This window comes from Thamnophis elegans, chromosome 2 (genome assembly GCF_009769535.1).
Source record: "Thamnophis elegans isolate rThaEle1 chromosome 2, rThaEle1.pri, whole genome shotgun sequence".
Classification (NCBI taxonomy): Eukaryota; Metazoa; Chordata; class Lepidosauria; order Squamata; family Colubridae; genus Thamnophis; species Thamnophis elegans.
Genome location: NC_045542.1, coordinates 168282322 through 168352498, shown reverse-complemented (window position 1 = coordinate 168352498; position 70177 = coordinate 168282322). Strand labels below are relative to the sequence as shown.

At 46.0% G+C, this 70177-nt stretch overlaps 4 protein-coding genes and 1 pseudogene across 4 annotated transcripts; 1 reads left to right on the top strand and 4 right to left on the bottom strand.

The window, feature by feature from the left end:
* Window positions 1-13913: 13913 nt before the first annotated feature.
* On the bottom strand, window positions 13914-29171 carry LOC116502568 (major histocompatibility complex class I-related gene protein-like). Its single transcript, XM_032208442.1, has 6 exons — window positions 29065-29171; window positions 21682-21880; window positions 20646-20976; window positions 19800-20087; window positions 18758-18820; window positions 13914-14121 (listed from the first exon to the last, which is right to left on the bottom strand). The coding sequence occupies exons 1-6, from the start codon at window positions 29169-29171 to the stop codon at window positions 14057-14059; spliced, it is 1053 nt and encodes a 350-aa protein (XP_032064333.1). The 3' UTR covers window positions 13914-14056.
* Window positions 29172-30421: 1250 nt separating this feature from the next.
* On the bottom strand, window positions 30422-33569 carry LOC116502567 (annotated as a pseudogene).
* A 22-nt stretch (window positions 33570-33591) lies between these two features.
* On the bottom strand, window positions 33592-34414 carry LOC116502566. The gene has a single exon (XM_032208441.1). It carries the CDS (start codon window positions 34412-34414, stop codon window positions 33773-33775), a length of 642 nt encoding a protein of 213 aa, XP_032064332.1. The 3' UTR covers window positions 33592-33772.
* A 2679-nt stretch (window positions 34415-37093) lies between these two features.
* Window positions 37094-50078, bottom strand: LOC116502564 (major histocompatibility complex class I-related gene protein-like). Its single transcript, XM_032208440.1, has 7 exons — window positions 50006-50078; window positions 46953-47198; window positions 46161-46436; window positions 45502-45789; window positions 45012-45083; window positions 40073-40224; window positions 37094-37273 (listed from the first exon to the last, which is right to left on the bottom strand). The coding sequence occupies exons 1-7, from the start codon at window positions 50076-50078 to the stop codon at window positions 37094-37096; spliced, it is 1287 nt and encodes a 428-aa protein (XP_032064331.1).
* An 8561-nt stretch (window positions 50079-58639) lies between these two features.
* On the top strand, window positions 58640-69862 carry LOC116502563 (major histocompatibility complex class I-related gene protein-like). Its single transcript, XM_032208439.1, has 5 exons — window positions 58640-58712; window positions 60525-60770; window positions 62870-63145; window positions 63749-64036; window positions 69747-69862. Exons 1-5 carry the CDS (start codon window positions 58640-58642, stop codon window positions 69860-69862), a joined length of 999 nt encoding a protein of 332 aa, XP_032064330.1.
* The last annotated feature ends 315 nt before the right edge of the window (window positions 69863-70177 follow it).

Here is a 70177-nt window from a genome sequence, read left to right as displayed (position 1 = left end):
GATAAAATTAATGGTCTAGATATAGATAAATATTTAGATAAAGAGAAAATACCTTCAGTTATAGAAGAGCACAGGCAAAAATTGAATCAACCAATAACCTTGGGGGAAATCCTGCAGGTAATTAAGCAATTAAAGTTAGGGAAAGCACCAGGTACAGACGGTTTGACAGCGGTTTACTATAAAAATTTACAGTTAGAAATGGTAGAACCTCTTAGAGAATTATTTAATATGATTCAAACGGAAGGTAAAGTGCCTCCATCTTGGAAGACAGCGTTTATATCCTTGATACCCAAAGAAGATCAAGATACTACCCAACCAAAAAATTATAGACCTATTTCATTACTTAATGTAGATTATAAAATCTTTACTAAAATACTAGCAAATAGGTTAATGCTGGTTATTCAACAATTGATACACACTGACCAAACAGGTTTTATACAGGGGAGAGAGATGAAAAGTAATGTCAGATTAATTATTAATGCATTAGAATATTTGGGAAAGAACAACCAGATCCCTGCTGCGTTTATATTCTTGGATGCTGAGAAGGCCTTTGATCGAGTTAACTGGCAATTTCTGCTGAAGATATTGCAAAAAATGCAGATAGGAGATAATTTTTTACAGTCAATTAAAGCAATATACCAACAGCAAACAGCACAAATCATAGTCAATGGAAGTTTAACAGACTCTTTTCAAATAGGAAAAGGTACAAGACAGGGTTGTCCTTTGTCCCCGCTATTGTTTATTATAACTTTGGAAGTATTGTTGAATGAAATACGGGGTTTGGATGGTCTAAAATTAGGCAGATTGGGCAGCAAGAATACAGAGTGCGCGCTTTTGCGGATGATTTGGTCATAATATTGGAACAACCGCAGGAATCCAGTAGGGTTTTAATGAATACGATTAATCAATATGGTCAAGTATCTGGTTTTAAAATAAATTTAGGGAAAACCAAAATATTAGCTATAAATATGAATACTAAACAAAAGGAAGAACTAGGAGGGACACTAGGATGTGAGGTGGTCAAAAAAGTCAAATATCTTAGAGTCAATATTTTAACCTCAAACAGGAAATTATATAAGCAAAATTATGAACCACTTTGGCATAGTATACAGATAGAGATGAAAAAATGGGAGAAATTGCACTTATCTTTGCTGGGTAGGATAGCGGCAGTGAAAATGAACATTTTACCAAAATTTTTATTTCTCTTCCAAATGTTACCTATACTTTAAAAAGATGCGAATCTTTTAGAATGGCAGAAGGGTATCAACAAATTTGTATGGGCAGGAAAGAAGCCGAGGGTAAAGATGAAAATAATGCAAGATTTACGGGAGAGAGGAGGCTTGAAACTACCAAACCTAAAATTATATTACGATGCAGTGGCGCTATCTGTAATTAGTGATTGGACTCATTTAACTAATGATAGAATACTGAATATCGAGGGACACGATCTGGTATATGGTTGGCATGCTTACCTGTTATTCAACAAAAAACTGGATAAGAAGTTTAAAAGTCATATTTTAAGAAATGCTGTACTGCGGGTCTGGAAAAAATACCAATATAAATTAAATGACAAGATACCCATGTGGGCAATTCCTAGACATACAATTGAAAATATGAACATAGCACAAAAACAGGATAGAACTACCTATAGACAGCTTCTCATTTTGGAAAGGGGGGTACTACAACTAAAATCTTTGGAGGTATTAAAAGAGGAGAAGGTAGTTCAAACATGGTTTCAGTATGGGCAATTACAGGCCAGGTGGAAAATAGATCAAAAAATTGGTTTTATCCAAGCTGAAGATAATTTGTTTAAACAAATAAGAGATCAAAGCTTAATGCATATAAAGAGGATATATAATGTATTAATACAGATGGATTTGGAAACAGAATTAGTTAAAGATTGTATGATAAAGTGGGCTCAAAATATTGAAGAACCAATAATGTTGGGTACATGGGAAAGAATATGGGTAACAAATGTGAAATTCACACAAGCTCAAAATCTGAGAGAAAATTTCTGTAAGATGTTCTATAGATGGCATTTAGATCCTAAAAAGCTGGCTTCTATGTATCCGAATGTACAGCCTAAATGTTGGAGGTGTGGTTCTCTCGATGCTACATATTATCATATATGGTGGACCTGCCAAAAGGTTAAGGCATTCTGGATAAAAATATGGTGGATTATGCAAAATATCTTTAAAAGAAGGATAAAGTTTACTCCTCAGTTATTCTTACTAGGTATATGTACTGACTTTACAGTGGTAGAGACTAACTTGATTCTGCACCTAATAACGGCAGCAAGACTGTTGGTGGTGCAATACTGGAAGAAGGAAGACTTGCCTACAACTCAAGAATGGACATTGAAAGTTACAAACTTAGCCGAGATGGCTAAAATATCAGCATATCTTAAAGATCACTCAAATGAGAGATATAAACGAGACTGGAAAAAATGGATTGACTATATACAAAATAAATACGGGACCAAGAAATTCCAGTTAGCCTATGCTTAAGATCAGAAATGATTTAAATTGTTTAAAGTTAGTTCAGCAAGAAGAAGCTAAGGTCAATGTAGAATGTCATTAATTTCTTTATTTCTTTTTGCTCAATAGATGTTAGACTGTGTTTGTTAAAAATCCATACCGTGTATGGGTTCTGGGAAGTCGGGGGGGGGGGGAGAAGGAGGAGGGGGAGGGGGGAGGGAGGGGTATACATTAGGCTAGACAAGAATTTGGTGGTAAACTAGAACTATTTTGACACACAAAAAATTGTACTTCGATGTCTTACTGATTGAGGAATGATAAAATGTTTGTTTTAAAAGAAATAAAACTTTTGAACTGAAAAAAAAAAACTCTGAGAAGAGTCAAGTCAGGATAACATTGTGGTTCCCCCACACTTTTTCCATTGAGAGAGAGATTAGAAGCTGGAAAGGAGGGTTTTTTTTCTTTTTTGTTTTGTTACCAAGGATAGCTACTTTATATTTCAAGAGGCTTGTATATGCAGTTGTTATTTAAACTCAACATTTCAGGTAGAAAACTCTATGTGAATTAACTTCAGTAGGAGAATCATCACATACTTGTTCCTGGACTAGGTCTGGTCTCAAGAATCACTATCTCCCGTCAATTCAGAAACTAAGAAAAATGAGTAGTCCTTTTGGCAATTCTAAGGAATGGCATGTGTTTGGGGAAAATATTTAATATATCTAGCTGATATTGGGAGAAATCATAGACAATCCAATATTCTGTCTTTATTTTTTTAATTTTGAACTCACTTGAGATATTCTTGCCAGTTGATTTCATATTGTAGAATTGTTTCCATATACTGGTAATAAATGAACCTGGTTGAAAAAAAAAAAGAACTGAATGGATATAACTTTTTTACAAAATGCACTCAAATGCTGTTTTGTTCACTTTGGTCCCATCTTCTGTAGAGTCATTCTGCCCCGGCACTCCTTCCTTCCCATTTCCCAAAACAAGACCTTAGAGAAGGTTGATTGTTAAGCACAGCTGGCACTTAGTTTCATTTATGGCAGCTTTTCTATCTCTGTCAAGAGCTTTGCCTCTTGATCCGGGCTGGGAAAAAATCAATGAATGAAACTGTTGATCAATGGGGACCAACTTTTGCTACCATCTGCATATCTTTCAGCTTAATTTTTTTACTGTGATTTATTGTGAAACACCCAGAGAGGTTTGGCTATTGGGCAGCTTAGAAATTCTCATGAATAAATCCATAGCTACACAAATATGTACAAACCTCCTTCGATGCAGCCACGCAGCGTAAGGTCAGTGTGAGTTCCGAGTTCTTTCATCGAGAGTTTCCAATCTTCTAAACAGTAGCCATGGTCTTGGCAGTCCTTGTGGTTGCACCTAATCCTAGGAGTTACTTCAGCCACTGGGCGATCTGCAAAAAAGACAACTCTGCATTCAGTCATACAAGCCCTGGTCCTCTCACACTTGGACCACTGCAATGCACTCTACATTTGAAGACTGTCCATAAGCTTCAGCTGGTACAGAACTCAGGCAGCTCTTGGGCAGCTCTTGGGGCCCCTAAGCAGAGGTGGGTTCCTACCGGTTCAGTCCGGTATTACTGAATAGGTAGTAAAAATCTGGCATACCTTTCCCAACTGGTAGTAACGGCAGCCTGGTCACACCCCTGAACCGGTTCCCCAGTCACCACTCGCTTGCCCCACACCACCCAGTCTCTGCTCTGCAGCTTGCCTAGATAAGCACTGCATCCCTGATCTGTCTGCCAGGTAAGCCAGCGGCTTAGCTAGCTGCCCCTGCCCCCTTCCCCGCAGCCCTGCCATGCAGCATGCTCCCCTGCCTTCCATGCACCCTTACTGGCATTTTCGTGACCAGCTTGCAATGGCAGGCAAATAGAAGGTTGCATGGAATACAGGAAACATGGCGGGACTGCTGGGAAGGGAGCAAGCAGCCTACTCCCCTCCCCGTGGCCCTGCCATGCTTCCCTGACTTCCATGTGGCCTCACCGGCATTCCCCCATGCCCTCGTGTCTTCTGAAGTTGGTGTCCAGCCCGGTTTGGCCAGTGGGTGGGCAAGTGGCCCTTGGTGGAAACACAGATGCTGTGCTGGGGCTGAGAGGGGTGGTGGCAGTGATGCTGCGGGAGGGCATCCGGGCCTGCTGCACACGCATCCGCTTCGTTTCTTCAAAGACAGAGCCCCCCTGCTGCAGGGCAATCCAAAGAGGGGAGGGGATGCTGCAGAAAAGGCTGCCTTCCACCCAGGCTGTGTGCCTCTCGTGCCGGCTCTGTGGGGCTTCAGGCTCCAAAGCAGCACACTGGCTTCCCACCCAACCATCTGCCTGCTCCTTTGCCATGCCACTGCTTACTGCCAGTGAAGAACTAGAGCAAGAGGTGGAAGCCACTGAGGGGGGGAGGCACCCGCTCATGTCGGGACATGGGTGCAGCCAAGTCTCCTCCGCGCCGAGTGCTGGACACCACAGGCCAAGTTCCCAGAATAGTGCCAATGGCTGGACGGGCCAATCTGCAAAGAGAGCAGGCAGGTGGCTGTTTTGGAGCCCGGAGCCCGACAGAGCCGGTACGAGAGGCATGTGGGCCCTGGGGGAACGTAGCCGTTTCTGCAGCATCCCCATTCCCTCTTTGAATCACTTGCAGTGGGGGGGGGTCTGCCTTTGCAGAAATGGGACTGGCACATGTGCAGCAGCTCCTGGATGTCCACTTGCCTTCCCAGAGGACTTTCTTCCTTCTCCCTGTTCCACATCCCACCATCCTGCTGGTCCTGCAGGGCGGAGTTCTGGGATGGTGGGATATTCTTTTTACTTTCAGCGGCAGGACAAGGAAGAAAGTACTCCAGGAGGTCAGGGGGTGGACATGAGCAGCAGGCCTGGGACATTTGCCTGGTTCCTGCCCTCCTACAGCACTTTCTTCCTCCTCCCATTGCCGAAAGAAAGAATACTCTGCTGTCCCAGAACTGCACTGCCATGGGGAGTTCTCCTGCATGGATGTGGCTGGTGGCAGCAGCACCGACACCAGCAACTGAGTGCACCCTGCCTTCAGAGGCCAATTTACCTAGCCAAATCAACCGCCTCAGCACCAACAGACAATGAAATCATCTTTCTTTCAGCGGCGGAAGAAGGGAGAAAGTGCTCCAGGAGGGCAGGTGGTGCACATGAGCATCCATCCCAGGACATCTGCCTGGTGCCTTTCTCTTTTTTTTTTTCCATCAAAGATTCTTTTATTACATTTTCATTTTCCTTTATACAATCACTTAAATACTGTGCAGTTAAAAAAAAAGAAACAATAAACAACTCATAACACTTCTATCCTACATACACCCTTCCTTCTACCCCTCCAACTTTCATTTCCCCCTTCCAACAATCCCCTCTTCTACTTCCCTTCCCACTCAGCCATTCCTTTCTCCCCTTCCCACCATCTCACCCTCCTTACATTCCCTTCTCACTCCCTCTTAATTCCCCCCTCTTCTTTCCCTCTACACCTCGCTTCGGTGTATTTCTAGTATTCATTGGTCTATTTGTTTTATACTAAAACAAAAGAAAAATAAAAGGAAAAGAACGAAGAAAAGAAAAAAAAGGGAAAAAAAAGCAACAGTATCCAAGTGCATTCATTGTTCTGAAAATTGAGTCTATACTTCCACCCTCCCCCCACCCACCCCCTGAACCCCCCTCCCTGACCCCCTTCCGACTTCCCAGGTCCCATTCCCGGCATCATTCTTTATCAAGCAAAGTCTGGAGTATATTGAAACCAAATAGATTAGAAGTTACAAAATAAAAAATAAAATAAAAAATAAGAACAAAAAAGAAAAGAATAATAAAAGAAAAAAAGGGGGGGAACCCCCCCCCAAAGAAAGAGAAGTCAATATACTCTCTAACATTAAACTCAGCTTCTCATTATTTTTAAAATCTTAAACAATATCTTTACCTGCTTCCGCATATAAATTCTATACCTCCCATCCTGCCTTTACCCGTGTCCGCATATATATTTTATCCTCATCCATTGCTCCTCTCATATTTACTCCACCCTCGTGTAGACTCTCCAGATAATCTTTCTTAACCTTGTATTCAAATAACAATTTATACAAAAATCAGCTTACATTCTGGATCAAGGTAAACTAATTGAACTTTCACTACCCTTCCATCTACCCCACGCCACCCGACTCCATTCATCCCAAACCACAATCCAAAAAAACTATGATCTCCGCTCTCCTCGCCCCAAAGAATAGATCATGCGCAGTTTAAATTAAGATTCAAACAAGTCTTATATAAGTCCCATACAATATTTGTCCAAATTCAGCACCGCTTCTTTCAGTCTCAATATCTCTTCATCGGTATACAGCTTTGTCATTTTATACCAGACAGGAGTCCTGAAATTTTATTCAAATTAAAAATTTAAGAAGTATTTTAAAGGCATAGCTGGATCTTTATTCTTTACTCTTCTGCCCTTCCGGAAAGGGAAAGCAACACCCTCCGCCTTGTAGCCACGTGTCCCGCTACTTATCTTCTCCTTCTCCTTGTCTTTCTCCAAGTCCGGGTGAGTCAGGAAGTCCCGCTTTCAGAGTTTTGTTGTAAAAATCTCGGGCTTCGCAAACAGAATTGAGACAATATTTTTGGTTCTCAAATGTGACTGTGATACCAGATGGCACTTCCCATTTATATTGTATCTGAGAATCTCTGAGTTTTTCAGTTAAGAAAGTGTAGTCTCCTCTTGCTCTTAATATTTGAGATGGTATTTCTTTAAAAACAATCAAGTCCTGTCCATCGATTCGCAGCCTATTATTGTAGAACTTCTGTATTATCGCATTTCTGGATTCTCTTGTGGTGAAATATATAATTATGTCCCTCGGAAGCTGTCGTTGTTTTGCTACACACGAGTTCTGGCGATAAATTTTTTGAATCTGCCAATCAAAGTTAAATCCCGGACTTCCCACCGAACGTCTGAAAGCCTCAAAAAAGGTCTGTTTCAAGTTCTCCTGTTCCTTTTCACGCAATCCTCTGACTCTTATTGCAAACGCAGTCTTATTGTAATTTATCATAACGAGTTGTTTTTGAGCATTTTCAACTTCCTGTTGTAACGTTTGAATTTTAGATGTCAAATTAGAATTAGTTTTTTCCAAAAGTTCCAATTTGTCCTCCATTTCAGAAACATAATCTGTCATAACAGTCATAACTCTGATCGTATCTTCCCTTGTTTGAGCAATCTTGGCATCCAGTTTATCATATAAGTCCGATAAAAGTTGTTTAATTTCCTGTCTGAACTCTTTAAGGGTTTCAAAGAGAAATTCTTGCGTTAAGAGATCTCCAGTAGAGGGCGTGGGAGGCAAGGGCAGCGATTTTGTAACAATTTCTTGAGATGTATTATTAAGGAAACGCTTAGACTGCTTCGATTTGGGAGCCATTATAAAAAATGCACAAACAAACAAAGTCTCTGCTCCCCTCGGTTTTAAATGGGATACTATTTATAGACTTTTAACAGTTAATAAGGAGAAGTCTTCAGGAGAATAGAGCTGATTGAGTGTGTCATATATCAAACGCAGAAGCTATAAAATCGGCATCTTGTAACTCAGCTGGATAAGAAAGCCTTTTACAAAATTGAAGCTGGTATTTTGAATAGTAATAAGAAAAAAATTTACAACTTCAAGTTAATATTTGGTTTTTTTTTTTTCTTCAATCAAAGATTCTTTTATTACATTTTCATTTTCCTTTATACAATCACTTAAATACTGTGCAGTTAAAAAAAAAGAAAAAGCAGTAAACAACTCATAACACTTCTATCCTACATACACCCTTCCTTCTACCCCTCCAACTTTCATTTCTCCCTTCCAACAATCCCCTCTTCTACTTCCCCTCCCCCTCAGCCATTCCTTTCTCCCCTTCCCACCATCTCACCCTCCTTACATTCCCTTCTCACTCCCTCTTAATTCCCCCCTCTTCTTTCCCTCTACACCTCGCTTCGGTGTATTTCTAGTATTCATTGGTCTATTTGTTTTGTACTAAAACAAAAGAAAAATAAAAGGAAAGAAAGAAGAAAAGAAAAAAAGAAAAAAAAAGCAACAGTATCCAAGTGCATTCATTGTTCTGAAAATTGAGACTATACTTCCACCCTCCCACCCACCCACCCCCTGAACCCCCCTCCCTGACCCCCTTCCGACTTCCCAGGTCCCATTCCCGGCATTGTTCTTTATCAAGCAAAGTCTGGAGTATATTGAAACCAAATAGATTAGAAGTTACAAAATAATAAAAAATAATAAAAAATAAAGAACGAAAAAGAAAAGAATAATAAAAAGAAAAAGAAAAAAGGGGGGGGAACCCCCCCCAAGAAAGAGAAGTCAATATACTCTCTAACATTAAACTCGGCTTCTCATTATTTTTAAAATCTTAAACAATGTCTTTACCTGCTTCCGCATACAAATTCTATACCTCCCATCCTGCCTTTACCCGTGTCCGCATATATATTTTATCCTCATCCATTGCTCCTCTCATATTTACTCCACCCTCGTGTAGACTCTCCAGATAATCTTTCTTAACCTTGTATTCAAATAACAATTTATACAAAAATCAGCTTACATTCTGGATCAAGATAATCTAATTGAACTTTCACTACCCTTCCATCTACCCCACGCCACCCGACTCCATTCATCCCAAACCACAATCCAAGAAAACTATGATCTCCGCTCTCCTCGCCCCAAAGAATAGGTCATGCGCAGTTTAAATTAAGATTCAAACAAGTCTTATATAAGTCCCGTACAATATATGTCCAAATTCAGCACCGCTTCTTTCAGTCTCAATATCTCTTCATCGGTATACAGCTTTGTCATTTAATACCAGACAGGAGTCCTGAAATTTTATTCAAATTAAAAATTTAAGAAGTATTTTAAAGGCATAGCTGGATCTTTATTCTTTACTCTTCTGCCCTTCCGGAAAGGGAAAGCAACACCCTCCGCCTTGTAGCCACATGTCCCGCTGCTTATCTTCTCCTTCTCCTTGTTTTTCTCCAAGTCCGGGTGAGTCAGGAAGTCCCGCCTTCAAAGTTTTGTAGTAAAAATCTCGGGCTTCGCAAACAGAATTGAGACGATATTTTTGGTTCTCAAATGTGACTGTGATACCAGATGGCACTTCCCATTTATATTGTATCTGAGAATCTCTGAGTTTTTCAGTTAAGAAAGTGTAGTCTCTCCTTGCTCTTAATATTTGAGATGGTATTTCTTTAAGAACAATCAAGTCCTGTCCATCGATTCGCAGCCTGTTATTGTAGAACTTCTGTATTATCGCATTTCTGGATTCTCTTGTGGTGAAATATATAATTATGTCCCTCGGAAGCTGTCGTTGTTTTGCTACACACGAGTTCTGGCGATAAATTTTTTGAATCTGCCAATCAAAGTTAAATCCCGGACTTCCCACCGAACGTCTGAAAGCTTCAAAAAAGGTCTGTTTCAAATTCTCCTGTTCCTTTTCACGCAATCCTCTGACTCTTATTGCAAACGCAGTCTTATTGTAATTTATCATAATGAGTTGTTTTTGAGCATTTTCAACTTCCTGTTGTAACGTTTGAATTTTAGATGTCAAATTAAAATTAGTTTTTTCCAAAAGTTCCAATTTGTCCTCCATTTCAGAAACATAGCCTGTCATAACAGTCATAACTCTGATCGTATCTTCCCTTGTTTGAGCAATCTTGGCGTCCAGTTTATCATATAAGTCCGATAAAAGTTGTTTAATTTCCTGTCTGAACTCTTTAAGGGTTTCAAAAAGAAATTCTTGCGTTAAGAGATCTCCAGTAGAGGGCGTGGGAGGCAAGGGCAGCGATTTTGTAACAATTTCTTGAGATGTATTATTAAGGAAACGCTTAGACTGCTTCGATTTGGGAGCCATTATAAAAAATGCACAAACAAACAAAGTCTCTGCTCCCCTCGGTTTTAAATGGGATACTATTTATAGACTTTTAACAGTTAATAAGGAGAAGTCTTCAGGAGAATAGAACTGATTGAGTGTGTCATATATCAAACGCAGAAGCTATAAAATTGCCATCTTGTAACGCAGCTGGATAAGAAAGCCTTTTACAAAATTGAAGCTGGTATTTTGAATAGTAATAAGAAAAAAATTTACAACTTCAAATTAATATTTGGTTTTGAAGCCGTTTCAAAATTTATCTGCCTGCAGTTAATAAAACTCTATTGCCTGAATATGCAGCTTTAAATAAAGAGGCTGTGTTCCCCTTTTATTTTGAAGTTAAGGTTTGGCAAAACTTTCAGTGAGTAAACATTGTAACAAGACCGTTCAGCAGATTCATCACCATTTAACTTCCAGATAAGCAAAGTTAATGAAGGAGTAACATTCTTGTAGAAATAAAGCTAATTAAAAAGCTTCTGCTGGCCTATTGTGAAACCAAAACATCTAATAAGCAATCTCTTTTGTTTTGAATTCTTGTGAATTCTTGTGAGGATTAACAAAAAGTGTTCATTATTACCGGAGAAACCAGCCTGCTCGGCGCCATTTTAAAAGCCTCTAAGTAAATAATTTTTCGGAGGAGAAAAAGAAAAGAAGCTAAAATGTTGATAAACAATTATTGTGCACGGAAATGGATCCAGCTCGTGATAAGATTAAATCAAACAAAACTTAGAACTGAGTGGGAGAGACCTACTTTGTCCTGCACAAGGCAGTTTGAAGTTCCCAGCACGGACAGCCGTTCTGCCTTGGGCTAGCCCCCCTTTCCCTGCAAGCACAAAAGCTGCAAAAATCGAAGAGCATTTGCCAGCAAAACAGTTTCTTCTTTCCTTCTTGCCTGAAGGATAAGAAACCTGATAAGACGTCAGATGGAAGATCCTCTAAACAGGTACGTAGCCAGGAATTCGGAGGCAGCTGATTTTTTTGCTGCCACCACCAGCAGGCTCCTCCCAGGAAGCCCAAGTTAATATTTGGTTTTAAAGCCATTTCAAAATTTATCTGCCTGCAGTTAATAAAACTCTATTGCCTGAATATGCAGCTTTAAGTAAAGAGGCTTTTATTTTGAAGTTTAAGGCTTGGCAGAACTTTCAGTGAGTAAACATTGTAACAAGACCGTTCAGCAGATTCATCACCATTTAACTTCCAGATAAGCAAAGTTAATGAAGGAGTAGAAATGAAACTAATTAAAAAGCTTCTGCTCGCCTATTGTGAAACCAAAACATATGATAAGCAATCTCTTTTGTTTTGAATTCTTGTGAATTCTTGTGAGGATTAACAAAAAGTGTTCATTATTACCGGAGAAACCAGCCTGCTCGGCGCCATTTTAAAAGCCTCTAAGTAAATAATTTTTCGGAGGAGAAAAAGAAAAGAAGCTAAAATGTTGATAAACAATTATTGTCCACGGAAATGGATTCAGCTCGTGATAAGATTAAATCAAACAAAACTTGGAACTGAGTGGGGGAGACCTACTTTGTCCTGCACAAGGCAGTTTGAAATTCCCAGCACGGATAGCTGTTCTCCCTTGGGCTAGCCCCCCTTTCCCTGCAAGCACAAAAGCTGCAAAAATCGAAGAGCATTTGCCAGCAAAACAATTTCTTCTTTCCTTCTTGCCTGAAGGATAAGAAAACCTGATAAGACGTCAGATGGAAGATCCTCTAAACAGGTACGTAGCCAGGAATTCGGAGGCAGCTGATTTTTTTTGCTGCCACCACCAGCAGGCTCCTCCCAGGAAGTCCTGCCTGGTGCCTTTCTCAAAGAGAACAAAGCAGCTGCCACCCCTCCCCTAAAGTGGCCCATGTTGCACTGCAGTTTCGTGAACTGCACTGGTTTTCAATTTGCTTCCGAGCCCAATCCCAGGTGCTGGTTATCACCTTTAAAGGCACACTTTTCTGCCTCCTTCTCCATCCGGCTCAGTTTTACTTTAACTGTATTTTTAAATTTAAGGCTTATATTTATTATTTTACTGGGTTTTTTTCTACATTTTATTTGATATCTGTAAGCTCCGTAGAGTAGCCTTTCATGAGAGTTGTGGCATACAAGTTTGATAAATGTCCCAAAGGTCCTTTTTCAAGGGGCAACAGGGGCTTCTGGTTTTTCTTCAAGGATGATTTGCTTCTCATCCAAGAAGCTTCTTCAGTTCAGAAGAACTCTCTAAAAGAATGCAAATGTCCAGCTCTCGGCAAGAAATATAAATACAGGCAATTCCATTCTCCACCATCCAGTCAAAGCTAAAGAAGCTTCTTGGATGGGAAGCACAGTGTGTCAGGTCCCCAATGGGATTAAAGGGTGAAAATGAGCTTAACACTTTGCACAGACTTTTCAGATTCCACTTGGCTTCTCTGCAATCACTGTCTCTCAGTAAAAGTTTCCTTATGAACTACCACCATTTCAAGGCTGTCCTGAGAAGATAGATGAAGCTGCCCCTGTTTCCTCCAGTGAGGTCGCCCACTACACTGCTAAAGATTGGACACTGAAGCAAGTTTTGAACTGGGTGTGGAGGGGGAGGCCCAAGAGACCTATAAAAGGACTGCAGGCAGGCAGGGTCTTTGCTAGTTATCTGAGTCACTAATAAAGAGCTGTTGTTACTGAAGTCAAAATCTGCCTCATCCATTCCCATGATCTAACACTGAGACTGGGGGGAAGTGATGAAATTTTACTTCTAATTGGGAAGGGAGGAACCAGTTTAAAGCCGGTTTTCCACCAGGAATATGCCAAATTGATATGTCCTAATAAAAATATTGTTTGAGGAACCTGTCTGCCTCAGAGTTCGTATTGAACAGGTTTTATTACTAGTATTCGTGACACCTGGCCATGTAAACGTTGACGGGCAAAAGGTTTTAAAACACTGAAAGTACAAACACTTCACCTTCTGAGACTTCCGTGCATTGGAATGGGGATCCTGGGTTGACCATAGGCTGGCTGATCATTCTGACACCAGACTCTGTTGCTCCTGCTTCAGCCGGTGCCTGTAAAGATACCGCCAACTCTCCAGCCGATGATTGACACCTTGTGACCATCGGGTGCTTCTGTTTTTGCATGGACAATTTTGACACAATGGCTTTGAGGGCATTCTGAGGCCCCGATGACCCACAGGATGCTTCATGCTGTAAAGAGAGAAAATGAAGGAAGTCAGCATCCCAGCTCATATAAGTGATGGGTATTTTCCGTCCTCTTATCACCACAATCTTAACAGTCCCCCCAATGCTCTTCCAAGTCCCATTTCCTTCTTCCCCCTCCAATTCTTCCTGAACAGAACCCTGCTCTCCCTTTCCTCACCCCACTCCTGTTCCTTCCCTGTCTCCCACTCCTCCCTCTGAGCTGGTGGGCCAGCAGGACTGAGCTGGGCTGGATCTTCCTTGCAGAGCAGTTGACTAGAGGGTCCCCAGCAGAAGGGATTCAGCCCCAGAGAAACTCCGGAGGCCCATAATTCCTCCATGGTTGTCTTGGGGATCAATTTCTCCCCCCCCCCAACCTTCATGGTCTTGAGTTTCTGGTGTATTCCAAGTCCAGAGTTTTGTGTTGAGACTCCAGCAATAATCAGACTCACCTCTACAGGTACTTGGGGTTGGAGAATTGTCTGTGATTGAATCTCACCACCTGTACCATAAACAAGGGGAAAAGCAGCCATTTAAGGAAAAATATAATAAGATTTCACTTGCTGGGATATATTTTTCCTAAATCTCCACCACTGGCCTGATAGAATGAAACCCAGGAGAGTGCCTTTCGCTCTCCAACCCCAAATTGACTTAGAATTGGAAAAATTAATTGGCCAGGGGATCCTAGAGCCGGTAGATCATGCTGGATGGGAGACCCCTATAGTGATTCTGGTCAAGCCGGACAGTCAATCTGCACCTGTGCGGACTATATGTGTACAATAAACAATGTGTTGCAGTAGAGCGCTTACCCTGTACCCATTGTACAACATTTACTGCAATCATTGGGGCCCTGAAAAGTTTTTGCAAAACTAGACATGGTGCAGGCATACCTGGTTGCCTGTAGATGGCGCCACAGCGGAGGCACAAAATATTGTGACGCATAGGGGTGCCTTTAAATGCAACCGCCTACAATTCAGCATTGGTATTGCCCCTGGACTGTTCCAAAGTGTCATGGAATGACTTTTGCAGGGGATACCAAGAGTTGTCCCCTATTTTGACGACATATTGATATCTGCCTCAAATAAGGAACAACTAATTAAAAGAGTTAGAACTGTTTTGACCAGAATCAGTGAAAAGGGCCTCCATTTAAAAAAGGAAAAGTGCTAAATTTACGTGTTGTTGTTAATGAAGCCTGAGTTTGACTCATCCGTTCTTATGATCTAACACCGAGACTGGGGGGAGGTGATGAAAATTTACTTTTCATTTGGAAGGGTTGACATCTGGCCATGTAAACATTGACGGGCAACAGGTTTTCAAACACTAAAAGTGCAAACACTTCACCTTCTGAGACTTCCATGCATTGGCATGGAGATCCTGAGTTGTCCATAGGCTGGCTGATCGTTCTCACTCCAGACTCTGTTGCTCCTGCTTCAGACGGTGTCTGTAAAGAAAATGAAAATGAAGGAAGTCAGCATCCCAGTTCATATAAGTGATGGGTGTTTTCCCTCCTCCTATCACCACAATCTTAACAGTCCCCCCAATGCTCTTCCAAGCCCCATTTTCTTCTCCCCCCTCCAATTCTTCCTGGACAGAACCCTGCTCCCCCTTTCCTCACCCCACTCCTGTTCCTTCCCTGTCTCCCACTCCTCCCTCTGAGCTGGTGGGCCAGCAGGACTGAGCTGGGCTGGATATTTCTTGCAGAACATTTGACCAGAGGGTGTCCAGCTGTCTTGGGGATCAATTTCCCACCCCAACAACTTTCATGGTCTTGAGTTTCTGTTGTATTCCAAGTCCAGAGTTTTGTCTTGTGGGGTGCCACAGGGTTCAGTCCTGTCCCCCCTCCTATTCAACATCTACATGAAGCCGCTGGGTGAGATCATACGACAGCACAGGATAAAGTACAATCAATATGCAGATGGTACTCAATTATATCTACCTGCCCCGTGCCAGCTCAGTGTAGTGGCAGCCGTGATGTGCCGATGCCTGGAAGCTGTCAGGATCTGGTTGGGGATGAACAAATTGGTACTCAATCCCGACAAGACCGAGTGCCTTTGGATGTTGCCCCCGAGGGACAGTTCAGACAGTCCGTCCTTGATCCTGGGGGGTGAAAATTTACACCCCTCAGAGAGGGCTCGCAATTTGGGGGTCCTCCTGGATTCGCAGCTGACACTTGAACACCATCTTTCAGCTGTGACCAGGGGGGCCTTTGCCCAGGTTCACCTGGTACACCAATTGAGGCCTTACTTGGACAGGGGGGCACTTCAGAAGGTCACTCAGGCCCTTGTCACCTCAAAGCTCAATTATTGCAATGCGCTCTATATGGGGCTACCCTTGAAAAGCGTTCGGAGACTACAGCTAGTCCAGAATGCAGGCGCGTGAGCGATATTGGGTATACCGAGATACACCCATATTACACCTGTCCTCCGCGAGCTGCACTGGCTGCCAATTGGTCTCCGGACACAATTCAAGGTGTTGGTTATTACCTTTAAAGCCCTACATGGCTTAGGACCAGCCTATCTGCGAGACCGCCTACTGCCATACACCTCCAGACGGCCGATAAGATCCCACAGGGTGGGCCTCCCTCAGATACCGTCAGCCAGACAGTGTCGGCTGGCAGGCCCCTGGAGGAGAGCCTTCTCTCTGGCTGCTCCGACCCTGTGGAATCAGCTACCCCCAGAGGTCCGGACCTTACCCACACTCATGGCCTTCAGGAAAGCCGTTAAAACCTGGCTGTTCTGGCAGGCCTGGGGCTGTTGACATTAGTGTTAAGGTCCAGCCCCAATTAGAACGTATGTGTGTTGTGAATTTTAAACTATTTTTTACTTATTTTACTTTCTTTTTTCTTTTTTTTCTTCTTTCATTGTAAGCCGCCCGGAGGACTCCGGGCGGCCTATAAATTTAATAAATGAAATGACATGACTCCAGCAATTATCAGACTCACCTCTACAGTTACTTGGGGTTGAGGAATTGTCTGTGATTGAATCTCACCTTCTGTACCAGAAACAAGGGGGAAAGCAGCCATTTCAGAAGAAATATAATTAGATTTCACTTGCTGGGATATATTTTTCCTAAACCGCCACCACTGGCCTGATAGATGACAAAAAAGAGAGGACATCTCATTTATTGCTTAGGTAAAGAGCTTTTGCCTGACCTGGACAAGGATTTATGTTTAAGACCTTGAAAGGCCCAGATGATACAATTGTCTGGATTTTAACTCAGCATCTTGAAAATAGCAACAGCACTCGGACGTATATACCGCTTCACAGTGCTCTACAGTCCCCTCTGAGCAGTTTAGAGAGTCAGCATATTTCCCCCAATAATCTGGGTCCTCATTTTACCGACCTTGGAAGGCTGGAAGGCTGAGTCAACCTTGAGCCTGGTGAGAATTGAAGTGCCAAATTTCAGTCAGCAGAAGTAGCCTGCAGTACTGCATTCTAATCATTACACTACCTCGGCTCTTAGAGACAAGAAGGAGGGAGAAAGGAGTATCTGTTATCCCATTATCTTTATGATGGCTGAAGGGCAAAAATGTTGGTTGAGAAGATGTGCTGGACTACGAGAAAATGAAAAGTTAACATCAAAATTAAAACTCCCCAGGTTCCTTTTAGAGATCTTACAGGACATCCCAATTCTTGATTGACAAGATGTGCTCACCACAAATATAAAGGAACATGCCTGGTGGTTATTGCCAGTGTTCTCCTCTACCCCTACTTGCAATTTTTACCACTGCACCTTCTCTCTTTTGTCCTGTTCTAGGGGTGAACATTCTGGAATTACAGGAAATTGAAAAATGGCTGCATAGTTTCTTCTTCCTTTGTGACTCCCATTGAAAATGTTGTTGGTGGGTCAGGGGCTTATGGTGGGTCAGTCTATGGCAACCTGCCTCTCCCAACTCACTATGGGGCAACTCACTACAGGCAACTTGCCATGGAACAACTTGCAACAGGATGTTAAACTAATATCAAAGAAATGCTGCACAAACATCTATGTTACATGCACTGATAACCCCATTAATTTTAGATCTGTATCAATTAATTCTCTGTCCCCACTGTTCAGTTTAAAAGTTTGTCCAGAAAATCTGTGAATTTAATGCCAAGTAACACAGTCCCTTTCTTGGATGGTGCAAACCATCTCTTTTGTACAATGTTTCATTGGACCAACTGCAGGCATCATGACTAATAAAACCAAAGCCTTCCCTTTTACACCACTCCTTTAGCTGCACATTAAACTCTGCTACACGCTGGCCCTTCCCTCTTTGTTCCTTATATAATGGTAAAACCTCTGAAAAGATAAGCCTACAACCTATGCTACTAAGTTCATACTCCAAGTTCTGGAAATCATTCTGCACAGAAAGTACAGATGGGAGAGATCATTTGTGCCAAGATGTATAATAGCATCAACATCACAGTCCTTACTGGCATTCCTGACTATTTAAGAATACGCCTCTTGTCTCTGCTGGCAGTAGCATCTGGCAGACACCTGACCTCTTTCAAAACCTCCATATCCTTTCCTAAATTTACATCCCTTACCATTGAATCACCAACCAGAAGGTGACTTCTCTTTTTGGATACCTTGCTCTTCTTGTGTGACTGATGTGTAATATCTGTTTCACACTTTCCCCTTTCAAAAGTAACTTCTTCATCTTAGACCACGATCCCCTGCTTATTTGAGTCATCATCATCTATCTTGACCTGTCACTTTAGTGTCCCTATTAAGGTCAGCAAGGACACTGTATCTGTTATGCTGGGACAGAGCGAAAGCTTTGTGTTGTGGTCCACAGCTCTCACCCTGCCAGATTGCACGGTTATCCATCCTGCCCTTCTCTGGCAGGATCTTTGTGGTAGAGGGGGCTGATAGCGTGGCAGCTCAATAGAGTGGAATGGCTGAATTGGGCATCTAATTTCTCCTTGGAGAGCACAGATTAGAGATTCTAGATAGGTGATCTGTCCATGTAACTAGTAATTTGTTTACAGTATCAAAATTTGGGGACAGTATCAAAATTTGAAAAGAGTACTGCGAAAGACAGCTGCAAAACAAGGATTGCACGAACTAAGCCAGTCATTTTGAAATCAAATCAAATCACAATATCAAGCACACTAACCCTGAATGTATTATTACTGTTTTAGGCATGCGGGCTGCTACCTTTCTCCTCTGTACTCCCACTCAGTCTCCCCCACTCACAGCCAGCAACTCCTCCCACCAGCCCCCCGGGAAGTTAAAAACTGGGAACTTACATATCAGGAAGAGAATCAAGATCATGGCAATCACAATTCCCAAGGAAATCCACCATATTCTAGCTAAACGGGGAGAAGAAATATGGTTCCAATTAGACAGATGCTGAGGTCCCTGAAGTGGAGATGCTGAGCAACAGAAGCATTTCCCAACCTGTATTGGCCTCCAGGAAGTGCCCCCACCTACAGCCCCTCCCCTCCAGGCTATAGATGGCAGAGGGAATGGCCTTGAAGGGCAGAAGGAAGAGCCATCACCAAGACTGATTAGATGAGGGTGGCTTCAGCCTGGGCCAAGAAATCAGATTAAGGAAAAATTACAAACCCTTCTTGGTTCCCCTGAAGAGAAATGTTCAGATTGCAAGATTCTGTAAATTTCATTTTATACTACAGATAGTCCTCAGTTTACAATCAAATTTGAGAACAAGTTTTCTGGTGCTGAGTCAGTTGTTAAGTGAATTTTCCTCCATTTTATGATCATTCTGGCCACAGTTGTTAAATGAATCACTGCAATTGTTAAGGCAGTAACATGGTTATTGAGTGAATCTGACTTCCCCGTTGATTTTGGTTGCCAGAAGGTCACAAAAGGGGATCAGGTGATCCTGGAACTGTCATAAATATGATTCAGTTGCCAAGTGTCTGAATTTTGATCACGTGACCATGGGGATGCTGCGAGGGTTGTAACTATGAAACGGGTCACAAGTCACTTTTTAAAGTGCCATTGTAACTGGGAACGGTCACTAAACAAACTATGGTAAGTCGAGGACTTCCTGCAAAAGAAGCCCCATGAGATTGGTTTCTTCTGCCAGTCTATCTTGTTGGATTGACAAAAGACCAGTGGAAAAAGTCATTGAATAACATGGGATAATTTCTTAAGACCAGATAATTCTATCAGAAAGGAAAACTTTTTCAGTTTCGGAGCCTCATATCTTTCCAGATTTCCAGATCATCTCATGTCTCCCGTTGCTAAATGCAGGACTGTATATCATAGCTCTATCTGAACAGTAGAGATGACACTTATCCATGTCTTCATCATCCAACCTCTCACCTGTTTCCTTCTTCAAGGCCAAGACCAGGGGCTCCCGCAAGCCCTTGTGCTCCAGGTGACACTGAAAGTGGTTCCTCTCCTTGGGGTGGATCTCAATGCTGAGCAAGACATAATAGGTCCCATCTGAGTTGGGGGCCACGTTCCTTCGGAGGGTCTCATTCTGGCAGACCTCTCTGTCCCTCCTCCAGGTGGCCTGGATCTCCTTGGGGTAGAAGCCAAAGGCCTGGCAGATGAGGACCTCCAGGCTGTCATCCACCACCTTGTGAGTCACCTTCCCCACCGGAGGCTCTGCAAAAACAGCAACACCTGAGTTCCTGGGATTTCTAGAGTTTCTGGCAAATTGATTTAAATATCAAGTCCTCATTTGGTCCCCCTCTCCCTCTTCTCCCTCTCCTCCTCTGAACCTCTGGCACCCACAAAGATGGGAAAATTGAAGCTCTTCCTTTTTTTAAAAAACAAATACATAGAATTCGGAGTAAAGTTGTCAAATTGATCAACATAAACCCTAATTTGGGAATTGATTCAGTCCCCCCCCCCCCACGTTGAATTTGATCAAGTTCCACATAGGAATCAGGAACTAATCTTTTCCTTCTGACCCAAAGTTCATTTCTTTTGCTTTCTAAGATTTTCTCATTGCAATTGGACTGGATCTTATTTTCCCACTCAGTTTCTTTGTCTTTCAAGTCCTTATTTTGGGGTCATTGAAGATTATTTTCCTTCTGTAATATGATGTGAGATTTCTCCTGAATCTTTGCAATGGGTGTCTTGGCTATGTAGGGTAGAAATAATATGGGGAGGGGGAGCCTACAGAAACATGCTCAGTGGAGACCGTCCTTTGCCACTCACCAATCCTCTGCAGAACCTCCTTCTGGTAGGACAGGTATCTCTGAAGCCACTCAATGCAGGTCTTCTCCAGGAAAATTTTGTTTCCGTGGGACCACCTTGGGTCCTCCTCCCACTTCTCCTTCACCTTCTGGGCCTGGGGCTGAGCTGTCACCCATGTAAGAGTCTCCTTGTCGAAGCTGATGAAGTCCCTCCCATCGTAGCCATAATGCAAAAATCCTCTTTTGCTCCCATCTTCCCTGAGTTCACAGCCCAAATTCACCTGCCAGGTGAGACGCCCTGAAAGAAATCCAGAAAGAATGGATGTGAATGAAAAGGGTCCAGGATTCCTCTCCTAAGATCCAATTTATTCTACCTCCCATTCCTCCCAGGGAGAGAAACCCGATTTCTCCTTCCCCTCTTTATCCACAAGGAGAAATGTCTTTTACTTCAGTTAACCCTGTTTGAGCCATGGTGGCACAGTGGTTAGAGTGCAGTACTGCAGGCTACTTCTGTGACTGCCGGATGACTGCGATTTGGCAGATTGAATCTCAACAGGCTCAAGGTTGATTCAGCCATCCATCCTTCTGAGGTCCATAAAATGAGGACCCAGATCGTTGGGGACAAGATGCTGACTCTGTAAACTGCTTAGAGAGGGCTGTAAAGCACTGTGAAGCCATATATACTTTTAAGTGCTGCTATTACTATTGAGGTCAGGCCATGAAGAGTTTTTAAGTGAGAGAGATAATTGGGGGTGGGGATTTGGGGCTCTTCTTTCATTTTCAGGAGTCATTGCTGTCCCTGGCTCTGCTTAGAGCTGAGGTGGCGCAGTGGTTAGAGTGCAGTACTGCAGGCCACTTCAGCTGACTGCTAACTGCAGTTCGGTGGTTCAAATCTCACCGGCTCAAGGTTGACTCAGCCGTCCATCCTTCTGAGTTGGGTAAAATGGGGACCCAGATTGTGGGGGCGATATGCTGACTCTGTAAACCGCTTAGAGAAGGCTGAAAGCCCTGTGAAGTGGTATATAAGTCGAACTGCTATTGCTATTGCTATTGCTTACCTCCAGCATGGTAGTCCAGTTTTGATAACTTATCCAGGTCATCCCTGAAGACCCACTCAGGGCCAGAAACATCTCCTTCTCCACCTCCTCCACCCAGGGCACCAGAGGCTCCGTCTTCCTGGTGAGGCTGTCAAAGCGGATGATGGGCTGGTCATCCAAGTAGCCCCTAATGAGAACTGGTTCTGGCCCTGAGTGGGCTCTGAGAGTTGCGGTAGAAGTAGGACAGGGAATGGGAAGGAGAGGCTGGAGAGGGAAGAGGGAGAAGAGCAGAATTGTGGGGGTCTGTACTACAACACCATCCCCTTCAAGCACTTATTAGAGAGGACTGTCAAGCAGTATCAAGCTGTACAGAAATCTATGTGCTATTGCTATTATCAGAAACAGCCCCTCCCCAACAGGTTCTCTAAACTGGAACAAATGAGCTGAGGATCTTTCCAGTGAGGTCAAAGCTTGATGATAAGGGTGGAGCTGGATGGTGAGGACTCTGCCCAGGCAGGAGAAGGAAGGACCAGGAGAAAGAGGGCAGGGCTGAAGTCTAAAAACTTCTTTTTTCACTTCTACTCTCTGTTCTCCCAGAAATAAAATGCGGGCTGATTACAAATCCGTTACTAAAGTTTTTTAAACTAGGATCGCTGAATCGCGAGAGGAGGAGGATTTTTCCTTCTGGGAAAGGCGTTTGGGACTGAGCGGGGAGGATGGGGGAGAGAAAGACCCAGCTCAGGACATGAGACCCCCTCCCCGTCTGTTTCCTTTCCCCCTCCCCGTCGCAAACTCACCGCAAAGAGTCCCAAGCACGAAGGACCCCAGCACAACTCCCAAGAGCAAGAGGGGCGCCCGGTGGTGCAGCAGCATCGCTCTCCAACCAGGCGCCCCCGTGCACCTCCAACCGAAGACGCCCTCCGTTAATTCGCTTAGGCGCTGCCTCCGTTCGGGTCCCGTCCGGAACCGCAAAAAAGTCCAACTCTGCCAAATTTCTCCGCTCCGTCCGGGTCCGCGAAGAAGAGAGAACAAAACGCTGCTCCCTTATTGTCTTCCGGGGGTCCTGGAAGGAGGGAGGGAGGGAGGGAGGGGTCCCAAGTGAGACGATGTCCAGACCCAGGCAACGGTAGAGCTCAAACCTCCTGGTCACCCCGTTGTGTGAACGATGCCCTCCTCGCTCATTCTTCTTTCTGAGGCTCTCCGATCGATCCCCCTTCGCCCCCTAGGCCGTCTCGGACTCCGCTTCCTTCCGCCACTCCCCTGTTTTATTTGTACCTGCAACCGAAGACAAAGCTCCGCCAATGACAGTCCTCCGAGCTCCGCTGAAGTTCTCCTCCTGTTCAAAGTCTACGGATCTGTGGCTGCACGTTGATAAAAGTTTGTTTCGCACAGTAATAAAAGGCGCAATAAATGGAAAGAGGTGGCAGTGCTTCCGTCCTTCTGAGACTAGCTACAGTGTTCTAACCAGATCTTTGGGGGTGCGGTGCATGTCTGCTGCAGGAATCTAACCTGGAGGATCGTGAGACTGGAGCTGGCACTCTCACTCAACGACAGAGGGTCAGGTGGTGTTGCAGCCAAATCTGGGCAAAATGATTCCTAGCCAGGATTTCACCCAGTCCTCCAGTGGGAAGGGGCAGGTTTTCAATGGAGAGAAGAGTCTAAGCCCCTCCCTCAATTAACAGTCTCGCTGGAAATTTTAGTCTTACCTTATTTTATCTTTTGTTGAAAACCTTTGGAAAGTTATCCCACTCTTGAAACGAAATGGTGGGCAGCTTACACAGAACACAAACATAGTATATACGCTTAAGGGAAACATCACACAACCAAAAAGGAATAAAAGGGAATAAAAAAGAGATCACACATCCTTCCACTCTGACCTACCCAGTGCTTGGGGGAACAGGCAGGTCGTGTGTGCCTTCTAGAATTTGTTTTTGAAAAAACAGGGGAGGCTTCTGCATCTTCAGGGGGGGAGAGAAGTTCCCTGAGGAGGGGCTCCAGCACCTGGATGCAAAATACCAGAAGAAGACTGGAGAGAGGACTGCAGACTTAGCTCCAGGGATGGCTTGGAGAATGAATTTCATAGAGACTAAAAGAATAGCTCTTCACTCTTTGGGCCTGTCGCTCCCGAAAGCCCCTAGAAGGGACCCTCTCTCTGGGAGATGTAAAGGAGGCTCCCCTTCACAGTCCCTCAAAAGATTGTGACCCTATTTCTCCAAAGATGGAAACTTTGAATTGAATTGAATTGAATTTATTATATTTCTATGCCGCCCTTTTCCCTGAAGGGGACTCGGGGCGGCTCACAACCCAAGTCAAGGGGGGGGGGTACAAATAAGGAAAAAAAAAACACGAACAAACAATACTACAATTTAAAAACACACAATAACCATACCATTCGAGTGGGGACAAAAGCTCATTAGCCCCAGGCCTGTCGGAACAGCCAGGTTTAAGGGCTTTGCGGAAGGCCTGGAAGGTGGTGAGGGTTCGAATCTCCACGGGGAGCTCGTCCGGAGGGCCGGAGCACCACAGAGAAGGCCCTCCTCCAGGTGGTCGCCAGTCAGCATTGGCCAGTGGATGGAATTCGGAGGAGGCCTTATCTGTGGGATCTAATTGGTCTATTGGAGGTAATTGGCAGCAGGCGGTCTCTCAAGTACCCAGGTCCAATACCATGAAGGGCTTTATAAGTGATGACTAGTGCCTTGAAGCGTATCCGAAGACCAATAGGCAGCCAGTGCAGCTCGCGGAGGATAGGTGTAACGTGGGTGTACTGAGGTGCACCCACAATGGCTCACGCGGCTGCATTCTGGACAAGCTGAAGTCTCCGAATGCTCTTCAAGGGCTGCCCCATGTAGAGCTTTGCTCCCAAGGGCCGTGGCAATGGCTGAATAACCCCAGCATCACCCTAGAGCCCATTTATCTTTCAGCTAAGATGCCAGAATGACCCAGATTTGGCATCTGTTGAGCTCTATTCACATGACACCGTTAGGCTCAAATGCCCCAGTCGTGTAGCTGGTTCTTTGCCTGGTGAGGAGCTTCGGGGTGATTCATGCACAATTGGCAGGGATCCCTCATCCCCAAACCTCCCTGTGGGATTTATAAGCAGGAGGTTTGAGGATGGAACAACGGAGTCAGGTAGAGCATTCCAGGCATTGACCACTTTGTTGCTGAAGTCCTATTTTCTGCAATCGAGTTTGGAGCGATTTACCTTGAGTTTGTATCTATTGTGTGTGTGTGTATTATTGCGGTTGAAACTGAAGTAGTCATTGACAGGTAGGACATTGTAGCAGACAATTTTGTGTACTACCCTTAGGTCAGACCGTAGTTGGCGTAGTTCTAGGTTGTCCAAGCCCAAAATTTCGAGCCTGGTGGCATAAGGGATTCTGTTGTGAGCAGAGGAGTGGAGGACTCACTCAATCGTATTAATGTCCAATACACAGTGTGGAATCCAGGCAGATGAGCTGTATTCAAGAATTGGTCTGGCAAAGGTTTTGTACGCCCTAGTTAGCAATACAATGTTACCAGAGAAGAAATTAGGTTAATAAATCTTAATATCCTTTTGGTAATGCTGTTACAGTGAGCTCTGGGGCTTAGATCTTTTGAGATGTGTACTCCTAGGTCTTTGACAGAGTGAGGGTCGTCTACAAGGTCGTGTCAGCCCAGCTTGTATTTGATGTTCTTACTTTTATTGCCAATGTGTAAGACGGAGCATTTGTTGGTTGAGATTTGGTGTTGCCATTTGTTTGACCATTCTGACACATAGTTGAGGTCGCTTTATAGGGCAGCAGAATTGTCGGTGGTGTTAAATAGTTTTACGTCATCAGCGAAGACATAATATGATCGCAAGGGTCATTTATGTAGAGCAGCAAGAGTGTGGGTCCTCAAACACTGCCTTGAGGGGACACCGCTGTTAACTGCTACAGGATTTGATAGGGCACTCCCTCTTTTGACTACTTGTTGCCAGTTGGAGAGGAACGCAGCTATACCCTTGTGCAGGGATCTGGAAATGCCATATGAGGTTAGTTTTAACAGTAGTGTCAGGCATGCCTCCTTCAATATCCTAGAAAGGAAAACATCAACTCCCTTTTAATAGAGATAAAGTACTTTTACTAGATGTGAAGCGAAAGGAAAGCAAGATCTGAGCCAGAAAGGCGGGAACATATACATATCAAATGTTTACCCAGCACCCTCCCCCCAGTTCCCCAACCCATTGTCCAATCTGCAACTCCCTAAGGCAGTGATGGGCAACCTTTTTGGCGTGGTGTGTCAAAAATCGGCAAAAAATCGAGCATAACTCGCGTTGTGTGTCACTTCGACAAAAACATAATTTTGCGCAATTTATAGTTTAAACTACAAAAATGTATAATTGCAATATATAATTGTATTTAATAAACCAAAAACAAATTATTTAACATACCTGCTTAGTAACTTCTTTGTTCATCAGTCGATTTCGTATGTTGCCCTTGATATTATTGAACTTGTTTGGGGTGCCGTGAACCAGGGCTGTGGAGTCGGCTGCTTCCAGCTCCACATCCTCATCAACATGCCGCTCCAGCCCGCCCCAAGAGAACTCAGATATTCTCTTAATAATTGCATCTTTATTCTGCATATCGTGAAATAGAACTGGCGCACATCTTAGGAGAGTTTCTTTAATAAATTCTCCCTCATTAAGCGCTTTTGCATGCTGAGCTATGGAGTGAGCAATGCTCAAACTTGCAGAGTTTAAATTTGCAGAGCCTTTCATAAATAAACAGCGCACTGTTCCCGCGCTCCTCTCCTGCGGGTCCTCCCTCGCCGCGCTGATGACGTGTGTGCGCACGGCACGCACGCCTTACCAGCAGCCCCTGCGCTCAGAAAGGGGCGGCGGTGATACAGTGAGTGTGGGCGGGGGAGATCACACGTCCCGCCCCCCCGTTCCTCCAGCACAGATTCTTTCATCCTCGGCGGCCATGCAGGAGCCGAGGATGAATCGCATGAAATCCTGTGCATGTCACCCCAAATGGCTATGTGTGTCAGCACTGACACGCGTGTCATAGGTTCGCCATCACTGCCCTAAGGTGTCATGTGGGGTGCATCTTCAAACAGCCTCATCAAGTTGGTATGCGAAATGGTTGGCCTTGACCAAGTCCAAACATCAGCCACCAGCATATGCAGAAGATGGTGAGAACAAGACTCCTCCAGTACAATATAATTCCCTTCCCCAATACTATGCACGTTCCTATGGCAACTGATAGCAAGCAAGCATAGCAAGCAAAACAGAGGCTGACAAATAGTTTATCATGTACCACTTATTTTCTTATTTTCTTCAACCTCACGATCTAATGTGGTATATTGCCTAAAGGTTTGGTAAATGCATTCTAAGAATTCCCCTGGATTTTCATCCTTTTTCTGTTGAATTTGATAGACCTTCCCTAAGTTCTTAACTTTTTGTTTGAGTCCTAACAAAACTAAGGTCCAATAGTTTTGCAGCTGAATGGACTAAGGTTCCCAATCTGGTTCCTCCAGTAACCATGTCCAGTCCGGATCTTTTGCATGATCCTTCTGAAAAGGCTTATTTATGGTTCCCTTCACCAGCCTTCTTTCCTCTGGGGTTCATAAAATTTCCATCGGACTTTGTATGGCTGCCCAAGCAGACTGGTGAGTCCGGAAAATGAATGCAAAAAGGACATGCATCTCATCTGGATTTTCTCTATAAGCAGGAATTTGATTTTTCCAATTATATAAATCAGCCATTGAGAATGGAGCATATATCCACACCTTACGTAGCTCCCCCTCAACTCCTGGCAATAAAAATTCCCTTAGGGGCAATTTGAATTTTTAAAAAAAATCTCAACTGCTCCCTTGGACTGGGTTTGTGGTCTCCTTGATCTGTCCCTTCAAGTAACCTTTTTGGTTTTCTTCCTCCTGGCCCCACCTAATAGGACCATCTATTCTTTCTAACCAATATCTGATTCAACCTTTTGTCTCCCTGGGTCTCCTACGTCTTCAGTGTCAACCATTTCATGTCAAAGAGACACAGGTGGAGGACACTGATGTCAGAGACTCTCTCTCTTTTCTTTTATTTCTTTTTAAAGACTTAAACACATCAACAAGGACAAACACACAAGTTAAAACAACACAGAACTAAATGTTTCATTGAGACTCTCTTTTCTTTCTCTCTCCTCCTTGAGGCTTGTTACCCATTCTAGTAACTGATTATATCTCAGGTTTTCTAAGAGTGTTGTATCCTGTCCACCCAGGACTACACACCTAACAACTTTCTTCTTCTTCTTCTTCTTCTTCTTCTTCTTCTTCTTCTTCTTCTTCTTCTTCTTCTTCTTCTTCTTCTTCTTCTTCTTCTTCTTCTTCTTCTTCTTCCTGGGGTGTTCAATATCTTCTCTTTTTGAATACTTTTTTATTACCTGCTGTCACTGCCCTTTCATTTAATAACCAAGAAAGAAACCACTCCAGTCCATATTTCAGAATTAAGTGTACTTTTACTGGCTACAAACGAAAAGAAGCAAAGCAAAGCTGAATCTGAATAAAAAGGGACGAAAGCAATAGATATCAATACAAGATTCAATCCCATCCCCTTCGGACCCCAGTCCATAGTCCAATCATATTTCACGCCAACTGTCAGGTGGGAGACATCTTCGAAAATCATCATCATGTAATGGCAAAAAACAGGGTCTGCCTTTCTACTTACGTAAGAATAGGAGACAATTGCCTTTTTTCCAGAAGAGAAAGGTTTATTGAATGCATTCAAGAGACCAGTAGATTGCACCTAAACTGATCTGCCTTAGGTACATTTGACAGAGGTTTTATACCTTTGAAATGGTTATTACAAATCATATAAACGTCATATAGGCGTGCACTAATACAGGTCATAACTTCTCACCTCAGCACAAAGTTATTTCGGGTAAAATTACAAATATTTAAGGAAAATTACAATACATGATTACAATACATGATTCCCAAACCACAATAGGGAAGTAAAGTAAAGCTAAAAGAGAAGTGAATCTTGGTTACTCATGCAGAAAAAGGAAAATGTCAGAACGCCACCCAGATATATTGCTAAAAATATGGTTAACCTATAGCTTGTTTACAAGATGAACTTTGCCTTGGCATGAGCTGTGCCTATGACTAAGATATTGTGGTTAAGTCTTCTCCTACTTGCGAAAAGCACGCTTCCTGCGTTTCAAGCAAAATAATAGTTCCTTGTTCTTGTTCGTTAGGTGAAAGTGCATAAGCAGAGTTTTTGATTTTAGGTTTTAGAATTAGACAAAGACAAGTAGCCTGATTAAGTATTTAGGGGTTCAATGATGGACCCCATGCTGTTTCATTCCCCCCTGTTGAAACTTCACCCAATCCTAAGATTATTGTGGAGTTTCATAAGTATCAGGCTCCCTATTGCCTATGAGCCCCACATACTCATGTTCCTCTCCTGTGTGTCCCATCAGCGTTAGGACCTTGGCAGTAGCCCGTTTTTCCACCATGAGAGATAAAGTACTGCTGATAGCACGAACAAAAAGAGGCATAATGCAGGGGATGATTATGCATCCGGCTGCAATCAGGCCAATAAAAGTAATGATAGCTTGCCATCCGGGCAATTTTGACAACCAAGAACTAAAATATGAGGCGAGATTCAATCCTTTCCATTCTTGCCCTGGGAAATGAGTGAGCTGTCTCATTTCCGTAGTCAGCTGTTTAATAACACTCCCAGTTTCATCAATTTGAAGACAACAATTTGATAAGTTGAACTTCCCACATACTCCCCCTTCTCTTGCGAGGAGGTAATCGAGAGCCAATCGATTTTGGTATACTGCAGTACGAAGTTTGTCCGTGGCAGTGGAGAGAATATTCAGATTTGTCAATTCTCTCCCCAGCCAGGTCCAACACTGCCTGTAACCTCATGATCCTGTTTATCATGTAAATCGGGTGCGGTATCCCCAAGACCCCATCTTCAGCCCATGTGGCTCTTCCATATGTGCATACAATTCTCTCTGAACTCCATGTATCTGATTTCTCATATTCAGTAAGTTCAAGGAGGAAAAGGTCCTGGTCCCATTTTCTCTAGCAGTGGTTCAGAAGTTACCTTTACAGGGGAGTCATTTTTCCACCGTGAGGGCCCTGACACCTGGTGTTTGTTGGGTGCTCTCCTCCCTCACATATGGTGGCTGCGAGGTACTCCCACTAATCTCATTCCCCCCTGTAGGAGATGGGTCTACATAATCAGGGGAAACCTCCCATATCTGCACTGGTGGAGCCCCTGGAGCAATCTTATTTTTCATGGCAGCATTTTTCATGGCAGCATAGAATAGAGAAAGTTAAGAAGAACAGAAATAGCTAAGAGAAAAATCACGACTAGGATCGCTGGATCAGACCATTCCTAATGCATGCAGTCTGGCGTAGACGGCGGTTGGTTTCCATGGTTGGTTCTCCTTGTCGGACGGGGACGAAGGTTCCACGGGAGACGCGATGCGTTGCCTGTGCGATGGGTGTCGGCGGCACCTGGAGCGACACCTGCAGAGGGGTCTTCACCACCTGGCCGTAGAGCGATTGCTTCCCGTGAATCAGCAGGCGAGGTGGCGTCCTCCTTTCTTCTTCTCCTTTTGGCAGGGTGTAGAGGCTGGACAGAGTCCTTGGAAACAGTCTCACACGAGGATGCAGCCAATTTCAGGCGTGTCCAATGGATCCAAGGCTTAATTTCAGCTACCTTAACAGCAAGGGGAGAACAAATAACAACAGTATATGGTCCACACCATCTGGGTTCCAAAGGCACCTTTTTTCAGTCCTTTACCCAGACCTCCTGTCCTGGGCGGAAATTATGTACTGGAGTTACAATCATATGAGGACGACATGACAGCACATATTTTTGTAATTGATGGACAACAGTATTCAAAGCTTGCAACTGTCTGATTTTCACTGTGTCTGCCACTTGAGTAGTAGGCAATACCTGTGGACTAACCAAATTAGGAACCCTTCCATACATTAACTCATATGGTGAGACACCCAACTCCCCTGTGGGTGCGCACCTTACGGCTAGCAATGCCATACTGAGGGCATCTGGCCATTTGAGATGAGTTTCTTGACAAATTTTAGCCAATTTATTCTTTATAGTTCTATTGGCCCTTTCAACGACGCCCGCCGATTGGGCGTGGAAAGAACAGTGTAACTTCCAGGTAATCCCTAATACCTGGGCAACCTTCTGAGTGGCTGCATGAATGAACTCAGGCCCATTATCTGAAGAGATACGTGAGGGCAACCCATATCGTGGAATAACTACATTTAATAGAGTTCGGGTTACCTCCAAAGCTTTTTTCGTTCTAGTGGGAACACATTCAGGCCACCCCGTGTATGTACAAACAACAACTAACATAGCCGTATACGATCCCACTTTCGGCATGTCTGTAAAGTCAATCATTAAATAATCAAAAGGATAAGCCCCCCTAGGTTGGTGCCCAGGGGGAAGACTCGGGCCCTGACGTGGGTTATTAGCAGCACACACCTGACATCGAGAACAAACAGCAGCTGCTAGACTAGACAAATTGTTAATATAGACTTCCCTTGTCAAAGCCTTTCTCAAAACTGTCTTCCCTAGATGTAAATGCCTATGCAAGGAAGAAACAACCTCCCATGCTAACTGCTGAGGTACAAACACCCTGTTGTCCGGCAGAGTCCACCACCCATTCACTAGTTTTGCCCCTATAGCTTCAGCTTGCTGGACTTCTGAGTGGCTATATGAGGGGGGTTCATCTTTCTGGTTCGGGATCCACAAAGTAAGACAGTTAGCTTGCAGGGAGAATGGATCCAAAGCTGCTGCTCTTGCCACCTGGTCAGCCTTGTGGTTTCCTCTTTCAGCTGTTGAAATCCCCTTCTGATGACCTCGTACATGGATAATGGCAACTTGTTTGGGGAACCACACACTGTCCAATAGACGCAAAATTTGGGGTCCATATTTAATGTCTTTTCCTCCTGCTGTGATAAGACCTCTTTCTTTGTACAAAGCTCCATGCACTTGAACTGTAAGAAAGGCATACTTTGAATCTGTGTAAATGTTGACACGTAGGCCTTTTGCTAATTCCAATGCCCTAGTGAGTGCATGCAATTCTGCCAACTGAGCACTAGTTCCTGCAGGTAAGGGCTTAGCTTCCCATACATCCTCAAGAGTAACTATTGCATAAGCTGCTTTTCTTACACCTTCATGGATAAAACTGGTTCATCAGTAAAAAGAGTAGCATCCGGGTCGGAAAAGGGTTCATCCTTCAAATCTGGGACGACTTGCATAGGTTTCCTCAATAGTTTGCAGACAATCATGAGAGATCTCAGAGTCTGGTTCAGGTAATAGAGTGGCAGGATTCAAAGCATATGACTGAACAAGTTTTATGAGGGGGTTATGGGTAATAAGCCCCTGATACTTCAACATACGTGATTGGTAAGCCATAAATGGCCTTTCTGATCCAGAACAGCCCGAAGAGCATGTGGGGTGTAGATATTCAATTGCTGTCCAAAAGTAAGTTTATTTGCTTCCTGAGTAAGTAAAGCTGTGCCTGCTACAGCCTTAAGACAAGAGGGCCACCCTTTTGCTACCTGATCCAATTGTTTTGACAAATATGCAACTGGTCGATACCACGTTCCCATCTTCTGAGTTAACACCCCCACAGCCATATTCTGTTTAGTGTCCACAAATAAATGAAAAGGTTTATCTAAATTAGGCAGTCCCAGACTCGGGGCTTGAGTCAAAGCATGTTTCAAGTTTAAAAAACTTTTCTGTTCCTCTTTTTCCCATCGCAAAGGTTCCTTTTCATTTCCTTTTGTAGCTTCATAAAGTGGCTTTGCTAACAAGGCGAAGTTAGGAATCCAAATGCGGCAAAATCCCGCTGCCCCTAAAAAGCCTCTTAATTCCTTCCTATTTCTTGGGGCTGGTAATTGACAAATGGCTTCCTTTCTTTCATGTCCCAAAGTTCTTTGCCCTTGCTGGATATCATATCCCAAATACCTAACATTCAACTGGACCAATTGTGCTTGGCCCTAGAAGCTTTATAGCCTTTTTCTTGTAACAGAAGTAGAAGGGATGCAGTATTGGCATGACAAACCTCTTCTGTTGTCCTGTCACCAAAAGATCATCCACATATTGTAGCACAACATCAGGAGCGGGCAAATCTAGAATTTCCAAGTCCGTCGCTAACGCCGCGCTGAAGTGCGTTGGCGAATTTTTATACCCCTGTGGGAGGCGTGTCCAAGTATATTGTTGTTTCCTTCCTGTTGTCGGATTTTCCCATTCAAAGGCAAACAAGTGCTGACTCTTTTTATGAATGGGTATAGAAAAGAAAGCATCTTTTAAATCAATAACTGAAAACCATTTAGCTTCTGGTGGAATCAGTCCAAGTAACACATAAGGATTTGGCAACGTAGGATAAATTGTGACTGTTGAACTATTAACCCTACGAAGATCCTGAGCCATTCTATATTTTCCTCCCCCTTTTGGTATAGGTAGAATCGGGGAATTCCATGGTGAGTCAGTGGGCACCAGAATCTTATAAGTCAGATACAGTTGTATGACTTCCTGAATAGCCTGCACAATTTCTCTTGGGTACCCCCTCTGGCGGATGCATACAGGACGACTCATTGGTAGTTCCTCAACAATGACAGGGGTGTGGTGAGCAGCAAAACCAGGGGGGTTATCTTCCGCCCACAGCTCAGGAACCCGGAACTCCCTCCATTTGTCTCCTGAGACTTCCTGCACCACCATGATTCTCCAAGCCTCTTCCCGAGGAATTTCTAAATTCACATTTCCATATTTTACTCCTACGGATCCCTTTTCATCAAAAAATATCTGTGCTCGAAGTTTGCAAAGCAAATCTCTACCCATGAGTGGAAGCGGGCAGCTGGGCAAATATACGAACTGGTGAGTCAACATTTTTCCTCCCGCCGTGCATAATAGAGGCTCCAAAAGTGGCTGGGTTTGTGGTTTTCCTGTTGCCCCTTGAATGTTGATAGATTGAGAAGAAATATGTCCCAAAGGTTGAGTTAATACTGAACGGGTTGCTCCTGTATCTACAAGGAAAGAAACTTCTTTGCCCCCCACATTCAGACAGACCATAGGTTCGGGGAGGCTAATTGAACCTACACTGCCCCGTCAATCCCACTCCTCAGCTTCTGCCAATCCAATCAAAGGAGTGTCGGGGGAAAATCCCTTGGCTTCCCTTTTTCGCAGGCTGTTAATGGGCTTCCTGAGTGTTCCACGTCCCCTGAAGGTGTTGGGTCGACTAAGAGAGAAATTTCTTGGCAAAGGGGTAGGATTTCTAGTTACCCTTGGCTGTTCAATCTCCCTTCTCTCAATTCCTTCTCTTCTGGGACAATCTCTTTTCCAGTGCCCATACCTGTGACATATAGCACATTGATTTTGACCTAAGGAGGTCCTCTCCCCACCTCCTCTATTTCCCCCTGGCACAGTCATTAAAGCGGTGGCTAGCAATTCTGCTTTTTTCTTCATCTGCTTATCTTTTTTCCTCTCCTCCAACAAATCCCTGTTGACAAATGTCTTCCTGGCAACTTCCATGAGTTCACTAAGGGGTTTTCCCAACGCTCCTTCCAACTTTTGAAGCTTATGCCTTATGTCTGGAGCTGATTGTGAAATAAAAGCCATTGCTAACATGCGAGCATTTTCAGGCAGAGTGGGGTCTATAGGGGTGTACATCTCATATGCCTCAACCAACCTAGAATAAAAAGCTTCCGGACTTTCAGTAGCTTCTTGGGTAATTAAACTTGGCTTTGACATGTTTGTTGCAGGCTTTCAGCTATGCGCACAGCTTTTATGATTAACTGTTGATAATTAAGCAACAAGTTTAATTGATGCGAATCATAAGGACTCCAGTTAGGATCTTTTGAGGGGAAACGCTGTTCAATAAAGTCTGCTAAGGTTGTACGTGCAGGGACATCTGGTTTTAAAATATTAGACACTGCATTCCTGATTTTCTCCCTTTCTTCAGCATTGAAAAGTGTTGCCATAAGTTGTTGTAAATCTAGCCAAGTTGGATGATGAGTATCCACAATAGTTTTTACCAATTCTGCCACTTCATTTGGTTTAGCACTATAAGGCCCATAGTGCATTTTCCAATTAAGCAAATCAGAGGTGGTAAAAGGAACATGCTGAAACAACGACCCTGTTGAAACTTGGGAGGGGTCATCTGGGTTTACTAAGAATTGGTCAACTCGTCTGAGAGGTGCTGTAAAAACAGTCTCTGTCTTTGCTCTGGTTCTGGCTGACACTGGTTCCACTTCTCCACCCACAGCTCCCAACAATTGGTCCATCTCTTCCTCCTTCTTTTCCCAAAACTCTGGTCCCATGGTATCGGGGGAACTTATAGGAGCTTTTTCTTCTTTCTCTCCTTTATATCTTATCTGTTCCATGCTAGTAAGTACAGCATCTAATCCTGCTCAATTCCTTCAATAGGTACTGGCTTGTGGACCCCCCCGTGCTGGGTGTAGTTCTTCTGGTATAAGTCAGGGACAAGGATTGCGGTGTGACTGGCAAACCGACCCCTCTAGGTGCAACATATGGAGGGGGTTGTGGCAATTCTTCTGGTGCACTAGCCAAGACTGTGGTCTCTGCTTAGGACTTTTGGGGTCTGTAACTCTGACAGCCATAAGAATACATTGTTGTTTACATTTCTTTAACCAAGCTGGGGGTTGATTAACCAATTTCTTCCAAACATCTATATATGGAGCCTGAGCTAAGCTCCCTATCTTAGGATCAAACACCAACCTATGGACTTTCAAAACTAAGTGAGGATCAAAGGTACCTATTTCAGGCCACCCAATGTCATATCTGGGCCATTCTAATTCACAAAACCTCCTAAGCTCATGTTTACTCCACACAATTCCATAATCCTGACTCATAAATCCTTCTTTAAAATGCTTTAACATAGAATCCAGAGGAGTCTGACTACTACTTCCTCCACCCATAATTTTCCAAATACTGAATAACACAATTCTTAACACTTTATCCTTTTAAATACATACATATATTCTGGACAGTCCAATTCCCAAAACCTTTATACCTAGCAAGGTGGATCAGACCTCACTCTCCGGTTTAAAAAGAAAAACCGGGTCTTAAATAGAAAGCCCACAATTACTTGCCTGTTTTCTGTGGCTTTCCTCCTCCGGTGCTGGCCAGACTTTGTTCTCCTTTCTCCTCTGGTTTTCCAAGGCTCTTGAGACCGCTAACCGCCGAGGCTGAGCTCTCCTCGCTGCCGGGAAATTCCCTCGGAACAAAAGGTCCGTTTGGCGCCAGAGAGGTTCCTGACCCGATGAGCCCCCAGCCCCCCGGGTTAGAGGTCCCAGAGGGTCCCCAAAGACCCTATCGTCTCCTGGCTGGCTCGCCAAGAAATGTAATGGCAAAAAACAGGGTCTGCCTTTCTACTTACGTAAGAATAGGAGACAATTGCCTTTTTTTCCAGAAGAGAAAGGTTTATTGAATGCATTCAAGAGACCAGTAGATTTGCACCTAAACTGATCTGCCTTAGGTACATTTTGACAGAGGTTTTATACCTTTGAAATGGTTATTACAAATCATATAAACGTCATATAGGCGTGCACTAATACAGGTCATAACTTCTCACCTCAGCACAAAGTTATTTCGGGTAAAATTACAAATATTTAAGGAAAATTACAATACATGATTACAATACATGATTCCCAAACCACAATAGGGAAGTAAAGTAAAGCTAAAAGAGAAGTGAATCTTGGTTACTCATGCAGAAAAAGGAAAATGTCAGAACGCCACCCAGATATATTGCTAAAAATATGGTTAACCTATAGCTTGTTTACAAGATGAACTTTGCCTTGGCATGAGCTGTGCCTATGACTAAGATATTGTGGTTAAGTCTTCTCCTACTTGCGAAAAGCACGCTTCCTGCGTTTCAAGCAAAATAATATGTTCCTTGTTCTTGTTCGTTAGGTGAAAGTGCATAAGCAGAGTTTTTGATTTTTAGGTTTTAGAATTAGACAAAGACAAGTAGCCTGATTAAGTATTTAGGGGTTCAATGATGGACCCCATGCTGTTTCAATCAGGATGGAATGCTGAAGAGTTGGCCTTGGTGGGAAACTCCCTTCCTTCCGCATGCGCAAAGAGATGGTGAGAATAACTCCCTAATTAAACAGTCCTCCAGTACAGAATGATTTCCTGCCCAAATACCATGCCTCCCCTCCCCGTTTCAATGGCAGCCGAAAAGCAGCAGCGAAGCAGAGGCTGACACCTGCTCTTAAGTATTTGGTAATATGGTCCTGAATTGTTTGTACAATGCGGGTGAGGATAATTTCTCTGCCAGAGACTTTACCTGAATGACTAATGGTGAATGGTGACCTGCATGTTCTGGAGGATTATCTTCTGCCCATAACTGGTGCACTTCAAACTCCTGCCAGGTATCGAGGACTCAAACCTCTTGGGCTCCCATTTTCACAGAATTTCATCTGGGGGGGGGGTGTGCCTCATCACCAGGGCCACCTTATCTTCCTCAAAGGACAGGGTAGCTCCTAACTTGCATAGGATGTCACGACCCAAAAGAGGAACTGGACACTCAGGCATATAGAGGAACTGGTGTTCTATATTTCCTCCATTCAGGGAACATTTCAGGAGCTTCAATAAAAAGGTTACATTACTGCCTCCTATCTTCATTCAGACCAAGGGTTCAGGGGGGGGCTTGACTTAACCCTGGTCCCCTTCAGTCTTCAGGCGACTCATCTACTGCAGCCAAGCCCATAGCATTTGTCCTCTCTTAGAGCCGACTTCGGCCTCTGCCCTGGAATCCATGGGGCCTCATTCCTCTTCCCCTTCTTCCTCTTTGTCTCTATTCAGAAAGACCTTACATGCAATTTCCATGATCTCCACTAAAAGCTTTCTTAAAATTTCTTTTTTTTAGCATTTTTTATTATTTATTATTTATTAATTATTTTTTCCCTTCTACAATACCTTACAGTCATTATATCAACATTGTTATGACATCATACCTGAACATGTATATAATATTTTACTTCTATATTTACACACTTTTATACACATAATAACTATCATAACAATAACCATAATCAAAATTAATGTCAGTCGGAGAAGCGTTGGCTGTGGCACCAGCAACTGCGCCAAGAATAAAGTGCTTCAATTCTCCATTGGGCGACGTTGAAATCACGTCTTTGAGAACTCCCTCCGGCCTCCGGCCTCTGTAGATTGTGTTGTGCTGCAGAGGGAGAAAAGGGAGGAAGTTAAAGCCCTGGTTTGCATGTGGACTGTAGGAGAGGCTGAGCCCAAGGGAGGGAGGACAAATGCATCATCAGTCCCTCCATGCCCACAAGAGATCTAAGTCCAGCCCTCCTTGAATTCCCTTGACTCTTATCTACAGTCCCATCTGCCTTGACTTTTAGTCCTTCAGATGTTTGCAGAGAGCAATAAATCTTGATACCCATTTGAATTGCCTGGATCTTCAAATTTCCCTGGTGCTTGACAGAGCAGGCACTTTCTGTCCTCCATCTACCTCCCTCTTTCCCCCAACAGCAACCCCCAGCAGGCATGGGAGTAAGCAGCCAAACTGGAGAAAGGCTTGCAATTCCCACCCACAGAGACAGCCCCTCCCTACAGAGAGGAAATCTCGGGGAGGGATCCTCACTTCTTCCAGTCGGGATTTAGGCCTGGCTACAGCACGGAAACCGCTTTGGTCACATTGATCGATGATCTCTGGAGAGCCAAGGATGGAGGTTATGCCTCCGTCCTAGTGCTCCTTGACCTCTCAGCGGCTTTCGATACCATCGACCATGCTATCCTTCTGCGACGACTGTGGGAGGTGGGGGTGGGAGGCACTGTCTTACGGTGGTTCTCCTCTTACCTCTCGGACAGGTCGCAGTCGGTGTTGGTCGGAGGGCAGAGATTGACCACTAGGCCCCTGAATTATGGGGTGCCGCAGGGTTCGGTCCTGTCCCCCCTCCTGTTTAATATCAACATGAAGCCGCTGGGTGAGATCATTCGACGGCACGGGATAAATACCATCAGTATGCGGACGATACGCAGCTGTATCTGTCCGCCCCGTGCCAACTCAATGAAGCGGTTGACGTGATGTGCCAGGGCCTCGAGGCTGTTAGGGACTGGATGGGGGTTAACAAGCTTGTACTCAATCCAGATAAGACCAAGTGGCTGGTGTGCTTCCCTCCTACTAATTGGCCAAGTGTTCCATCTCTCAGGCTGGGGGGTCAAACAGTACGCCCCTCAGACAGGGTTCGCAATTTGGGAGTCCTCCTGGACCCACAGCTGACTTTTGAACACCACTTGTCGGCTGTGACCAGGGGGGCATTTGCCCAGGTTCGCCTGGTGCACCAGTTGCATCCCTACCTGAACCGGGAGGCTCTCACAACAATCACTCACGCCCTTGTGACCTCTAGACTGGACTACTGCAACGTGCTCTACATGGGGCAGCCCTTGAAGAGCATTCGGAGACTCCAGCTTGTCCAGAATGCAGCCGCGCGAGCGATTGTGGGTGCACCTCGGTTCACCCACGTAAACCTATCCTCCGCGAGCTGCACTGGCTGCCTATTGGTCTCCGGATACGCTTCAAGGTGCTAGTCGTCACTTATAAAGCCCTTCATGGTATTGGACCTGGGTACTTGAGAGACCGCCTGCTGCCAATTACCTCCACTAGACCGATTAGATCCCACAGATTAGGCCTCCTCCGAATTCCATCTGCCGGCCAGTGTCGACTGGCAACTACCCGGAGGAGAGCCTTTTCTGTGGCTGCTCCGACCCTCTGGAACAAACTCCCCGTGGAGATTCGAACCCTCACCACCCTCCAGGCCTTCCACAAAGCCCTTAAAACCTGGCTGTTCCGACAGGCCTGGGGCTAAAGAATTGTTGCCCCCGTCTCGAATGGTACGACTGTCATGTGTTTTAAATTATGTATTGTTTTGTGTCGTTTTAATTTTTTGTTTGTATCCCCCTTCCCTGGTTTGAGTTGTGAGCCGCCGTGAGTCCCCTTCGGGGGAAAAGGGCGGCATACAAATAAAATAAACATTCAACATTCAAACATTCCCCTTAAAGTTCCTTTCCTGCTACCCCTCCAGTTCATCCTCATCCAGGAGCTTTTTTCCTGGATGCCTCCTCATGTTTTTCCAGCCCCCAATCTGTTTCTCTCCCTCCCCTCCAGTCCTGCTGTCTCCCTCCCTATCCCACATTCCTCCCTCAGAGCTGGCCTGGATCCTCTCTGCAGACCATCAGCTCAGAAGATCCAAGCCAGGAGGGGCTGAGCCCCAAAGGAACGCCAGGCAATGCATCTCTCTATGGATACCTTGGAAAGACTAGAGGATGGATTCCCCCCCCCCCCCCACACACACACATACACCTGCACCCCAAGTGTGGAGTTTAGTCTCTTAAATAGACTTCAACAAGTGTCAGGCTCACCTCTGAGCTAACTTTAGGTTGGAGCAGCCGCTGTGACTGCATCTCATCCTCAGTGACATCCATAGGCATAGAGGGTTTCTTTTCTTGTGAATTAGGATCATGGCAAAGTATCATTTTACAATGGAAATCTTTCCTGGATCTCCTCCATTGGTCTGAGATATTCCAAAAAGAGAAGATAGCTAGTTAATTTTCGGGCAGCAGCTTCTGCCTGGGATAGAGAAGGACTCATGCTGAAGACCTCCAGGAGGCCCAGATGATCCAAGGGGCTGGATTATAATACAGCATCCTGAGAAACATGCCTTAGGGCTCACATAAGTTTATGAAAATGAAATGGAACATTTCTGGATGTTATCCTGTTACTGATGCAAGACAGTTGGTATTCCCCATACTTTCCAAACTTGGTAGTTCTTTCTCCAAATCTCACAGCCTTTGTTTTGATTTGTACTCCAGAGCCCCCCCCCATCCCAATCTAGCCAGTTCTAAGTAATTTGGCAGGTCTTAAAAGGCCAGCCCGGGTCCAACTGGGTTAGAAAAGCAGCACAATTTGCAAGCAAGTCAAAAAGCCCATCCTGGAAGAAGGAAACGGCAAAGCACTTCCAAATTCTGGCTGACAAAATTACTGTACAAGCATGCCTGGAGCTGCATTTGGTGAAACTCAGTTCTCCCTACATCCTACATTTACTCTCCCTGTCATGTCTCTTGCTTTGAGTAGGAGCAGAGGAAGCAGCGGATCTTCCACTGCTGGACCTTGGACCCTGTTTTTGTCTCCAGGTGCGATTGCAACCTGCAGGGGCAGAGGATCCATCTTCCATCAGAGCTTCCCTGAAAGTCCCTCTTCTGCCAGATGAAGTGGCACATGGATCTTCTTCAGGGGAAGGATAATGGATATTCTAGTGCTTCTCAGATCATTTAGGGGACTCCCAAGCCCTGATATTTGCCCCTCTGTCCATCGAGGCCAAAGAGGCTTCCTCCCAGACAAGAGGAATGTAGAACATTTTGAGATTTACAGGAGTTGAAAAAATGGCTGCTTAGTTTCTTCTTCCTTTCCGATACCCATTCAAAATGCTGTTTGTGGAGAAGGATCTCATGGGGGTCCTGACTGTGACTCTCATGGTCTGATCACTTCCTACTGATCACTTCCTACTGAGGCTTGACTTTAGGAGACCAATCCCCCACTGTAGGGAGGAGGAACCGATTAGGTGGTTCCACCCCAGACGCCTGATGGACCCTATGGGTTTTCAGACGGCGCTTGGTGTAATACCTGATGCTCTCGTCCACAGTCCAGTGGAGACCTTGGTTGCTGCTTGGAACTCAGCAGCGGCGGGGGCGCTAAACTGAATTGCGCCTTTACGGCCTCTCCAATGTAGTGGATCTAGGAGAGCTCCTTGGTTTACCGAGGAACTCCGGGAGATGAAGCGCCAAAAGAGATGTCTAGAGCACCGCTGGAGGGCCAGTAAGTCTGAGTCAGACCGAACACTGATGAGAGCCTATATCAGAGCCTATCTCGTGGCAATACGGGCGTCAAAATGTGCATATTTTGCCGCTCGTATTGCATCCGCTGAATCGCGCCCAGCCACCTTGTTTAGAATAACCCACTCCCTCTTGAAAGGGAGGGACGCGGATGACCCTTTACAAGGTAGAGCTGAGGAGTTTGTTCAGTTTCTAGCGGATAAATTCGCTCGGATTCGGACAGACCTGGACTCCAATTGCTCAGAGCCAGCCAAGGTACTGGGGGAAGGTCTTGAGCGGAATTTATGGACTGAGTTTCAACTTGTCATGCCTGAGGAAGTGGACAAGGCCATTGGAGTGGTGAGTGCCTCCACTTGTATACTGGACCCGTGCCCCTCCTGGCTGGTTGCAAACAGCAGGGAGGTGACACGTGGCTGGATCCAGACGATAGTTAACACCTCTCTTCAGGAGGGATCCTTCCCGCCCCTTCTAAAGGCTGTGGTGGTGAGACCCCTCCCGAAGAAGCCATCCTTGGATCCAGCCATCTTGAGTAACTATCGTCCAGTTTCCAACCTCCCCTTTGTTGGGAAGGTTGTTGAGAAAGTGGTGGCCTTTCAGCTCCGGCGGTCCTTGGATGAAACCGATTATCTGGATTCCTTTCAGTCAGGATTCAGGCCTGGCTACAGCATGGAAACTGCTTTGGTCGCGCTGATCAATGATCTCTGGAGAGCCAGGGATGGGGGCCATGCCTCCATCCTAGTGCTCCTTGACCTCTCAGCGGCCTTCGATACCATCGACCATGGTATCCTTCTGCGGTGGTTGCGGGAGGTGGGAGTGGAAGGCACTGTGCTTCAGTGGTTCTCCTCCTACCTCTCGGACAGGTCGCAGTCGGTGTTGGTCGGAGGGCAGAGGTCGACCCCTAGACCCCTTAACTATGGGGTACCGCAGGGATCGGTCCTGTTGCCCCTCCTATTTAATATCTACATGAAGCCGCTGGGTGGGATCATTCGTCAGCATGGGATAAAATACTACCAATATGCGGACGATACACAGTTGTATCTGTCCACCCCGTGCCAACTCAGTGAAGCGGTTGAAGTGATGTGTCAGTGCCTGGAGGCTGTCAGGGTCTGGATGGGTATGAACAAGCTTGCACTCAATCCCGACAAGACTGAGTGGCTATTGCTGTTCCCTCCCAAAGATTGGCCTTGTACTCCATCTCTCAGGCTGTGGGGTGAAATTATACGCCCCTCAGACAGGGTTCGCAATTTGGGAGTCCTCCTGGACCCGCAGCTGACCTTAGAACATCATTTGTCGGCTGTGACCAGGGGGACATTTGCCCAGGTTCACCTGGTGCACCAATTGCGACCCTACCTGGACCAGGAGGCCCTTAGAACAGTCACTCACGTGCTTGTGACCTCAAGACTGGATTACTGTAACACGCTCTACATGGGGCTGCCCTTGAAGAGTATCCAGAGACTTCAGCTTGTCCAGAATGCAGCCGCGCGAGCGATTGTGGGTGCACCTCGGTACACCCACGTTACACCTATCCTCCGCAAGCTGCACTGGCTGCCTGTCGGCCTCTGGACTCACTTCAAGGTGCTAGTTGTTACTTTTAAAACCCTGCATGGTATTGGAACTGGGTACTTGACAGAGCGCCTCCTGCCAATTACCTCCCTACGATCAATTAGATCCCACAGATTAGGCCTCCTCCGAATTCCATCTGCTAGCCAGTTTGAGGTTTGAGGTTTGAGGTTTTTGAGGTTTTATTTGCATTTGTAGGCCGCCCTTTTCCCTGAGGGGACTCAGGGCGGCTCACAGAAAACCAGGGAAGGGGGAAATACAACATTGAGACAACAACACATAATAAAATAATGGGCAACATGCATACAACATTCGGGCGGGGTAGGAATCCTTATCCCCAGGCCTGACGGGCGAGCCAGTTCTTCAAGGCAGTGCGGAAGGCCTGGACGGTGGAGAGGGTACGAATCTCCACGGGGAGCTCGTTCCAAAGGGTCGGGGCTACTGCTGAGAAGGCCCTCCTCCTTGTGGTTGCCAGCCGACACTGGCTGGCCGATGGAATGCGGAGGAGGCCTAATCTATGAGATCTTATAGGTCGTAGGGAGGTAATTGGCAGAAGGCGGTCTCTCAAGTATCCAGATCCACTGCCATGTAGGGCTTTATGGGTGATCAATAGCACCTTGAAGCGCATCCGGAGATCGACAGGTAGCCAGCGCAGCTCGCGGAGGATAGGTGTAATGCGGGTGAATCGGGGTGCACCCGCAATCACTCGCGCGGCTGCGTTCTGTACTAGCTGAAGTCGCCGGATGCTCCTCAAGGGCAGCCCCATGTAGAGCACGTTGCAGTATTCCAGCCTAGAGGTCACAAGGGCCCGAGTGACTGTTGTGAGGGCCTCCCGATTCAGGTAGGGTCGCAACTGGCGCACCAGGCGTACCTGGGCGAATGCCCCCCTGGTCACAGCCGCTATATGATGGTCGAATGACAGCTGTGGATCCAGGAGGACTCCCAAGTTGCGGACCCTCTCTGAGGGGTGTAAAATTTGACCCCCCAGCCTGAGTGTTGGATTATTGGCCAAATCTTTGGGAGGAAAACACAACAGCCACTCGGTCTTTTCTGGGTTGAGCACAAGCTTGTTAATCCTCATCCAGTCCATGACGGCTTCAAGCCCCCGGTCCATCACGTCAACCGCTTCATTGATTTGGCACGGGGCGGACAGATACAATTGAGTATCGTCCGCATATTGATGGTATCTGATCCCGTGCCTACGGATGATCTCTCCCAGCGGTTTCATGTAGATGTTAAATAGTAGGGGGGATAAGACCGAACCCTGCGGCACCCCATATTTTAGGGGCCTTGGGGACGATCTCTGCCCTCCCACTAACACCGACTGCGACCTGTCCGAGAGGTAGGAGGAGAACCACCGTAACACGGTGCCCCCCACTCCCACCTCCCGCAGTCGTCGCAGAAGGATACCATGGTCGATGGTATCGAAAGCCGCTGAGAGGTCAAGGAGGACCAGGATGGAGGGATGTCCTTCATCTCTGGCTCTCCAAAGATCATCCATCAATGCGAGCCAGTGTCGACTAGCAACTCCCCGGGGGAGGGCCTTCTCTGTGGCTGCTCCGGCCCTCTGGAACGATCTCCCCGTGGAGATCTGGACCCTCACCTCCCTTCCGGCTTTCCGCAAAGCCACTAAGACCTGGTTGTTCCGGCAGGCCTGGGGCTGATGAGTTCCCAACCCCACTTGAATTATTGCGACTGTTGCTATGTTTTAATTTATTTGTCTTTTGTTTTCTTGTGTGCATTCCCCTTCCCCTCTGCTTGTTAGCCACCCTGAGTCTCTCGGGAATAGGGCGGCATACAAATTGAATAAATATTCAAACATTCAAACATCTCTCTCCCATCCACACCAGCTCAGTCAGCACAGAAGGACACGGGGGTGGATGTCATTGGATGTATTTCTTTCACTTACATTTCAGGAAGAAAATCCCAGCTCCCAAGATGATGGCAGCCACAATTCCCACAGGAATCCACCATGTTCTATCTAAAGGAGGAGAATCACGGTTTTGATTAAATCGATCCAGAGTTCCCTGAAATGGAGATGCTGAGCAATGGAAGTATTTCCCAACCTCCATTGGCCTCCAGGAAGTGGGCCCAAGTGAAGGAAGCCCTCCCACCAAGGCTGCAGAGGGTGGAGCGAATGGCATTGAAGGAAGAGCCACAACCAATCATCTCATCTATCACATCATCTCCTATATCACCATATCTCTTCATAGCTTTGCTATTAAGTTATCATTCCCAACTCCTCTGATGGAAATCACTTCTCTCCCGTTACTAAATGCAGGACTACGTTTCCTGCTCTCCATCTGAAAACATGAGATGGTGCAGAAGAAAACAAACCTCCCCCCCACAGATTTTCAAACATTTCCTTAAAATCTACTTCTACCATCTCAGGCTCTCACCTGCTTCCTCCTTCCAGGCCAAGACCAGGGGCTCCTGCAAGCCCTCGTGCTCCAGGTGACACCAAAAATGATTCCTCTCCTTGGGGTCGATCTCAATGCTGAGCAGGACATAATAGGTCCCATCTGAGTTGGGGGCCACGTTCCTTTGGAGGGTCTCATGTTCCCAGTTCTCTCCATCCCTGGTCCAGGTGGCCTGGATCTCCTTGGGGTAGAAGCCAAAGGCCTGGCAGATGAGGACCTCCAGGCTGTCATCCACCACCTTGCGGGTCACCTTCCCCACTGGGGGCTCTGCAGAAACAGCAACACATGAGTTCCTGGGATTTCTAGAATTTCTGGCAAGATAATTTAAATATCAAGTCCTCATTTTGTCCCCCTCTCCCTCTTCTCCCTCTCCTCCTCTGAACCTCTGGTACCCACAAAGATGAGAACATTGAAGCTCTTCCTGCAATTGGACTAGGTCTTCTTTTTCTACTCAGTCTTTTTATCTTTGAAGTCCTTATTTTGGGGGGCATTGAAGATTATTTTCCCTCTGTAGTATGATGTGAGATACTTCCTGACCCTTTTCTGCAAAGGATGAATTGACTATGTAGGGTAGAAATAATATGGGGATGGGAAGCTGATGGAAACATGCTCGGTGGAGATCCTCTTTTGCCACTCACCTGTCCTCTGCAGAGTCTTCCTCCTGTAGGACAGGTATCTCTGCAGCCACTCAATGCAGGTCTCTTCCAGGTAGATTTTATTTCTCTCAGACCATCCTGTATCCTTCTCCCACTCCTCCTTGACCTTCATGGCCTTGGACTGAGTTATCACCCATATGGGGATCTCCTTATCAAAGCTGATTAAATCCTTTCCATTGTAGCCATAATGCAAAAACCCTCCTTTGGTCCCGTCTTCTCTGAGCTCACAGCCCAAATTCACCTGCCAGATGTGAAGCCCTGAAAGAGACCCAGAGGGAATGGGTGTGAGTGAAAAGGGTCCAGGATTCCTCTCCTAAGACACATTTTTATTCTACCTCCCATTCCTCCCAGGGAGAGAAACCCAATTTCCCTTTCCCCTCTTTATCACACAAGGAGAAATGTCTTTTACTTCAATTAACCCTGCTTGAGCCATGGTGGCGCAGTGGTTAGAATGCAGTACTGCAGGCTACTTCTGCTGACTGCCGGATGACTGCAATTTGGCAGATCAAATCTCCCAAGATTCAATGTTGACTCAGTCTTCCATCCTTCCAAGGTCCGTAAAATGAGGACCCAGATCGTTGGGGGCAAGATTCTGACTCTGTAAACTGCTTAGGGAGGGCTGTAAAGCACTGTGAAGCGGTATATACATTTAAGTGCTGCTATTACTATTGAGGTCAGGCCATGAAGAGTTTCTAGGTGAGGGAGATAATTGGGGGTGGGGATTGGGGTCTTCTTTCCTTTTCAGGAGGCATTGATGTCCCTGGCTCTGCTCACCTCCAGCATGGTGGTCCAGTTTTGATAACTTCTCTAGGTCAGCTCTGAAGACCCACTCAGGGCCCAGAAAGGTCTCCTTCTCTGCCTTCTCCATCCAGGGCACCAGAGGCTCCATCTTCCTGGTGAGGCTGTCAAAGCGGATGATGGGCTGGTCATCCAAGTAGCCCCTAATGAGGAACTGGTTCTGGCCCTGAGTGGGCTCTGAAAGTTGCAGGTAGGAGTAGGACAGGGAATGTGGGGGAGAATCTGGAGAGAGAAGAGCAGAATTGAGGAGTCTGCAATGCAACCCCTTCCCCTTCAAGAGTTTATTAGAGAGGACTGTAAAGCAATACTGTAGGAAGTTAGCACCCACCCCTCTCCTAGAAGAAGGAAATATCCTAGGAAATTCTAAAGAGGCAGAATATTACATTACCCTGAATGTGAAAAGGGAGAAACATGTTTTTAAAGACAAAGCAGCTCCCTGCACCTACCCCCCCACCCCAACCTTTTCAATGGGTCATTGATACCTGGGCCAGTCTATTTTACATAGCAAAGGTAGGATTAGCCTTCTACCAATCTCACCAGATGACACCTCAGAGGATTGAATCAGCCACCAGGACAAACATGCTTGGGTCTCAGCACAGCCTACAGAGTTGCCCCTGCACTGCCCCCTGGGAGTCTCACCACCAATCAGTGTGTCTGTCCATCTCTCTCTGATTCCCTCCCTCCCTCTCTGTCTCTCTCTCACACACACTCTCTCTCTCTCTCTCTCAATCACACACACACAGAGAGACACACACACACACTGTGGTCACCTTGTTGAGTGTTCCAATCACATTTGAAACACTCAACAACTGGCCTGCATTTATGATTTTTTGTAGCATTCTGCAGTCATAGGATCAAAATATATGGTTAAAAGAACCTGGCAGCGGCATTTTTCCCTGGGGGGCTCCGCAGAACATCCCAAGACTGATGCCACTACATCTCCCCTCTTCGGGGACAGGTCCTCTTCAGAAGGACGAAGCCCCGCTGGTTCCCCCCCCCCCGCGTTCATCTTCCGGCCGCAGCCCCACACCATAGAAAACATAGGCACGTGCACACCCAGCGCAATTACAGCCCGGAGCAGGACCAAAGCCCCTCTCCCAACTGGCCCTCCCTCCCTCAGACGGCTGTGACTTTGGAGGGAAGCTTCTGCAAAAGCCCGGGCAAATGAGAACAAGTTCCCGCCGTTAACGAAGACTCCGAGGCTGTAATTGTGCGGGGGTGTGGGGTGCGCGCGCCTATGTTTTCCACGGCGTGGAGCCTCACCGATGCTCTGCGCGGCTGGCAATGACTCCGGACCGGAACCCATCTGGGAAGATGAGGAACACGAGGGGGACCCTGCCCCCCGCGGATGGGCTCCAGAGTCATCACCGGCCGCCCAGAGCCTCGGTGCGGCTCCGTGAACAAACATAAGCGCGCGCACACACCTCATACAATTACAGCCTCAGAGACTTCGTAACAGTGGGAACTTTGTTCTCACTCACCCGGGCGTCTGCAGAAGCTTCCCTCCGAAGCCCCTCCGAGGGAGGAAGGGCCAGTTGGGAGAGGGGCTTTGGTCCTGCTCCGGTCTGAAATTGTGCGGGGCGTGCGTGCGCCTATGTTTTCCACGGCATGGGGCCGCGGCTGGAAGGCGAAGAACGCGAAGCGGACCAGCAGGGCCCCGTCCTTCTGAAGAGAATCTATCCCAAAGAGGGCAGATGTGGTGACATCAGTCTTGGGATGTTCTGCGGACGGAGCCCCCCAGGGAAAAACACCGTGGAGGATGGCTTTTTAACCAGGCGTCTGTCAGAGAGAAAAGGGCAGCATGCGCCTGTGTCTTAGGTAACCCCTGTGAAAGGGTCATTTGACCCACAAAGGGGTCGCGACCCACAGGCTGAGAACCGCTGGTCTAACAGAATAAAATACAGAGAGTTTTGTTTTTACTATTGACTGCAATAGTGAATCTTGTGAAGTCTGTAAAAGAAGAAACAATAAGAAAACCCAGGGATTTGTTTCCCCTTTGGAGGAAGTGGGGCCCGTTCCCCCTACTGTTTTTTTTTCTTTGCTACTGGTGGCTATTTTTTTCCTTGTGTTTTTTTAAAAACTTTCTCTCTTTCCTTTCTCTTTTTGCTTTTTTTCCTTAGAGATAGACTTGATGGGTTTTTTTTCTTTTTTGTTTCTTTTTTCCCCTTGTGGATTATTTTTCTCTCAAAATATTTGAGTTGTGGATTAGGGTGAGAAGAACCAGAAGATATTTTCTGCTTTTTGTATTTTGGCATATGTTTCCCATTCTTTGGTGGATTTTTCCCTTTTTTTAAAAAAAAAAAATAAATTCTTTCCCCTCTTTTTTCCCCTCTTGCTCCTCTTTTCATTTTTTGATACTAGCCACCAAATTGAGGGGCATTAAGTATTTGCATTATAAATTACATTGGATTACAAATCATGTGGATTATAACTAGAAAGACAACTCCAAGACAATGCAAGATGAAGTAAAAAACAACAAATACATCTGCAACATCTGCTTCGACTGCTAGGCCGGTGACACAAAGAACATTGGACACCATGGCTCTCCAAGAGAAAACTAATGCTATGCTGAAAAAAATAATGCAAGCGTTACATGAAGATTTTAAAGAAAAAATAGGCAATCTGGGCGAGAGAGTGGGGAAAGTAGAGGAGGAGCTGAAAAATGGAGGATGATGGAGAAAAATGAACAAGAAATACAGAAGATGGAAGATCTTTCCAGGGAGGACAAAGTTTGCTCATAAGGGTGGAGCTGTACGGTGAGGACTTCGCCCTATGCCCAGGCAGAAGGAACTCTCTATTCTCTCAGAAATAAAAATGGGAGCTGATTACAAATCAGTTACTAAAGTTTTGTGTTTTTTTTTTAAAAAAAACAGGCTCTTTGAATCGCAAGAGAAGGAAGATTTCGCCTTCTGAGAAAGGAAGTTGGGACTGAGAGGGGAGGATGGGGGAGAAAAAGATCCAGCCCAGGACATGAGATCCCCCATGTTTCCTCCCATCCCCCACTTTCCCCCCCCCCGTCGCAAACTCACCGCAAAAAGTCCCAAGCACGAAGGACCCCAGCACAGCTCCCCAGAGCAAGAGGGGAGCCCGGTGCAACGACATCGCCCTCCAACCAGGCGCCCCCGTGCAGCTCCAGTCTAACCGAAGTCCCTTGCCGTCCTCTGAGGAAACTTAGGCGCTGCCCGCGATCGGATCCCGTCCGATCATCCTAGTTATCCCGCTTATCTGAACGCAGCCACCGCGGTATCTTCCTCGCCCATTCTTCTTGGGAGGCTCTCCGATCGATCCCATTTCGCTCCAAAGGGCTTTGGGGGACCTTTTGGTAGAAGTTGGCTGTCGATGATCTGAAGGGGATCTCTCCGGATCAGCTCAGACCCAGCTCCCTTCCGCCCATGGCGCCGGGAGACTGACCAAGGAGCCGCGCTCTTCCTTTCGTGCTTCTCACCCCCACAGCACGAAGGAGCATCTGTTACTATGAATTCCTTCCCTCCGCCAAGGACAGCGCCCAGTCTCCACCCCGCCTCGCCCCTTCGGCCTCTGTCCTGTCCCGAGCTCTGCGGAAGTTTTCCGCCCGTAGAAAGTCTGCGGCTCCGCGAGGTAAAGAGAGGAAACCGCGCAGTGCAGGGCAATAAACGGTTGTTTTGCACGTAATAAAAGGTGCAATAATTGGAAAGAAACAGCAGATGTTTATTATCTTCCGCCCTTCTGAGAACAGCAACGGCAACTCTTCTCAGAAGGGCGGAAGATAATAAACATCAGATCTTTAGCTCTGATTAGCTGCTAATCAGATCTTTAGCTGTGTGTGTATTACATGCAATCAATAAAACAAGGATTGTACATAGAACAATATCGGACCTCTGAAAAGTATAAGCATGAATATGTACTCAGTACTTGGTTTGAGCCCCTTTTGAAGCAATTACTGCCTCAATGCGGCTGGCATGGAAGCTATCAGCCTGTGGCACTGCTGAGGTGTTATGGAAGACCAGGACGCTTCAGCTCTTCTGCATTGTTCGGTCTCATTGTCTCTCATCTTTCTCTCGGCAATGCCCCATAGATTCTCTCTGGGGTTCCGGTCAGGCGAGTTTGCTGGCCAATCAAGCACAGTAATCCCACGGTCATTGGACCAGGTTTTGGTGCCTATTGGTTAATTGTTCTCACTGTTAGGAAATTTATCCTTAGTTTAAGTTGCTTCTCTCCTTGATTAGAGTCCATCCATTGTTTCTTGTCCTTTTCTCTGGGGCTTTGGAAAATAATTTGACTCCCTCTTCTTTGTGACAACCCCTCAAATATGGGGATATTGCTATCGTGTAACCCCTAGTCCTTCTTTTCTCTAGACTAACCAAACCCAGTTCCTGCAACCATTCCTCATATGTTTTCGTTTCCAAGCCTTTAATCACCTTAGTTGGTTTTCTCTGCAATTTTTCCAATGTCTCAACATCTTTTTTATAATGTGTTAATCAAAACTGAATGCACTGTTCCAGGTGTGATCTTACTAAGTTTTATAAAACATAATAATACTTCACATATGATTTTGATTTTATACGTCTGGCTTCTGGGGCAGGGGTGAAATTCAGCAGGTTCTGGAGAACCAGGAGTGGACATTTTGAGTAGTTCAGAAAATCGGTAAGTACCATCCCTGGCTGGCCCCAGAGTGGGGAGGTAATGGAGATTTTGCAGTATCCTTCCCTGCCACACCCACCAAGCCACACCACAGAACCGGTAGTAAAAATAATTGAATTTCACCCTGTTCTGGGAGCTCTTTCCTCAGATTTACAGACATGAAGCTTCCCCAGGCTGAGCTGAAAAAGGGGTGACCAACTTGTTCCATATCAGGAACAGTTGTATTATGACATACAACTGTTGAAGGGGTTGAGACTTCAGTTCAGAACCCCCCTCCCCCCAATTCTGCTGTTCTCACCCCTTCTTCTTTAGGATCATCCTCACACTCCCTGCACTACGTCTACCTGCAATAGCCAGAGCCCAGCCAGGGGCTGCCTCTGTACTTCATTAGGGGCTACCTGGATGACCAGCCCATCACTCGCTATGACAGCATCACCAAGAAGATGGAGCCACTGGTGCCCTGGATGTAGGAAGTGGAGAAGGAGAGGTTTCAGGTCCTTGAGTGGGTGTTCGGAGCTGATCTGGAGTTGTCCAAACTCAGCCACCAGACTGGAGGTGAGCAGAAGCAGCGTCATCTTTGGCCAGAAATGCTTGTGGGGAAGGTGGGGGGAGGTCATAATAGTGACTCTTCACTCTCCACCACTGTCCTGGTTTCCTCCCTCACCTACACATGTTGCACAGCCCGAGGGTAGCCAAACAAGGTTAACTGAAGTAGAAGATATTTCTCCTTGTGTGATAACGAGGGGAGGGAGAAATCGTCTTTCTCTTCCCAGGTGGGAAGTAAGGTAGGCCCTAATGATGTCCAGGGAGGGGAGTGCAGGATCCTTTTCATTCAGCCCAACCCCCCTCTTTGTGTATCTCAGGGCTTCACACCTGGAAGGTGATTTGGGCAGTGACGTGCGGTGAGGTTTATGGCTGGTGAGGCATTGACACAGTGGTGGTTTTCAAATTTTTTTAGACTGGTGGACTTTAACTCCCAGAATTCCACAGCCAGGCATGCTCAGTTCCGATTTAAAGTGACATGGATCTAATGAACCTCTGCTTAACTACATATTTCCAATTTGATGGACATATTTACCGACAAATTACTAATGACAACAATCAAGTAAACAATACCTCAATCAAGAAACTTCCAAAGAAGTCAACAGCAAACAGCAAAGACTATTCCCACCAACACTTCCAGGGCAAGCCACCAGAATATAAAACTGACAGCAAACCGCACCCCTTAGTAACACTGATGATGTTGCCTAGTTTGGTAATGAAATGTCTGCAGGAAAACAATCTCAGAGAGCTGCAAGGACCCCTGATGGACTTACTATATGCATGATATTGCTCTTCATGATCGGTGTATCATGAGATGTGCATTTCATGGTGATGTGTATTTTTCAAAATGGTATAAAAAGAAGTCCACTATGGAGTAGAGGTCTCCCATTTAGGAACCTGTTTCTTTTAAAATAAAAGTCTTGTTTTTTTTCACCCATTCGGTGTGGTTATTGGGCTTCAAGAGATGTGTGGAATCGATTCAATTGATTGACCCATAGAGAGAGAACTTTGTTCTATTAGAGCAATCCCGTAGATGAACAATGGAAACGTTTTTTCTTTCTTGACATTCCTTAATTGCTCCCCTCTGTTGATTTATGAAAGATGTTTTCCTGCCTGTTTCATTGCTTTACTTCTTCCTTTTGGTTTCTATGGAAACAGATAGAGGACCTCCAAGAAGGGCGTTCTCCATGGTGCTGCCCCAAGATTTGCCACCATCGACCTCTAAGATGCTGAGCTTGTGAATCAAAAGGCCAGCAGTTCAGCGGTTCGAATCCCTCATGCCGCGTAAGGGAGTGGGTTCCTGTTACTTGTCCCAGCTTCTGCCAACCTAGCTGAAAGCATATAAAAATGCAAGTAGAAAAATAGGGACCACCTTTGGTGGGAAGGTAACAGCGTTCCTTGCGCCTTCGGCATTAAGTCATGCCAGCCACATGACCACGGAGAGATCTTTCAACAGCGCTGGCTCTTTGCCTTTGAAATGGAGAGGAGCACCGCCCCCTAGAGTCGGGAATGACTAGCACATATGCAAGGGGAACCTTTTTACTAAAGCATCACTCTGCCTCTCCCTCTCCTCCTCCAACAGCAATCCCTATGCTTGGAGGTTGAAAGATCCCCAAGGAATGGAAAGGTCCTGGTATCAGCAACAATAATATTTTATTTGGTTGATTTACTTTCCCAGAAATGGGAAAGTGGGGATGGTGGGGGCAATGGGACATTTTCTTGTGCTTTGCTTCATGCACTGTTTGGGATGTTGTCCTCTCCCCCCCCCCCTTACACACCTGCACAATTTCACATCTCTTGGTGCTGCACCAACCGCAGAGCCTGAAACCACCAAGAGAGGCTCCTAAAGAAGCATGAAAGGGCAACGGATGGAGAGGTGGTGCAGATGTTGATCATAAGAGCTTCTGAGAAGAGCCCTGTTTAGCAGCTTTGGGGAAGTCAACTTCATGGGGAGAGGCACCAGATAGCAATAGCAGTAGACTTATATACCTCTCTAAGTGGTTTACAGAGAGTCAGCATATTGCCCCCAACAATCTGGGTCCTCATTTTACCCACCTCGGAAGGATGGAAGGCTGAGTCAACCCTGAGCCGGTGAGATTTGAACCGCTGAACTGCTGATCTAGCAGTAGCCTGCAGTGCTGCATTTAACCACTGCGCCACCTTGGGGCGCAGATGGGGGGGGCTTCTTCCAGGAGGTTGGAGAAGTCCCACCCTGGGCCTCTACCTCCTTCTTTTCCTTCCCCACAGCATCCTTCCAGAAACAGGACATCCAGAACCTATTGAGGGTTCCTGTGGACCATGCTGACCCAGGATGTCTGTGGAGATGCTCAATCATCCAGGTGAAGGTGTTCCCAAAGGTTTGTTTTTCCAAAAGACAACTGGATTTTCTTGGTTTTTTCCCCCTTGAAAACATTTCTCTTCTTCTCCACGAAGTATCTTCTGGAGAACTGAAGAAGCTTCTTGGATGAGAAGCAAAATGTTTTCAAGGAAAAAACCAAGAACGTCCAGTTTCCTTTTTAAAAAATCATCTTTGGGTTGACTCAGGAATCCTCTACTTTTGCTGCTTCCTTCCTGCCTGTTCAGTTTGTGGCAGGGGGGATGATGGAGAGGAAAGTAAGGGCAGGAGAGAAAACATTTTCCCAGGCAAACAGGAGTTTTCACTTCCTCCATTTTCTCTCTGTGTGCCAGAGATCCTGTGCAGTAGAGAGGTCTCAGAGGGTTCCCACAGCAACTGCACAAATGCTGCACAGGCAAGAAATGACCCCCCCAAAAAAGACAAGATTCCCCCAGAGGAGAGAAGAGAGGGATTTCGGAGGTCCATTCTCCATGGGTGCTGGGCCATGTCTCCCAGTCCGAAGGAGCAAAGGAACGCTTGTGACTTTAGAGTAACAAAAGCAAGGATAAACTGAACTGAAAAGGGAAGCAGAAAAGAGAGAAGAGGGCGGGGGGAGGACAGAAGCACCTGGGAAGGGAAGGGTGGGGAAAGGGAGAGGATAGGGAAGGGGATGGAAGATGGGAGGGGAGAGAAGGGGAACAGGAGCTGGAAAGGGAAAGGAAAAAGGAAGGGGAAAGGGGAAAGGGAAGGAAGAGAAGGAAGGGGGGAAATGGTCAACGCCTGGAATGCTCCACCTGACTCATCGTTACATCCTCAAACCCCGACAGCTTCAACCTTAAACTGTCTACCGTGGACCTCACCCCATTCCTAAGAGGTCCGCAAAGGGGGCGCGCATAAGCTTAACAGCGTCCCTGTCCTACTGTCCCCATTTAATTGTACTTTCCCTTGTTCGTGTCCATATTTAAACTTATGCCTGCTATCTTGTAGATGTTTGACAAACTAATAAGTAAAATAAATACAAGAAAATAATCCAATCACAACGAAAGAGACAGGGGGAGGGGGGGGGAGAGAGCGGTTCTCGGGGACAGATATTGTCCCATCAACAAACAGGGACTTCTGGCATCTTTAACCACGCGACTAACCTCTCCCCCCACCCCCCATTATCCCCTCGCAGAATCCCTTCTTTAAATATAGTCTTAGTTGTGTTAAAAACGTAGCCACAGAAAGCTACAACCAGAAGCCTCGGGATGAGGGCAATGTTCCCTCTAATTTTTTTTCCGTGTGAGCGGAAAAGTATAGTGTTTGAGCAGCACATTTTCATACCTGAGCACCTGGATTTTTTCCATAGATGTCACCCAAGACAACGAACTTAGTGTTATTTGAAACTCAATTCTACCATGTAAATATCCATTAAGTAACGAAATCTCCCTATACAGGTAGTCCTCAATCTACGACCATCATTGAGCCCAAAGTTTCTATTGCTAAGGGAGACATTTGTTAAGTGAGTTTTGCCCCATTTTACAACCTTTCTTGCTACAGTTAAGTGAATCACTGCGGTTAAATCAGTAACCTGGTTGTTAAGTCAGTCTGACTTTCCTACTGACTTTCCTTGGCAGATGGTTGCAAAAGGTGAGCCCAGGACACTGCAACCATCATAAATATGAGGCAGTTGCCAAAGATCCAAATTTTGATCCTATGACCATGGGGATGCTGCAATGATCATGTGTGAAGAACAGCTGTAATTCACTTTTTTCAGTGCTGATGTAGCTTTAGTCATTAAGTGAACTGTTGTAAGTTGAGGACTATACTTTCCCCCTTACTATCCAATAGTCTGCAGTGATATTAGCAAGTTATGAATAAATTACCAACTGATATAGATTAGCAATTGGAGCACTTAAAGAAGCAAACGAAGAGGGGAGAGGAAGGGAGGGAGGAAGGAAAGAAGGGAGAGGGAGAGAGAGACAGAGACAGAGGGAGAGACAAAAAAGGAAAGAGGAGAAAGAGAAAAAGAAAGGGGAGAGGAGGGTGGGAGGATAAGAAAAAGAGGCAGAAAAAAGAAAGAGAGAGAAAGAGGAAAGGAAGAAAGAAGGAAGGAAGGAAGGAAAGAAAAAAGGAAGAAAGAAGAGAGGAGAGAAGAGAAGGAATAGAGGCCAAAAAAGCAAACAAGGAAAAGTAGGGAAAAAACTTTCACTGGAAAACACTATTTTTCCATCAGTGCAAAACTTTCCTAAACAAGGTTAATTTTCTGGATTTTGACTTTCCGGTCCAGGTGGACCAAGAAGCCTTTATTTTCTTTTTCTAAAATCAAAATCTGCAGAGCACCAGCTCAACTCCCCCTTCCTGCGAAAAAAAGTGGCTGTGTCTTGAGGGTAGTTTTGAACCAGGTCTCTTAAATCCTAGTCCAGCGCCTTAACTATTAAGCCCCTCAAGGAATGTGTAAAATAGCCCTTCCTAGGGCTTCGTCCTGTTTTTTGTCAGAAGTAAACTCTGGTAACAAATGGGGAATTATAATAACCCCAATCAATTTTGCTTTCTGTAAACTGTGTCTCAAATTATTAAAATGTCACTGCCTGTTTTATAATTTCAATAAAATTGTTAGAGACACATGATTCTTTCTAGCACGATTTCATACAAAAGCATTTTAAAGGTTTTAATGTGTTATTGAGAATAAATAAAGATTAACATTAGGCATAGAATTATAAAGTGTGAGTGGATTAAAATAGAATTCAGCTATTATCACAGTCCCTTCCTACCACTGTATGGCTCCAAGGTGCTAAGGCACCTTCATGACATGTATTGTAGATCCAAAATGAAAGTCTCTAAGAATATGGGTTATTGTGAGGGGTATTTTTTTCTCTTAAGTTTTTTAAAATTAAAATTTCCTAATTGGCGCGTAAAATATGTTGCAAAGCAAGTCTCCAGCTTCTTCATTTCTGCATTCTGAAATATTTTTTCCTGTGTGAAAGCTATTCATAAGGTTCGTTTTATTCCTGAATATCTAGTAAATAAGCTTATATTTCTCCTATATTCTGAAGTTATACCAATCTTCTTGTGTTTTAATTTCAGACATAACATTTTTGTCTCTGATTGCATTGAAAAACAGAAGAAACAGATAATGTTAGAAAACTTGGGAGTCCCTATTCGGGCGGGGGGGGGGGAGACGATGCCGCTGCGCCCGGGACCCCTCCTGTCCCTCGGGGCGGCGCTGATGTCTCTCTTGTGGGGCGGGGGTTGCGGGGAGTTCCTGGAAGCGAGGAGGTGGGGGGGGGGGAGATAGCCAGGGTCCGCGTTTGGATCTTTCTCCCGGCCTCCAGCTCTTTCCCCAGAAGGAAACGCCTTCCTTCCTCCGCGTTACGCTGAGCCTCGTTTAAAGGCTGCGGTTTTGAGCTCAGGCAAGATGGGAACAAAGGGTTTTTTTTGCACAGAGCTTCTTCAGCTCTGACAGGATTGTGGGGAATGGGAGGATTTCTATGCCTTGCGGACAGCTGGGCATTTGCATCCCCCAATTCCTAACTCCTCACTGTTGCAGCCATTGCTGGTCCAACACGATTTTCCTCCCCTGGGATGGCAGCGGAGCCCAGGGGGCCGGGGCTGGTTTCTTCTGCGTCCGCTGGACTGTGGGGCTGGGAAGGGGGCGGGAAGAGCGGCGGGGCTGGCTGTGGCCGGTGGTGGCAGGCTGGTTCGCCTCCTCCTCCTCCAACAGGCAACAGCACTGCCGGATCCAGTTGTAGCCGCCTGCAAAATGTTTCCTTTACAGAGTTTCTCTGCGCGGCAGATAGAAACTCTGCGCGGGGCTTTCTTGCAAGGTGCGCAGCCGCGCAGGCGCGCACCTTAGAGGGAACAGTGGATGAGGGTGGGGAGGGAGCGTTCAGAGGACCTCGCCAGAACTATTAACGAAGAAGTGGGCATCGCGGTGGCTGAGTTCAGACAACAGGAACAACCGGCTGGTTTGGGCGCAAAATTTGGCTGGAGGTTATCCTAAGGCGATGGCTGCGTGTTGTGGACAGGGTCTGGCTAGTCACGCCTCTTACACAAACAAACACACGTCATGGCCTGGAAAGAGAAAGCGCTGTTTTATCACCGCACTTTGGACTGATCGAAGAACTTCAAGGAACGTCTGCCGAGAACTTCGTGGAGTTGGAAGGAGGCGCGCGGCTGGTGGGCGATGTCGCTGAGCTGGACGCCCCTCTTGCTCCTGGGGGCGGCGCTGGGGACCTTGGTGCCGGTGGGCTGCTCTGGTGAGTTCCTGGGGGGGGGGTGAGGGGAGCTCTAGGTTGGGTCTCTCTCCCCGTTTCCCTTCCCTCCCAAACCCATTGCCCAGAAGGAAACCTCGTAACAATTGATACAATTAATCAGTGGAACGACTTGCCTCCAGAAGTTGTGGGTGTTCCAACACTGGAGGTTTTTAAGAAGAGATCGGACAACCATTTGTCTGGAATGGTAGAGGGTCTCCTGCTGGAACAGTGGGTTGGACTAGAAGACCTCCAAGGTCCCTTGCAACTCTGTTATGTTCTGCCTTCTTTACCCCTGGTTTAATCCTTTTTTTTAGTATTTCATTTGTAATCTGTTTGTATTTCTGAGAAAATACTAAAAGCAAAAAGAGTAGTTCAGAGTTCAGCTCTGTCCGCTTCCTCCTTGTCCTCTGTCTTCCTGTTCTCTCACCTGCCCCGGGGACAAAGGGCGCAGCTACCTGGAACAGTCCTGGAGGAAATCAACACTGATTCCCTTTGGAAGGACAGATCCTGAAGCTCAAATCCTTTGGCCACCTAATGAGAACAGAAGACCCCTAGGAGAAGACCCTGGTGTTGGGAAAGATTGGGGACAAGAGGAGAAGGGGAATGCCAGAGGAGGAGAAGGGTAGATGGCAGTGATGTGCAGTGAGGTTTATGGCTGGTGAGGCACTGATATCTGAGCATTCTCTCCTCTCCCCTGACACCCCACTGACTAAAGCACTTTCGCCCGCCCACCTGTGCCGCTGCAGAGCTCAGGCGAGCGAAAGAAAGTGCTTTAGTCAGTGAAGCACTTTCTTTCACCTGCCTGAGCCTAAATCACTTTCTTTCACCCACCTGAGCTCTGCCACGGGCAAAAGAAAGTGCTTTAATCAGTGTCGCAGGAGAGGAGAGAATGCCTAAACATTGCATTTATTAAAGAAAAAAGAAAAAAAGGAAATTTGAAGGAAAAGAGGGACCGTGGGGTGGGGGCATCAGAAACGGAGAAAGAGTGCGACGCTGCAGCTTTAAACAGAATGACAGAGTTGAAGCCTCTAAAAAATGCACCCTCTACTATGAGGCAGGAGAACTGCGTGCCTCAACTACCTCGGGACTTTTAAGCTTTTAACCCTCACTTAACTCTGCTCCAGCGCCTAAAAATTCAGACTAGATGAGGCATGCAGTTCTCCTGCCTCATAGTAGAGGGCACTTTTTTAGAGGCTTTTTTAAACAGGCAGTCATTCACGGTGAGGCAGCAGCTAGCTAGCCTCACCTCAGCACTCGCCTTTTCCTGTTTACATTTTGTTTTCCTTTTGATGATTGACAGTGGTGAGGCCTCCCCTGGCTCTCCTGACTGCACGTCACTGGTAGATGGTGCTATCTACACAATGAACAGGAGTTTGGACCAAGTCCAGGAGACAGCAGAGGACAGGAGATGGGGCATGGCATGCTATGATCCAGGGGATTACAAATAGTTGGACACAACTTTGACTGAACAACAAAGTGGCCTGGAAAATCCTGAGGGCCATTTCCCCTCTGGGCAGTAGCCAATTCTCCAACTTACTTTTTCAATTCCATGCCAATTGGGTCTCACCGATACTCCCCACAGTTGCCAAGGGGGTTGTGATGTGGGCCTCTCAACTGTTTCCAGGGTCAGCCAAGGGATGCTGGAGGCTGCCTCCTTGCATTTAAGGTTGTGAATCTTCAAATGCAGGGCAGAAAGAGGGCAACCCATTTGTGTGTGCGGGGGAGGAGGGATGACTGCTGAATGACCAGATGTTGGAGGGAATGAAGCTGCAGTTCAGAGCCCCTAATTCTGCCCTTCTCCCTCTTCTTCTCCAGGCTCCCTCACATACTTCCTGTGCTACTTGTACCTGCCAGAGCCAGAACAAAGCCAGAGGCTGTCTCAGTCCTTCATGAGGGGCTACTTGGATGACCAGCCCATTGCTTACTATGACAGCCTCACGGGGAAGATGGAGCCTCTGGTGCCCTGGATGCAGGAGGCGGAGGAGGAAAGATTCCAGACCCTTGAGTGGGTCTTTGAGATTGACCTGGAGAAGTTATCAAAACTCAACCATCAAACTGGAGGTGAGCAGAAGCAGTGCCACCTGTAGCCTTCAGTGATAGAAAGCAGCATAATGGGGAGATTTTCTTTCCTGCAGAGGGGAGAAAAAAACAAATTCCCAATTTTCTCCTTCACCTGGAAATTCTTCCTGGCCTGGCTCCACCCAAAAAGGAATGATTGCACCATCTGATCATTAAACTCCAATTTATGGATGAGAAAAGTAAGGTTTAAAATTTAGGCATGAAAAACTAAATGCCCAGGTATAGAATAGATTAAATCAGGGCTGTCAAACTCGCCCATCAGCTGGATGCATCACACACTGGCCACACCCATGCCCGGTTTAGCGAAGGGGGGAAAAGTCATGATATGTTATGTGACATGATGACATGAGTTTGACAACCCTGGACTGGATGGTGCCTCGCTCAATAGCAGTAACTGTGTGAGAGAGATCTAAAAATCCTAGACCAGGGTCCCCCATCCCCCATCCGTGGACCTGCAGAGGACCAGGCAAAGATGCGAAGCCCATCTGCAGGATGCAGGCAGCACACAAAACCACGGAAAAACCTTTCTCCGTGGAACCGGTTCCTGGAGCCCCAAAGGTTGGGGGCCACTGCTCTAGTGGACAGTCTTGTAAGTATGAGCCAGCTGTGAGCTGCAGCCATCAAAAAGCCACCACAGGCTGCATCAACAGATCTGAGTGAAGTGTAGCACTTTATCCTGCAGTGATAAGACAAGACTCCACAGGATCTTGAGACTTGATTTTTGAGCAGTACCAATCCTTTCCACGCTTTCCTTTTCCTTTCTGTCCTTCTTCTAACTTCTGTTCTTTTTCCTTTCCTTTCTCTTTGCCTTTCCTTCTTTTCCTTTTCTTTCTCCTTTCCTTTCCTTTTTCCTTTCCTTTCTCTTTTCCTTTCCTTCTTTTCTTTTTCCTTTCCTTCTTTTCCATTTCCTTTCTCCTTTCCTTTTTCCTTTCCTTCTTTTCTATTTCCTTTCCTTTTTCCTTTCCTTTTCTTGTTTCCCATTTTCTTTCCTTTCCCTCCCCCTCCCCTCCCTGCCTTCCTGGGGGTCTGAGGGAGAGGGAGGGGCCCCTTTTCCTCCTTGCCCCCCTCCCAACATCTGCTCTGATGGCAATTATGGCTAAAAAAAAATTCAGGTGCTCAGGCATGAAAATGTGCTGCTCAAACACTATACTTTTCCGCACACACTGAAAAAAATTAGAGGGAACATTGGACAAGACTTGGGATCCTGAGTCCAGTTTTGGTCCCCATGATGTAGAAAAGATGTGGAGACTCTAGAAAGAGTGCAGAGAAGAGCAACAAAGATGATTAGGGGACTGGAGGCTAAAACATATGAGGAACGGTTGCAGGAACTGGGTATATCTAGTTTAAGAGAAAGAAGGACTAGGGGAGACATGATAGCAGTCTTCCAATATCTCAGGGGTTGCCACAAAGAAGAGGGAGTCAAACTATTCTCCAAAGCTTCTGAAGGCAGGAAAAGAAACAATAGATTGAAATCCATCATGGGGAAAAGCAACCTAGAACTAAGGAGAAAGTTCCTGACAGTGAGAACAATTAATCAGTGGAATGTCTGCAGGTTTCTAGGAAAGGATTGGAGAACCATCTGTCTGGAATGGAATAGGGCAGTGATGGCAAACCTTTTTTGTCCTCACGTGTCGAAATTGTGCACATGCACACAATAGCCTCACGCCCACAATGCAATGCGCCACACCCTCCTGCACATGCAACCACCAGCCCTGCACATGCACACGTGACCACTCCCACCCCCATGCATGGAAACAAACATCCAGGTTGCCCATCCGGAGGCTTTCCTGAAGCCTGGGGAAGGGGAAAACAGCCTCCCTTGGCCCTCCGGAAGGCGGAATATCAGTTACCAGCACACACGTGCACGTTGGAGCTGACGGCAGGGGTTGGTCTAGAAGACCTCTAAGGTCCCTTCCAACTCTGTTATTCTGTTAAAAGACTTTTCTCCTTGTGTGATAAAGAGGGGAAGGGGAAATCAGCTTTCTCTCCCTTGAGGGATGGGAGGTAGATTATAATTGTGTCTCATGAGAGGAATCCTGGACCCTTTTCATTCACACCCGTTCCCTCTGGGTCTCTTTCAGGGCTTCACATCTGGCAGGTGAATTTGAGCTGTGAGCTCAAAGAAGACGGAAGCAAAGGAGGGTTTTTGCATTATGGTTATGATGGGAGGGACTTCATCAGCTTCGATATGGAGACCCTCAGATGGGTGACAGCTCAGCCCCAGGCCCAGAAGGTCAAGGAGAAGTGGGAAGATCATCCAGGGTGGTCCCAGAGGAAAAAAATCTTCCTGGAGAACACCTGCATTGAGTGGCTGCAGATATACCAGTCCTACAAGAAGGAGGCTCCGCAGAGGCTCGGTGAGTGACAAAAGGGGGTCTCCATTGAGCAGATTTCTGTGGACTCCCCTCCCCATAATATTTCTGTTCTACATAGCCAAGCCATCTTTTAAAGCCTTCTCAGAAAATGGTCTGGAAATATGACACATCCCATTACAGAAGAATCTTCAATGACCCCCAAAATATGTTCTTCAAAAATTAATAAACTAACTGAGCAAGCCATTAATGATGCGAGATCCAGCTTGATTTCCCAGAGGAAATCCTGCAAAGCAGAAGACACTCATTCTAACATCTTGTATTTGGGGCTGAACCAAAAGATGAGGCTGTTCCTGATTTCCCTCTGGAACAACGTGAACACATTCACATTGGGAGGGAGGAAGGCAAAAAATTGTCTCAAGCCCCAAGCAGTACAATTATTTTGAAGTGGCACCTTTACCCAAATTCTGAGCATTCCTTTCAAAAAATAAATCTAAACCGCTTAAATGCCTCCATCTCTGAGGCTCCCACAGGTTCAGGAGAACAAAGGGAACAATGATTGTGGATGACCAAAAAGAGGTCTTCTCGGCTATTGAATTACCTGAGCAGGAACTCTAAAAATTACAAGAATCTCAGGTGATTCTGCAGATCCTCCAGTGGGGAAGGTGACTCGCAAGGTGGTGGATGACAGCCTGGAGATCCTCATCTGCCAGGCCTTTGGCTTCTATCCCAAGGAGATCCAGGCCACCTGGACGAGGGACGGAGAGGTCTGCCAGTATGAGACTCTCCATAGGAACGTGGCCCCCAACTCAGATGGGACCTATTATGTCCAGCTCACCATTGAGATCGACCCCAAGGAGAGGGACCACTTTCAGTGTTACCTGGAGCACGAGGGCTTGCAGGAGCCCCTGGTCTTGGCTCTGAAGGAGGAAACAGGTGAGAGACTGAGGGGTTGGAGTTATAGAAGTAGATTTTTTACCAATGTGTGAAAGTGTAGGGAGAAGAAGACTTTAATGAAATGTTAATGGATACTTTTGGTGATTATTAAGCAGAAATGTTAACATTTTTAGAGTGTTTTAGATTCTAAATGTTTAGTTTGTTAACATCTAATTATTCAAGATATTAACAATGAAATGATAACCTTAATTAGTAAAATAAACTGGATATAAATTAATATTTGGGGATTAGGGAAAAGACCTATAAATCTTATTTTAAATTTCTGTTGAGAGCTGGTTATAAAGGTATAATCTTTTTTGGGCCTGAACAGAGGAGAGATGAGACGAACAGTAAACAATTTTTAGTTAACTACAATAATAATAAGGAAATGTTGATGGATAATATTTAATGATATATACTGGTGTGTTGTACTGCTAAAAGTAATTAGGACAGAAGCGCTAATTTGTGAGTTGTGGGGGAGGGAGGGAATGTTACATATCCTACTAATTGACTCTTTTTTAGAATATGTTATAAAGATGTAAAGTTATGGTAGACTTATTGAGATTCTGAAAGTATGCCAGTAGATGATTGTGTCTTTAAATATAAATGATTTTAGAAAAAAACAAGTTTAAGTAACTGTAATCAAATGTAGTATAGTAAAATACATAAATTCTAAAATGTACAACTTAATTTGAATGATATAGGTAATGATTGTGGAAGAAACGCACAAAATGTATCTGTACCAATGGACACGCTTTCTACAAGATGTAATGAAAGATGATTCATTTTTTTTCTTTTTTTGTGTGTAATAAAAACAATATTTTTTTTTTAAAAAAGTGCCCTCTACAGGAGGCGGCAGGAGAACGACGTGCCTCATCTAGTCTGACTTTATGATCACTCGAGCAGACCTAAGCAAGGGCTAAAAGCCAAAAAATTCCTGACGTAGATGAGGCACATCGTTCTCCTGCCTCCCGTAGAGGATGTTTTTTTAGAGGCTTTTTAGAGGCTCTGGCAGCAACTAGCTCAACCTGACCTCAACTCATGCCTTTTTCCTTTTACATTTTTTTTTCTTTTCATGATGGCAGAAAAGAACAGAGTTGAAATCCTCTCTGAAAGAGCTGGAAAAGGTACGTGTGTGGGTCAGAGGGAGGGGGAGGAATTCAAAAAGTTTGATTGCATTCAGAGTCACGTTGCCTTTTCACACACACACACACACACACACACACACACACACCTGGATAAAAGTATATAAGCCCAGCTTCACTGATTACAAGTTTGAAAAGGTTTAGGTTTAGGTTTTAGGTTTTATTTAATTTGTATGCTGCCCTATTCCCGAGAGACTCAGGGCAGCTAACAATCAGAAGGGGAAGGAGGGTACAAAATAAAAACAAAAAGACAAACAATTTAAAAATACAGCAACAATCATAACCTCAGATGGGGCTAGAAAATTCAACAGCCCCAGGCCTGCTGGAACAGCCAGGTCTTAGTTGCTTTGCGGAAAGCCGGAAGGGTGGTAAGGGTCCGGATCTCAACGGGGAAATCGTTCCAGAGGGCCGGAGCAGCCACAGAGAAGGCCCTCCCCGGGGAGTTGCCAGCCGGCACTGGCCGGCAGATGGGATTCGGAGGAGGCCTAGTCTGTAGGATCTAAGGGGTCTCGAGGCCGTTAGGGACTGGATGAGGGCTAACAAACTGGTACTCAACCCGGATAAGACCGAGTGGCTGTTGTGTTTCCCTCCCAATAATTTGGCTAGTGTTCCATCACTCAGGCTGGGGGGCCAAATTTTACACCCCTCAGACAGGGTTCGCAACTTGGGAGTCCTCCTGGACCCACAGCTGACCTTTGACCACCATCTGTCGGCTGTGACCAGGGGGGCATTTGCCCAGGTTCGCCTGGTGCGCCAGTTGCGACCCTACCTGAACCGGGAGGCTCTCACAACAGTCACTCGGGCCCTTGTGACCTCTAGGCTGGAATACTGCAACGTGCTCTACATGGGGCTGCCCTTGAAGAGCATCCGGCGACTTCAGCTAGTCCAGAATGCGGCCGCGCGAGTGATTGTGGGTGCACCACGGTTCGCCCACATAACACCTATCCTCCGCGAGCTGCGCTGGCTACCTGTTGATCTCCGGGTGCGCTTCAAGGTGCTACTTACCACCCATAAACCCTCCATGGTAGTGGATCTGAGTACTTGAGAGACCGCCTCCTGCCAATTACCTCCTTACGACCTATTAGATCACACAGATTAGGCCTCCTCCGAGTTCCATCCGCCAGTCAGTGTCGACTGGCAACTACGCGGAGGAGAGCCTTTTCAGTAGTAGCTCCGACCCTTTGGAACGATCTCCCCGTGGAGATTCGTACCCTCACCACTGTCCAGACCTTCCGCACAGCCCTTAAGATCTGGCTATCCCGTCAGGCCTGGGGATAAAGATTGTAATCCGTCCCCACCCGAATGATGAATGAATGTTGTGTTCTATTTTTACTTATGTATTGTTTTATGTCTTACTGTCTTGTATTCCCCTCCCCACAAATTGTAAGCCGCCCTGAGTCCCCTCAGGGAAAAGGGCGGCCTATAAATAATAAACCATAAACCATAAACCATCTACTAGGTCTTTGGGAGGTGATTGGCAGGAGGCGGTCTCTCAAGTACCCAGGTCCGATACCATGTAGGGCTTTAAAAGTAACGACTAGCACCTTGAAGCATGTCTGGAGACCAATGGGCAGCCAGTGCAGCTCGCAGAGGATAGGTGTAATGTGGGTGTACCGAGGTGCACCCACAATCGCTCGCGTGGCTGCATTCTGGACAAGCTGAAGTCTCCGAACACTCTTCAAGGGCAGCCCCATGTAGACCGCATTACAGTAATCCAGTCTTGAGGTCATGAGGGCGTGAGTGATTATCTGAAGGGCCTCCCGGTCCAGGTAGGGTGGCAATTGGTGCACCAGGCGAACCTGGGCAAAGGCCCCCCTGGTCACAGCCGATACATGGTGTTCTAAAGTCAGCTGTGGGTCCAGGAGGTCTCCCAAATTGCAAACCCTTTCTGAGGGGCGTATAATTTCACCCCCCAGACTGAGAGATGGAATAGTTAGCCAATCTTTGGGAGGGAGCATCAATAGCCACTCAGTCTTGTTGGGATTGAGTGCAAGCTTGTTCGTTCCCATCCAGACCCTGACAGCCTCCAGGCACTGGCACATTACTTCTACCGCTTCACTGAGTTGGCATGGGGCAGACAGATACAACTGTGTATCATCCGCATATTGGTGATATTTAATCCCATGCCGGCGTATGATCTCATCCAGAGGCTTCATGTAGATGTTCAATAGGAGGGGGGACAGGACCGAACCCTGTGACACCCCATAATTGAGGGGCCTAGGGGTCGAACTCTGCCCTCCGACCAACACCGACTGCGACCTGTCCGAGAGGTAGGAGGAGAACCACCAAAGAATGGTGCCTCCCACTCCCATCTCCCGCAACCGTCGCAGAAGGGTACCATGGTCAATGGTATTGAAGGCCACTGAGAGGTCAAGGAGCACTAGGATAGAGGAGTGACCCCTATCCCTGGCTCTCCAGAGATCATCGATCAGCGCGACCAAAGCAGTTTCCGTGCTGTAGCCAGGCCTGAATCTGGACTGAAAGGAATCCAGATAATCAGTTTCATCCAAGGACTGCCAGAGTTGAAAGGCCACCACTTTCTCAACAACCTTCCCTACGAAGGGGAGTTTGGAGACTTGACGATAGTTACTCAAGATGTCTGGATCCAGAGAAGGTTTCTTCAGGAGGGGTCTCACCACCGCATCCTTTAGGAGGAGCAGAAAGGATCCCTCCCAGAGAGAGGTGTTAACTATCGTCTGGATCCAGCTGCATGTCACCTCCCTGCTGGTCAAGACCAGCCAGGAGGGGCACGGGTCCAATATACAAGTGGAGGCACTCACCGCTCTCATGGCCTTGTCCACTTCCTCAGGAGCGACAAGTTGAAACTAGCTCCATAAACTCCGCTCAAGACCTTCCCCCAGTACCTCGGCTGGCCCCTTGCAATTGGAGTCCAGGTCTGTCCAAATCCGAGCGACTTTATCCGTTAGAAACGGAACAAATTCCTCATCTGTACCTTGTAAAGGTTCATCTGCGTCCCTCCCTTTCAAGAGGGAGTGGGTTATTCTAAACAAGGCGGCTGGGCGCGATTCAGCGGATGCAATAAGAGTGGCAAAATGCGCACATTTCGCCACCCGTATTGCCACGAGATCGGCTCTGATATAGGCTCTCATCAGTGCTCGGTCTGACTCAAACTTACTGGCCCTCCAGCGGCGCTCTAGATGTCTCTTTTGGCGCTTCATCTCCCAGAGTTCCTCGGTGAACCATGGAGCTCTCCTGGATCCGCTACCTCGGAGAGACCGCAAAGGCGCAATCCGGTTTAGATCCCCCGCCACCACTGTATTCCAAGCAGCGACCAATGTTCCCTCTAATTTTTTTTCAGTGTGAGCGGAAAAGTATAGTGTTTGAGCGGCACATTTTCGTGCCTGAGCACCTGAATTTTTTTCACAGATGTTCCACCGAGGAGTATGAAGGAGAGAATAAAGGTGAAAGAACGGGGAGACCGTGATTTTTTTTATGCACTCTTCAAAGCAGTGGTGATGGCCTTTAAACAGATAAAGCAATAGCTATGGGAGTAGACCAAATCCAAAGGTCGTTATGGGCCAGTGTTTTTATCTGAGCCAGTCAAAATGACATACATGAATATACAACCACTCACTTTTTTTAGTATCTTCTTTCCTTGATGAAGAATTCTGAAGAACTCGAAAGCTTGAATGTAGCTGTGGTGGAATTTTGTTTCCTCCTGAGAGATGGGGAGTGGCATACGGTAACCCACCCACCCCTGCATGATTAAAAAATATTTGAAAAACAAAAACCCAAGAGTGTTGTGGCTTCTGTCTCCTCTTTACACCGATCTGTTTAAATCGCCTTCAGTATTAGGGGGGGGGGGCGGTGGCATAGAAAGTATTCCCGTTTCAACCACACTTTGTGGCAAAGACACGCGTTAGTTGCGCTCTTCCCTGGCTCCTGTGTGCAAAGAGGCCAGCCTCAAAACGACTCCGAAAGCGGCAAGTGGTGAAGGGCAGCCACTTCCCTCTTCAAAAAGCCCCTCCCCCCTCTCCGGGAAAGTGGCTTTTTGTCGGTTGCCTTGCGAAACGCCGGAGGTTGCTTCAGTAGAAAGGAAAGCAAATTCAGAGCTATGGCCGGCAAAGACTTTCCCCTGACCGCCCCCCCTCAGCTCCGATTTCCTGATAGATCGAATTATTTCAGCAACATCTCCCCCCACTACAGCACCTCGCCTCCCCTCGCACATCACCTCCACTCGGTTCTCTAGCAAGCCTCATCCTTTGTTTTTGGCTTTAGGAATAAGAATGTTCCAAAGGCTTTTTTTAATAATTTGGTTTAAAAAAAAAAAGATTCTGCAAGAGCGAATCTCGGTCGCACGGCTGCGATTGTTATTCCTCCAAATAATGGTCGCCGCTGGTTGTACGAGTCAGCCTCCTAACTTCAGTCCAAGTAGAGGTGAAGTGGATTGTGGACCTTTCGCCTTCTCTCTTTGCATTGCTAGACGGCGGTGCACGGACGGGGGGGGGGGGAGACCCCATCTTTGCTCTCTTCCCATCTTTCCTTCTTTTAATTTGTCTTTCCTCTTCCCCGTTTTCTTTAACTGCTCCTTCTTGGATGCGCAGATAATTGCGCAGAGAAGAAGAAGCTTTCTTTTGGGGAATGGATCACAGCAGAACGCGTCTCGTGTGAAAAATGGCCCTACCGTCAAACTGGAAGTCAAGGAGAGGAGTCGTTTTGAGGCTGGCCTCTTTGCACACAGAGGCCAGGAAAGAGCGCAACTAACGCGTGTCCTTGCCACAAAGTGCCATTGAAACGGCAATACTTTCAATGCCACCCCCCCCCATATTGAAGGAGATTTAAACAGATGGATGTAAAGAGGAGACAGAAGGAGATAAAGCGAAAGTACAGTTAGAGAATCAACATCCTCCCACCCCCCACCACCATGCCTCCCTCATTAAAACCCCTGGGGGGATACAACCGTAGGAACTTGATCTCTAGGTCATCGCAAAAAATCCACGCCGGAGGAGGGAGGGAGGTGAGGAGGGGCTGCATT

Excerpts from the sequence above, each read along its gene's own strand:
- LOC116502566 (XM_032208441.1), bottom strand. The coding sequence starts at position 34,414 with ATGTCAAAGCCAAGTTTAATTACCCAAGAAGCTACTGAAAGTCCGGAA.
- LOC116502563 (XM_032208439.1), top strand. The coding sequence starts at position 58,640 with ATGTCGCTGAGCTGGACGCCCCTCTTGCTCCTGGGGGCGGCGCTGGGG. Across the intron at positions 60,771-62,869 it reads ACTCAACCATCAAACTGGAG|GGCTTCACATCTGGCAGGTG; the intron begins GTGAGCAGAAGC and ends GGTCTCTTTCAG. Across the intron at positions 64,037-69,746 it reads GGCTCTGAAGGAGGAAACAG|ATAATTGCGCAGAGAAGAAG; the intron begins GTGAGAGACTGA and ends TTGGATGCGCAG.
- LOC116502564 (XM_032208440.1), bottom strand. The coding sequence starts at position 50,078 with ATGTCGTTGCACCGGGCTCCCCTCTTGCTCTGGGGAGCTGTGCTGGGG. Across the intron at positions 45,790-46,160 it reads GAAGACTCTGCAGAGGACAG|AGCCCCCAGTGGGGAAGGTG; the intron begins GTGAGTGGCAAA and ends CTGTTTCTGCAG. Across the intron at positions 37,274-40,072 it reads AACCTAAAGTTAGCTCAGAG|CTCCTGAAATGTTCCCTGAA; the intron begins GTGAGCCTGACA and ends TTTTTATTGAAG.
- LOC116502568 (XM_032208442.1), bottom strand. The coding sequence starts at position 29,171 with ATGCCTCTTTTTGTTCGTGCTATCAGCAGTACTTTATCTCTCATGGTG. Across the intron at positions 21,881-29,064 it reads CACACAGGAGAGGAACATGA|AGCCCACTCAGGGCCAGAAC; the intron begins GTATGTGGGGCT and ends CGCAACTCTCAG. Across the intron at positions 18,821-19,799 it reads GGCCTTGAAGAAGGAAACAG|CTAGAATATGGTGGATTTCC; the intron begins GTGAGAGGTTGG and ends CTCCCCGTTTAG.